Below are 72,089 nucleotides of genomic sequence, written 5' to 3'. Positions count from 1 at the left end.
GAAAGGTGCTGAAGGTATACTTGAAGAAATCATAGCTGAGAACTTCCCTGATCTGGGGAAGGAAAAAGGCATTGTAATCCAAGAGGCACAGAGAACTCCCTTCAGACGTAACTTGAATCGATCTTCTGCATGACATATCATAGTGAAACTGGAAAAACACAAGGATAAAGAGAAAATTCTGAAAGCAGCTAGGAATAAACATGCTCTAACATATAAAGGGAGACCAATAAGACTAGTGACGGATCTACCTACTGAAACTTGGCAAGCCAGAAAGAAATGGCAGGAAATCTTTGATGTGATGAACAGAAAAAAATATGCAGCTGAAAATCCTTTATCCAGCAAGTCTGTCATTTAGAATAGAAGGAGAGATAAAGGTCTTCCCAAACAAACAAAAACTGAAGGAATTCATCACCACTAAACCAGCCCTACAAGAGATCCTAAGGGGGATCCTGTGAGACAAAGTACCAGAGACATCACTACAAGCATGAAACCTATAGACATCACAATGACTCTAAACCCATATTTTTCTATAATAACACTGAATGTAAATGGATTAAATGTGCCAACCAAAAGACATAGGCTATCAGAATGGAAAAAAAACAAGACTCACCTATTTGCTGTCTACAAGAGACTCATTTTAGACCTGAGGACACCTTCAAATTGAAAGTGAGGGGATGGAGAACTATCTATCATGCTACTGGAAGTCAAAAGAAAGCTAGAGTAGCCATACTTCTATCAAACTAGACTTTAAATTAAAGGCTGTAACAAGAGATGAAGAAGGGCATTATATAATAATCACAGGGTCTATCCATCAGGAAGAGCTAACAATTATAAATGTCTATGCGCAGAATACAGGAGCCCCCAAATATATAAAACAATTACTCACAAACATAAGCAACCTTATTGATGAGAATGTGGTAATTGCAGGGAACTTTAATACTCTACTTACAACAATGGATAGATCATCTAGACACAGGATCAATAAAGAAACAAGGGCCCTGAATGATACATTGGACCAGATGGACTTGACAGATATATTTAGAACTCTGCATCCCAAAGCAACAGAATATACTTTCTTCTTGAGTGCACATGGAACCTTCTCCAAGATAGATCACATACTGGGTCACAAAACAGCCCTTCATAAGTATACAAGAATTGAGATCATACCATGCATACTTTCAGACCACAATGCTATGAAGCTTGAAATCAACCACAGGAAAAAGTCTGGAAAACCTCCAAAAAGCATGGAGATTAAAGAACACCCTACTAAAGAATGAGTGGGTCAACCAGGCAATTAGAGAAGAAATTAAAAAATATGTGGAAACAAACGAAAATGAAAATACAACAATCCAAACGCTTTGGGATGCAGCGAAGGCAGTCCTGAGAGGAAAAAACATTGCAATCCAGGCCTATCTCAAGAAACAAGAAAAATCCCAAATACAAAACCTAACAGCACACCTAAAGGAAATAGAAGCAGAACAGCAAAGACATCCCAAACCCAGCAGAAGAAGAGAAATAATAAAGATCAGAGCAGAAATAAACAATATAGAATCTAAAAAAACTGTAGAGCAGATCAATGAAACCAAGAGTTGGTTTTTTGAAAAAATAAACAAAATTGACAAACCTCTAGCCAGGGTCTCAAAAAGAAAAGGGAGATGACCCAAATAGATAAAATCATGAATGAAAATGGAATTATTACAATCAATCCCTCAGAAATACAAGGAATTATCAGAGAATACTATGAAAAATTATGTGCCAACAAACTGGACAACCTGGAAGAAATGGACAAATTCCTAAGCACACACACACTTCCAAAACTCAAACAGGAAGAAATAGAAAACTTGAACAGACCCATAACCAGTGAAGAAATTGAATCAGTCATCAAAAATCTCCCAACAAATAAGAGTCCAGGACCAGATGGCTTCCCAGGGGAGTTCTACCAGACGTTTAAAGCAGAGATAATACCTATCCTTCTCAAGTTGTTCCAAAAAATAGAAAGGGAAGGAAAACTTCCAGACTCATTCTATGAAGCCAGCATTACTTTGATTCCTAAACCATACAGAGACCCAGCAAAAAAAGAGAACTCTAGGCCAATATTCTTGATGAATATGGATGCAAAAATTCTCAATAAGATACTAGCAAATCAAATTCAACAGCATCTAAAAAGAATTATTCACCATGATCATGTGGGATTCATTCTTGGGCTGCAGGGCTGGTTCAACATTTACAAATCAATCAATGTGATACATCACATTAATAAAAGAAAAGATAAGAACCATATGATCCTGTCAATTGATGCAGAAAAAGCATTTGAGAAAATTCAGCATCCTTTCTTAATCAAAACCCTCGAGAAAGTCGGGATAGAAGGAACATACATAAACATCTTAAAAGTCATTTATGAAAAGCCCACAGCTAATATCATCCTCAACGGGGAAAAACTGAGGGCTTTCTCCCTGAGATCAGGAACACGACAGTGTTCTCTCACCATGGACATGTTGCTTAACATAGTGTTGGAAGTGCTAGCATCAGCAATCAGACAACAAAAGGAAATCAAAGGCATCAAAATTGGCAAAGATGAAGTCAAGCTTTCACTTTTTGCAGATTACATGATATTATACATGGAAAACCCGACAGACTCCACCAAAAGTCTGCTAGAACTGATACATGAATTCAGCAAAGTCGCAGGATACAAAATCAATGTACAGAAATCAGTTGCATTCTTATACACTAACAATGAAGCAACAGAAAGACAAATAAAGAAACTGATCCCATTCACAATTGCACCAAGAAGCATAAAATACATAGAGATAAACCTAACCAAAGAGGTAAAAGATCTGTATGCTGAAAACTATAGAAATTTATGAGGGAAATTGAAGAAGTATAAAGAAATGGAAAAACATTCCATGCTCATGAATTGGAAGAATAAATTTTGTTAAAATGTCAATACTACCCAAAGCTATCCACACATTCAATGCAATCCCAATCAAAATTGCACCAACAATCTTCCCGGAGCTAGAACAAGCAATCCTAAAATTTGTATGGAACCACAAAAGACCCCGAATAGCCAAAGTAATTTTGAAGAAGACCAAAGTGGGAGGCATCACAATCCCAGACATTAGCCTCTACTACAAAGCTGTAATCATCAAGACAGCATGGTATTGGCACAAAAACAGACACATAGACCAATTGAATAGAATAGAGACTCCAGAATTGGACCTACGAAAGTATGGCTAACTAATCTTTGACAAAGCAGGAACGAATATCCAATGGAAAAAAGAGAGTCTCTTTAAAAAATGGTGCTGGGAGAACTGGACAACAACATGCAGAAGAATGAAACTAGACCACTTTCTTACACCATTCACAAAAATAAACTAAAAATGAATAAAGTACCTGAATGTGAGACAGGAAACCATCAAAACCCTAGAGGAGAAAGCAGGAAAAATCCTCTCTGACCTCAGCCGTAGCAATTTCTTGACACATCCCCAAAGGCAAGGGAATTAAAAGCAAAAATGAACTATTGGGACCTCATGAAGGTAAAAACTGCAAAGGAAACAATCAACAAAACTAAAAGGAAACCAATGGAATGGGAAAAGATAGTTGCAAATGACATACCAGTTCAAAAGGCTAGTCCAAAATCTATAAAGAGCTCACCAAACTCCACACCTGAAAAACAAATAATCCAGTGAAGAAATGGGCAGAAAACATGAACAGACACTTCTCTAAAGAAGACATCCAGATGGCCAACAGGCACATGAAAAGATGCTCAACATCGCTCGTCATCAGGGAAATACAAATCAAAACCACACTCAGATACCACCTCATGCCAGTCAGAGTGGCCAAAATGAACAAATCAGGAGACTCTAGATGCTGGAGAGGATGTGGAGAAACGGGAACCCTCTTGCACTGTTGGTGGGAATGCAAACTGGTGCAGCCACTCTGGAGAACAGTGTAGAGGTTCGTCAAAAAAATTAAAAATAGATCTACCCTATGACCCAGCAATAGCACTGCTAGGAATTTACCCAAGGGATACAGGAGTGCTGATGCATAGGGGCACTTGTACCCCAATGTTTATAGCAGCACTTTCAACAATAGCCAAATTATGTAAAGAGCCTAAATGTCCGTCAACTGATGAATGGATAAAGAAGATGTGGTTTATATACACAATGGAATACTACTTGGCAGTGAGAAAGAATAGAATCTGGCCATTTGTGGCAATGTGGATGGAACTTGAGAGTGTTATGCTAAGTGAAATAAGTCATACAGAGAAAGACAGATACCATATGTTTTCACTCTTATGTGGATCCTGAGAAACTTAACAGAAGACCATGGGGATGGAGGAGGGGAAGGAAAAAAAAGAGGTTAGAGAGGGAGGAAGCCAAAACATAAAAGACTGTTAAAAACTGAGAACAAACTGAGGGTTGATGGGGGGTGAGAAGGAGGGGAGGATGGGTGATGGGTACTGAGGAGGGCACCTGTTGAGATGAGCACTGGGTGTTGTATGGAAACCAATTTGACAATAAAGTTCATGTTTAAAAAAAATAAATAAATAAAATAAAATTAGAACAACAACAAAAAAAGAATATAAAAGATTAGCAAGGTCCCATCAGCCATGTTAATGTCTTTGGACTTAATTGTTATATAAGGTTGATCAGATGAATGGCCTTATCAAATTTGAATACTTTAAAGATAATTATAGCTACACTTTAGACAATTTTTTGGGAAGTAGCAGGAATGGATTCAGAGTGACTAGTCAAGAAGGTTTTATCACTGATTAGGCAAGAAATGATGATGTCTGACAATGGGGGCTGTCAGTCTGTCACTTTACACACCAGTGTGCTGAATTTTTCAAAATCTTATTAGTATCTTTCCTTTATTCTTTATCTCTTAAACTAGAATAGCTAGTTCCCTTTTGTCATCAAATCTCTTTTAAAAAGTACTTTATATTCATTTTCTACCTCCTGTTCCATATTACTCACTTTTTAGTAAGATTCTGTAGCCTTGGTTTTGTGTGTTTGTGTGTGTGTGTGTGTGTGTGTGTGTTTACCAAAAATAACGTTGTTATAACATAGTCAAGTGCCACTAGGAGGAGTAAGTATAGGTTCCTCAAGAAGGCATGTGTGTGTTCCTCGTCACAGTGCATAATGTTTTTTGCTCCTCTATCATACTTTCTCTTATCTCAAATTCAAATATTCAATTCAAGCGAAATAGTCTTTCCCAAACCCCGCCCCCCCCCACAACTCCACTGAAGCAATTGTTGTCAAGGTCAATCAATAACTTCCATGTTGCCAAACTTACTGGGTTTTCTCTTCATCTCCCTATGACTATCTTATTCTTCTCCTTGATAATACTTTTAAATATTTGGTTTTTTGCAAGGTTTTGGTCACAGACTGCCTTCTCTTTTCTAGAAGAGACATTGACATTGCCAGTCTTAGCTAGTCCCCTGGCTCTGAAATGCATTTACAAATATCTATCAAATAAAAACATAAAAACTTACAAAAATGGGGGGGCAGCACCTGGGTGGCTCAATTGGTTAAGTGTCCAACTCTTGATTTTAGCTCAGGTCATGATCTCACGGTTCATGAGATCAAGGTCAGTGTCTGGCCTTGCACTGACAGTATGGAGCCCTTTTGGGATTCTTTCCCTCTCTCTGCCACTCTCCCTGGCTCATACTCTCTCTGTCTCTCTCAAAATAAACAAACTAAAAAAATAAAAATAAACTGATATCTATCAAACTTACATCTCTCTAGTTCCCATTGCTCCCTGGAACCCCAGTCATATCTCTCACTACTAACTTGATATCACCTTTTACATTTCTGAGATAAGTCTCAAGATTATGCAAGCCCCAGAATAATTCCCAAGGATTCTTCAAGTGTGTCCCATCACCAATCTGTCTCTTCTTGGTAACCATTCTCCACCCAGTTTGTTTAAGCAAAACCTTTGATTCTCCCCTCTCCATATTCTTCAAATTCAACCTCAGAAATGTTCCTCCAAATTTTCCACTTCTCTCTATCCCCACTGCTTACACCCAAGCCCAAGTCACATTATCATGTCTTGCTTGGACTACTGCAATTGCTTTCTAAATAATCTCCATGTTTTTACTCTTTCTCTCGAAAGTTGGCCCTCCATACAGCATCCAGAGCAATCATTTAAGAACATAATCATATCACTTGGTTACTTACGCTTCCCAATGATTTTCATTTACACTTAGGAAAACAATCCAAACTTTCTGCTAAAGCCTATGAGGTCTTACAAGAGCCAGCCCATTTCTCTGATCTCATACCAAAACTCACTAACCTTCACTCACTAAAGTAATGAGATCCTTTTCCTTCAAACACACCCAGCACAGTCCCCCTCCAGGACTTTGCTCAGGATATGGTATTCTCCTGTACACCTTTTCCATTGTCTCTAGTTATGGCTTGTTCCATTTTGTTATTTAGTTCTTCATTTCTTTGACTCTATAGAGTCAAAGAAGGCTTCCAAAAGAGAAACATGCTAGCTGTTTCTAAGAGGGTGTAGGATTTCATCAGAAGAGGAAATGAAAAAAAGACATTCCAGGAAGAGGAAATAGAAAAAAACAAACAAACAAACCCTGAAGATATGAAAGAATAAAACATTTGGGGATAATTAAAGCATTTGAGAATTGTAGCAAATACCTGATAGTTCTTTTACCCACCTCTTTGTTAGTTTCATGGGTCAAGTATATGAAATCATTATTGTGTACCCTAACTCCAAAATTCCCCTTTAAAATCTTTCCTGGCCTCTAGTATCTTCCTGTTTTAATCTATATAACTTGATACCACAAGACTAACAATCCTACAGTGAAATTCTGATCATGTACTTTCCCTCCCTCAGCTGAAAAACCTTCGATGATTCCCCAGCACTAACTGAAAACATTTCCAACTCCTTAATCCATTGAAGGCTCTCCAGAAGCTCTTGCCAAGCTGTTTTCCCAGGCTTACCTCCCACTCTTCCTTTTCTTGTACTGTATGCTACAGCCAAAACTGAGTATTTGCATATCCCTGTGCATTCCTAGCTTCTTTCAAACTTAGTGTCTCTGCTATGCTTTTTTTTTCCTGTGTACAATGCTCTTTCTACCATATCTGAAATCTACACAACTTCCAAGTTTCACATGCCAACATCAAAATGTTAGTTATGAACTACCTAGACAGAAATAGCTCTCTTTTCACTTAACTCTACTAAATGGGCAAGGGATTGTTTCTAACTCATACTGTAATTTCGGGGAACCATTCTTAAGTTTTCTATTTTATCTAGGTTCATTATTGTATTGAATGTAACTTATACTTTCTTATAATAAACCTCTTACTTTCCTTATAAGTATTCAGTTGGTATTTCATTATACAGAATAAATTGTAGAGGGATATGAGAGTATATGAATGCCCTTATATTATTAAATCTAAACAAAGTAATAACCCTGTATGAGAATGAAAAATCACAAATTCTGGTCAAAGAAGCAGTGGGAAAAAGGAATAATAAGAAGGTAGAGAAGAATTAGAACCTTTTTTCTCAAGCTTTTACTCTGTGCTACCCACCATGATCAATGCTTTCTCCTGCAGTTCTCAGAAAAACTCACTCAAGTAGGTACTTTTATGATCCTCACTTCCCAACAGAGCAAAGTAAATAAGACTTCAAGTGGCTATGTGACACACAGCAGGTAGTTACCATAGTCAAGAATTGGGATACTTTCTATCTACCTTCAAAATATATTCACTAGCCCAAAACACTGAAAACTTTATCCAGATTTCTTAGTTACCCCCAAAACAAAAGTTCAGATATATTAATATCATAACATTATCAGTGGTAGAATACGGACTTGAAGCTGAGTCTCCAACATTTCAATATTAAGCGCATTCCACTGCAGGATACAGATTGCATTTTATTTTTTTAATGTTTATCTATTTATTTATTTTGAGCGAGAGAGCATGAGCAAGGGAGGGGCAGAGAGAGGGGAGAGAAAGAACCCAAGCACGTTCCATGCTGCTAGCCAGAGCCCTACGCGGGGCTCCATCTCACCAACAGTGAGATCATGACCTGAGCCGAAATCAAGGGTCGGATGCTGAACTAACCGAGCCACTCAGGTACCCCACAGACTGCATTTTATATTTCTCATTTTTCAACTACAATCAAATGTAAGCGTTGTTCTGCATGATTCAATGCAACATCCATTTGTAAATAGCTTACAATTTTTTTTCACCTGACAATTGTGTCTAAGAACAATCACAATGGTCTAGAAAGCATATTTTTCCAAGACTAGATTTTATGTTTATAGTAGATATTAATTGTGCTGCATCAATCCACAACATATCTAGTATCATTGAATAAACATCTGTTATGCTTTTGGCTTCAGTAGTGACAGTTGATGTTAAAAATATGTTAGTTTTCTTAACATCACCATGTGCAGAATTCTTAATTAACCTGCTGATGCTGTCAATAACATTGAATGATTCTTCTTCAGGAATGAAATTTGCTGAGGTCCAGCCCCAGCAGGTCCAGGGGTTCCCGAAAGATGAACGGCGTTGGCGAGAGAGCAAATGGACACAAACAGCAGTGTGTTAGACTGGCCGCTTTATTGTGGCAAACATGGCATTATATTTGTTAACAATTTCCTTGTAGTGTGCGTCATCTGTGTTTCTTAGCATTACCTAATTCTAAAAATGTTCCTTTGTGTAATCACCCATTAAGGAATATCATGGTTATTTCTTCCTAATGTTCCCTCCTGCCTTTTTACTTATTGATTAATTTCTTCATACTACTTTCATTATGTATCTACGTTTATTTATAGTTTATAAAGCGTTTGCTTTGCTATTTTCATGAAAGGTCATCTAGCTCTCAACACCTCAAGTGGAAAGTTTACAGGGATATAACTGCTTAATTGTTTCTTTGAACCATTTGCGGTATAAGGAACAAAAATATTCGCTTTGGTCTGGGGTGCCAGGAGGGAGGCAAGAGGGCCCTGGGAACCCACACCTTATGCATTCCCAGAGACAATGTATACCTAGGAACTAATGAACCATTCTGTGCCTTAACCCACGAGGTCCAGTTATGCTCTGGAATGCTTCCTGGGGGCCATGTGGGCCTAAGGGTTGAAATAACTTGTATCCATAGATACATTCCTTTGTTGCTGGAGTGGGGATTTTGAATCCATTTGCCCCCCTCCCTGGCTGGGAAATATATGGGGCTATCCTTCCTTTAGGTAGAGGATGGGCAGGCAAGGGTGGCACCGGCTGGATATAAAGGTTTCTTTTTTATCCTGGGGGTCATCCCCAGAAAATATCCCCAAGTTTGCACCCATGGGTTTGTTTTGAATCATCAATGCCAACTGGACCATGGGGATGGCCATGATGAGTAACAGGAGGGATACCAGTAGCTTCCCATTCAGAGGGTTGCTGTGCGTTGCCCTTCTGCCAACCACCTAGGCTGTGCCATCAGGAAGGCTGGATGGATCGGCTCCCGGCAGAAATTTATATGATAAACTCTGGATATTTTACTGCTAATAAAACTCTGGGGCACTGATATGTCACTGAGGAGGGAGCAGTACCCTTAGGAAGGAGTTACCAAAATTTTACCAACTCCCTTGTGGCAAATACAGTGATGGGACAGACAGCTCAACTTATAGCTCTTCCGGCTTCCCTGTTTCTATTTCAGGCACTGAAGTGTCTGAGAAGTTGCAACCTGGGCTTCCTCCTGAAGCTCTCACATGCTCTGTTCTGACCCTCAGAGGTCTCTAAAATAAAACTAATTTCAGTACTGATTATAAGGAAGCCTGGTGTTGAAGTTCAACAGAGACCACTAGATGTTTTCTTGTTCAGCATTTTCAATAAGCAATCCATAGCAGAGTAAAAGAGAAAAATGAAACAAAAATTTTTCCCACTGTACCACTGTATTAAGGTATAAAATGACAGATAAAAGTCACCATCTCTCAACTCTCAGTCTTTTAAGCAGTTTTTGTATTAACTATATCAAGTATTTGAGGTTGAGGGTGTATCCTACCTGCAATTTTCTTTCTTTCTTTCTTTCTTTCTTTCTTTCTTTCTTTCTTTCTTTCAAGTTTATTTACTTTTGAGAGGGTGTTTGTGTGTGCACAAATGGGGAAGGAGTAGAGAGAGAGAGAGGGAAAGAGAAAATCCCAAGCAGGCCCCTTTTCGTCAGCATGGAGCCCGAGCTCAACCCGGGGTGCTACCTGAAGTTTCAACAACGTGCTTTACTGGCATGTGTTTTATTGATATTTATTCTCAAATGTGCTTTAAAAAAAAGGGGGGGGAGCCTTTGAGTAACAGTGTTAGGGGATCTCTATAGATGTTTTACCTGGTGGTATTTTAAACTTTGTTTTGTGTGTGTTATTCCATTTAAGCCTGATAAGGACACCAAGAGATTATTATTTCCATCTCCACTTTTAGATAGGAAGAGATTGCAGCTCAGAGAAGTAATTTTGCCCAAGATCACACAAGTAAGATGTGAGCTGGAGGAGCTAGGACTCAAATCTAGGTCTGTCTGACACCAAGGCCCAAAGATGTTCAGAAAGACTACACTATATAGTGTCGCCTTTATGCAGCCTTACAAATTCAAATTATAGTGACTCTTGGATTTCCACCAAAATCCCAGATTCACATCCATCAACTGAACTGTTTACCTACATATTTCCATACAAATGTGCTTTTGGCCTATTATCCACTCCAGGTTTAACAAACAAAAGGCAGGATGCACAGTAAACTTAAGTTGCAAATAAACAATGAATACTTTTTAAATGTAAGTATGGCCCTTACAAAATGATAATATGGACATTCACAGGATGGTTACCATGTGATATTTGGGACACATCTATACTAAAAAGTATTCGTTGTTTATCTGATACTAAAATTTAACTGAATGTCCTGTATTTTGTCTGGCAACGGTCCTATTCCAGTTGTTTTTTGCCTCTGTGCTTTGCTGTTTAACACATAAGCCAGAGATTCCCTTTCCCATGGAAGTTACTTTAACCCTCATGCCTTGCATGATCTCAACTTCACCTTCTTTTTTCCAAGGCTACATTACTTCCATTCTGGGAAAACCTGCCATTAGAAGGCCCGGTTCTGTCACAATTGGAACAGACGTGTACGTTGGAGGGGATGTCATTTAGTGATGAGCTGTTGCTGACTGTAACTGATGTCATTGTGGCATTCTAGGTCTTACTCCCCAATTTGCACAAGCCCAGGTCTTGACTCAAAGTGTCTGGACAACTGTTCAACAAAACACCAAAACAAACAAACAAACAAACAAACACACACACACACACACACACAAAAACTAAGTTCTAAAAATAAAATGAACATTTATTAATTTTTATTAAGAAGTGCCTGGCTCTCCAATCTCACCAGGAGACCCATTTTCTCTAGTAAAATGCATATGGATTAAAGGAATGTGATGAAGTGAAAAAAGTGCCGCTTTTGAGCATCTGTTTCTAATCTGCAAAATGGGTGTAATAAGTACCAGCCTGATGGCATAGCTATGAGGATTATATATTAACATTAGTTGAACAATAACTATAATTTAGAAAAAATTTAGAAGTTTGGTAAACATAGAATCTTAGTGCCAAGAATTGGATAATCTCATTTTGCTAAAAGTGGTAATCGTATTCCAAATAAAAGATCATATTAGCTTGATATACAGAGCATTCTTGTTTCTGAGTTACAGTTCCTTCTTATATATTGGATACTTGAAGAAGCCTTGCCAGTGTTTGCTTTCTTTTAACTCCTCTTTTCTGTGCTTCTTTGCTTGCCAAAATCTCTTTGGGTAAAAGCTAAACATTTCTTTAAAGGCTTAAACACATTAAATCACCTCTGGATCTATTGATTATACCTATAAATGGATAAGACTGGAAGCCATTCTTTCTAAGTTGACTTTCCATGTAGTTTCATTGATTCATTGACTATCAGTTTCATGATGATTCTGTTTTATGATTTCTAGAATCTTTATTAAAATGTATTTATTTAAATTCAAATTAGTTAACGTATAGTGCAGTCTTGGCTTCAGAAGTAGAACCTAGTGATTCATCTTTTACATATGACACTCAGCGCTCATCCTGAAAAGTGCCCTCCTTAATGTCCATCACCCATTTAACCCATAATCCCACCCACCTCCCCTCCAGCAACCCTCAGTTTGCTCTTTGTATTTAAGAGTCTCTTATGGTTTGCCTCTTTATCTATTTTTATCTTATTTTTACTTCCTTTCCCCTACGTTCATCTGTTAAGTTTCTCAGATTCCACATAAGAGTGAAATCATATGTTATCTGTCTTTCTCTGACTGACTTATTGCACTTAGCATAATACAGTCTAGTTCCATCCACGTTGTGCAAATGGCAAGATTTCATTTTTTCATCATTTAGTAGTATTCCATGGTACATGTGCCCTTTCAAAACAGCATTTTTGTGCCCTTTGGATAAATTCCTAGGAGTGCAATTGCTGTGTCATTGGGTAGTTCTATTTTTAATTTTTGAGGAACCTCCATACTGTTTTCCAGAATGGCTGCACCAGTTTGCATTTCTCCCAACAGTGAAAAAACATTCCTCTTTCTCTGCATCCTTGCCAACATTGTCATTCCTATATACCACCCAGGGTTTCCTGTGTTGAATCTCCTGCTTATTTGTTGTGCAGTTTCTGACAAAGCACTTAGACGTCTTACTACCTTAGCTCCTCCATCTGTAAAATGGATATATTGAAAATTCATTGGGCTATTATGATGATCTATTCATAGGAAAGAATAGATTTAAATATAAAATAATTATACAGAACTACCACAGATTAGAACTACTTAAAGCAAATATTTATATTTGAGACAGAAATAATATTCCTTATCTCTTTGGGTTATTTTCTCTTTGCACTCTCCAGTCTCAGATGTTATGTCAATGTCCTACTTACTTGTATCAGATTACTAGAGCTACTATAACAAATCATCACAAATTTAGCAGCTTAAACAACACAAATTTCTTACTGTATGGTTCTGGAAGCCAGAAGTCCAAAATTGATCTCACTGTGCTAAAACTAAGTTTTTGTGTTTTTTTCTTTTTTGGGGGGAGGGAGCAGGGGGGCGTCTTTTCTAATGTTTCAAGACCAGCCCATTCCTTGGGCTTTAAAACCAGCTTTAAATCTTCAAAGCCAGCAACATTGTATATTTTGACATTTCTTCCATAGTCACGTCTTCTTCTGACTCTCTTCTCTCCATTTTTCCCACAGTTGAGGACACTTGTGATTCCATTTGGCCAACCCAGATTATTCAGGATACTTTCTCTATTTAAGGTTAGTTGATTTGCAACCGTAAATCCATTTGCATCCAAATTCCTCCTTGCCACATAATCTAATGTATTCACAGGATTAGGGTATGGACATTTTGTGGGGCATTATTCTACTTATCACAGCACCCATTGAAGTTAATTTTATAGAGTGTCCCCTTACTATCTTCCCAATATATACAATATAATTTGCCCCAATTATACTGTATGTCATTTCCTTATAGCCCAAGTTATCAATGAATGCATCTGAAAATGAAGAGTTATGTTTATTTCAAATCAGCCATCATTTACTGAAGGGCAATGATTCATCCATGAGGCAAATTTTTATTGACTGTCTACTCATGATCAAGTTTCCTGCATTGTTTTAGATGTTGCAGAAATAGAAATTAATACATCAACATAAACTTCTGCTTTTACAGAACTTAAATTCCATTTAAAGAACACAGAAAATGAATAGATAGAGAAATAGTAAAAGAGATAATGCCTGATAGTAGTAAATGTTCTGAAGAAAATAAAGTAATGGGCTAAACAGCGATAGCTGGAAATCTCAGCACACTCCCTGAAGAGAGAGGATTTAAGGTGAAACTTGAAAGGATGTAACTTGCCAAGATAGAAGAAAAGCATTCAGCCAAGAGGGGCGGTAAGAGGGATACAGAGTTTAGTAATAGAGGCAGCAAGATGGCTGGAATACCTGAAGTGGAAGGAATAAGAGGAAGAGTAGTGAGAAACCATACTGATGAATTAAGCAAAGGAGAAAGATCATGGAAGGTCTGCTTTCTAGATCATGGGAAAGATTAGGGATTTTAAATTCATTTCAATACAAATCGCCCAAAGCATCAAAGAGGATTTATGTTTGAAAATGGCACACTGGCTGCTTTGTGAAGAAAGGATCATCAGGACAAACAATGGAAGTTTCTTCTTCAGGCCAGGCAAGGGGCATGGTGGCTTGGGTTTACTTGGTGACAGTGAAGATGTTCAGAACGGTCCGATTTGACATGTATTTTCGGTGGTGGAATTAGGGTGACTTTTAACATGGAGCCGAGAAGAAATCAGAAACTTAAGAGGTGGGTGAATATTGATGCCACTTGTCCATAGGAAGCAGCAGATGTGAGGACAGCATGTGGAGTGTGGGGAGAGTATCAGGTAGTAGATGTTAAGCCAGGCCTTGGAGCTTCAAGAAACAATCTTGGTCCTAAAAAATGTAATAACCTAATACTATGCAAAATTCCTAGTTTTTAAAATATTGGAAAGGGTGAGTCCTTAGAAATTATACGCTTTAACCATTTTTTATTTTTTTCAAGGAAACTGGGACTTGTTCACAATTGCATTTATAATGAGTGAAGGAGCTGAGCATAAAAATCAAGCCACCCTGGACCTGTCTTGGTGGCAGTGTTCCCAAGCATTCCCTTTATAGCAGACCTTGGTAGTGTCTGATCAGCAATCTTCTGACCTTGACTTCTGCCAATATGTTTTCTACTAGGACTGTGGGCGTTCTATGAATTAACATAGGCTTCCTCCACCCTGGTCATTGAAACCAATGACTGTAGAGTGTAACCAACCCACGTCCATCACGCCTCTCACAGGATAATGCGAAGGCATGATTTTATACCTTGCCCAGGGTTTCCCTTTGGTAAAATGATCCAGTATCCACTGAGACAGTTGGTTTTGCACCCCTTAGTAGCTGCTTTTTGTTTTCTGGTAACTGTTTCTCTATTCATGCCCCCAGTCCCTCCCAAATAAAATACTTGTTCTAGAACCTTACCTTAGGCATTGACTCTAGGAGAGCCAAACGAAGACATTCTCTTTATTTTTGACTGCTTCTACATAGATTAATACCTCAGCTGACTGTTTTAAACATGGAACCTGACCCTCTGTGGGAACCTGAAGAATAAAAAATGCTGCCAGAATGCACTTTAATGGCTACCCTTATAAAATACTATACTGTGGCTTTTTTCTTATTCTGCCTGTACTTCTCTTCTCCTCTTCCTCTCAAAAGATATCAAGAAATGAAAAGGAAATCTCTTTCCACACTGTTAATAAGTATAGCACTTTCATAAGCTAAGGCCATGAATAAGCTAATATAAAGCTTTGTAAGGTGCTACTTCCAGAAGGGAGAAACAGTAATTTTCCCGGCAAATTTAGAAACATCTCAGTTATATAAAATGCCAGAGCAGCCTAGAGATGTTCTTACATCATCTCTATATTTTATGTTCTATTGAGCACAGATTTGATATTTTCTTAAATTGCACTTGGTACTTATCTTTTATAAATATAAGCTTCTATAGAGATGAACCTGTTCTTAAATGTTTAAAAATATTTTTCCAAGTTTCAAATTTAAATGGAATGAAACTATTATCTTTGGGTTGTGGGCACCAATTCTTTGTCTCTCATCACTGACACGTGCCATAATTCAATCTTTGGGTCCTGCTGCTGTTCATAAACCAACAAGCTCTGGTGGTTTATGTCATCAGCAGAAAACCTGAAAGTGAATTATAGCCTTGCATTCAATCTCTATGTTGTGCGCAGAAATAGCCAGTTTTTCAGAATGTGCAATTTAGAGGCTTGGGAGCAAGAGACTTATAACGTGTATTTCTTGTAGCCTGTGCCAAAGTCAAAGCTATGAGCATTCAAAATAAAAGATTGATATAAAATCAGTTGGAAATACACCTCTAGCTTTATGGGCAACAGAATGTTTTCATTAATATTTGGGAAATGAGAGAAGGTTACACTCTACTTATTTCTAAGCTTCTAGAGAGTTTCTAAAAAAATTGACTCAAATTTAGATTCTGTCAGTACTAAATTAGGAGAATAATAACCTGGACATACCAACTCATGGGTTGAGTTCCTTTTAATTTATATGTTAATATTTATCCATGTGAGATGGTCAAGTAAACATCTATAAAAATGGCTCTACAGGAGCTACCCAGAAAACATGTACACGATGTTCTCTTTTAAAAGTTGCTAGACGGATAGTTTATGAAGAAAATTCATTTGGGTAATTATTTTAAATAAACAATTATGATTTGGATCGATCACACCTGTAATACCTAATACTTTTCAGTGAACAAACAGCATTTCCCAACATACTTTGGATTTGTCCTTGAGGTTGAGAAGCAAAGTGCAGTTGTGTTGTGGGGTGGTCAAGAACATATTTCAGAGAAACCTCTTAAGAACGCATTTCAGAGAACTTTTTAACGTTAAAGGTTATTTATGCATCCAACTTTGGACTTCCATTCAGAAACAGTGCTTTATAAGGAAAGCTGTAGCACTTTTAGATAAAAGCTCTCATTTAAAGAAAAAAAAAACCTCTATTTGGAAAAACGATACAGTGCCTCTTCTGACCTTCATTTAGCACTAAATATACCATTAATATATACCATGCACTATTCTAGGGCCTATTAGTGCTTTACGAAAAGCAGTAAACAAAATAGATATATCTATCCTAAATAAGCTTCTCTTATAATGGGAGAAGATAGACAATAAATAAATGATAATTATGTAATATTCCAGGTAGGGTTAAGCATTATGAAGAAAAAAATAAAGTGGCGTGAGGGAATTAAAGGGAGGATAAGAGGGAACATTTTATATAGGACAGTCAGGGAGGGCTCTCAGATAAGGTGATTCTCATGTGAACACATGTAAATAAATTGCTGTAATGAGCCATCTGAATACTTGAGAGCAGAGTCTTCTAGTAGAGGAAAGGACAAGTGTACAGATTTTGAGGTGGGGATATGTTACTTGCATTAGATAAACGGTAGAGAGGTTACAGTGGCTTGAAGAAAGTCAGAAAGGAAAGAGTGATGGTAGATGCCATGCCGTCAGCAAAGATAGCAGGATAAAATATCAGAATAATCTACAGCTTGTAAGCCATAGAAAAGAATTTGGATTTGACTCTAGGTGAAACAAGAAATCAAGGAAAGTAAATCAGAAGCAGTCTGAGGATTGTTGGCAATCAATTTTGTTGAGAAGAGACTGTACAGAAGATGAAGGAAGTTGATTAGAAAGTTACTGGAAACTTCTCAGGAAAGACACCATGATGACTTACACCAGAGTGGGTTAAGGGGATACTGATTAGTTTCTATGTAGATTTTGAAAGTAGTATCAAAATAACTTCTGATCATGTGGATGTCAAGTGTCAAGCAAAGGAGTCAAAGATGATTTCAAGGCATAAAATTCAGTTGTTCATCCCTCAATATGTTGTGGAATAAATGAGAGAAAACATACACTTGTCTGGGTGGCAAAGATAATGGTTTCGAAAATACGGCATACAGACTGCATAAGTTGGAAGGGGCAGTCACATCAAACAACTTATATCTTTTGTCAGGAAGGAAGATTTAGGAGAATTACTGACAATGCTAATGTATTACTAAAATTGTGTGATCCTGTGCATTTATCTCTTCAGCAAATAGCACTAAAGGTTACGAAGTTTTGATGAGGAGAATCATATTTGAATAGCCCTTGTTATACTTATGGATACAAGGCTTGTGTCTGAAAATAACAGCATCTTGGACCATATTAACAGAGTTCAAGGGTGCCTGTGAGTTTGTTTTTCAGCTTCACATACCTGAGGTGCTATTTCCTCTTTGCAGGACCTTGGGTCTTGAAAAAAGTGCTCCATGACCTACATAGTTTCACTTTCCATTCAGTGGGACTTATCTATCACAATGTTAGAGACACATCATCAGTACTCATTAAATTTTGGTTATATTGAAACAAATGTTCTGCTCTTCTAAGAATTCTGACGTCAGAAAAATATAATTCGGTGGAAAAATATCCTTGAATCATAAGTTTTATTGAAATTTCTCTTCATCTAGTCTTTTTTTATTTATTTGGTGTTTTTGGTCTAATGTTCTTCACTATACAGTGTCCTCATTGATTTTTAACACAAAATCCTTTTGTAGTCTATCGTTATAATAGTTTAGTTACCTGACTTCCCGGTTGAGAAAGTTGTGATTTTGGGAGACAGCACATACTGTGGGAATCCTTGTTCTGCCACAGTAAGACCATGGGCAAGTAGCTGAACCTGACTTAGCACTGATTCTTCCACAAATATAGAAGGGGCAGGAAGACTTATTTATAGGGTTCTGGTATTAGAATAATGCCATAAAAGTGTCTACCCCAGAGGAGGGAAACATAAATGAGAGTTGTCTTCTTAAGCTATAACTTGTGTATTAATGTTGTAGCTCTGTGGTCACACTGAATAGTGTTTATTTTAGAAAATCCCATAGTGGGAAGCAGAAGGTCAAGAAAAAGAGAGGAGGTCAGCATCTTGCTCCTCTCGTCATTTTCGAAAGAGTCTCCAAGTATGGGCTGTTGCATATTAGGACGTATTCCAAAAGAAGCTGTAATTTCAAATTACAGAAATTCCCTTCTATACAGAATATCTAAAAATCAATAGTTGGACTTTTTTTTTTGAGAGGGGAAGATAAAGGGCTCTGAGTTCAACTTTTGTTCAGGTGCTGATTTTGTTAAAAGGAGGCAGAACAATCTGCTGCCGGAAAACAATCTTGTGCATTTTTATATATAAACGGCTTCATCATTAATAGGTCTATTTTCAGGCCTATCCTTCAAAAGAATACATAAAAAGATAGAGAAGTTGGAGAGAGAAAATTGTTTCATCACAAACTAGTGACAGAATCTGCAAGCAAGCACCACGTGCGTCTATCACAAGTGTTTAAGGCATGTGTCCTTGGGACCTTGCACATCCTGACAGGGTGTGCTCAGGTTAGCAGCCAGAGTACCACTAAAATACAACCTTGACAGGTATCACTAGTGGTCACACTGAGCCACACAAGGGCAGAGTTCAAAGGTGGCACAGGCATGGAAAAACTAAGAAACAACTCACAACCAATATGCTAATATTGGTTTACCAATATCATTCAAATTTTATTTTATTCACCCAGACAAGATTTCCTGACACTTTTGAAAAACTGGAAGTGAAGCTCGAATTTTTAGAATCTCTAGGTAAAAAGCCCTGAAGTTAGAGTTCGAGACCCAGAGCAGTGACTAGTAGAAAACCTGTGGCAATTTCTTCTAAGTTCAAAGTAGACACTTAATATTTGAATACTTACAAGCTTGCCTAAAACTAGGTTTTGCATATTTGGAAATTTAACATTAAAACTTGGTGTGTCAGTCTGCTCAGGCTACTGTAAGAAACTATCATGAACCAGGTGGCTTAAACAACAGACACTTACTTCTCACAATTCCGGAGGCTGAGAAGTCCAAGATCATGGAGTCTGTTGATTTGGATCCTGGTGAGAACTCTCGTCCTGCAAACAGCTGCCTTCTGCTGTATCCTCACATGATGGAAAGAGAAAAATCTCTCTGGTTTCCTCTTATAAGGGCACTAATGCCAACATGAGAACCCCACCCTTGTGACCTCATCTAAATCTCATTACTTGCCAAAGGGCCTACCTCCTAACGTCATCATATTGAGGGTTAAGACTTCAACATATGAATTTGGGTGGATGCAAACATCCAGTCCATATCACTCCGTATTTCCTACACATATTAAATATTAGGAAATAGCAGTTCATCATTTAGTTCAATTCACTAAATTGAATTTTGCTTCCCCACAAACACACAAAAAAGAATAGTATATAACACTGCTCTTTAAAATTCTATGGCACAACAAAATAAAAAAGCAAATTAACTGGAAAGGTATATAGGGTGAATCTATAACAAAACACTATAAACAGTAAATACACTTTACACTTTAAAAATATCAATGATCATTCTTATTCTTCTGAATTTCTCAACTACCTTAAGCAGCTTAAATAATCTTTCAAGCTATGCATCTCTGAATCTGGAACACTCTGAATATAAGCCAGGACTGGATTTTGCCCTGGGCACAATCTCCTGTGAGACACAGGATCTACAAATGTGCTTTCCAACAAGTTACACAGCAAAACAGGGAGAAAAGCTCTAACTCATTTATACTAGAGAAAGACCAGAGCCAGTAATATTCAAAGGACAACAACATATTCCTTCTTGTAATAACCTCTCCACCTATTATTTATTTTCTTATTTACATTTTTAAACATTTTTCATCTTCGTCTTGTGTAGTCTTCATAATTCAGCTCAAATATCACTCTTATGAAATCTCTCTCTAATTTCTAAGGCAGAGAAGGTCATATACTGGTCACTTCTTACATCATATTCCTTAAAGCACTAATCTTGGTATATTACTCACAAGACCATGGGTCTTCTAAAGGCAGGAGGTATACCTTAGTTTTCTTCTTCTTTTTTAAACATTTTTTAATATTTATTTTTCAGAGAAAGAGAGAGAGACAGAGTGTGAGCAGGGGAGGGACAGAGAGAGAGAGGGAGAATCCAAAGCAGGCTCCAGGCTCTGCGCTGTCAATACAGCCTGAGGTAGGGCTCAAACTCATGAACTAGGGGATCATGACCTGAGTTGAAGTCGGATGCTTAACTGACTGAGCCCCCCAGGCGCCCCTTAGTTATATTCTTCTTGTGCGCTGTACACAATTGTTTCTAGTGCAGCATAAACCCCAAATTAATCATTGTTGAACAATTAAGGAGACGAATAAATATGTAAATACAAAGGCATTTGAGTTAAAGAACTTTACCATTTTTGCTACCAATAACTTAACCTTTGAAGTATAAAAAGTAATAAGTCACAAGATGATGATGTTTGTTTATGTACATGAAGGTGGAGATTATTAAGGATAAATGCTTAAAAGTCATCTGTGAAACGACTCCTACTAAATTCTTTTTGAGGTAAATTTAACTACAGGCAAATTGGCACTTAACTGGACTATGAATTGTGAGCTTCATCCTATGTGATAAACTTTCCTAGTTAGATGTGGATGCTGCTGAGTAGAAAACTATTGTTAATATTATACACTGACAAAATCCATATAAAATATAAAAGTACAAAATAGTAGTCTTTCCAAAAGTCAAAACACACCTAAAAAACTGTTTGCCAAAGAGAAACAAGGAAATAGAAACTTTACAATGAAGAGTTCAATAGTGAAGTCAGCATGAGCTTAAAGGATAGAATGTAATGAACAGTTGATAAAGGTTTGATAAAGATTCAAAGCTCATGTTGATTATGAGAACGAAGGCTTAGAATTTCCATTATTGAACACTTTTCTGCAGCTTTCTTCAGCAGATATTAAGCTTGTAAAGAGCAAATGCTTTCAGGAATCAGGTCTTTAAGAGAAGCAATAATGGCATTTGGAAATTTTATTAAAATACAAAAGGAGCAAAAGTCTTTAAAGAACTAATCTCTGTGGTGATCTTGCATTCTCTTTGTACAACTAAATTGAGTCCAAAGTATTAAACTGAAACTGTGGAACTGTAATTACACAACTAACTAGCCACCTGCAGTTCAGATAGTGTCAAGTGAATTGGGTCAGATTGGAATGAAGTCAAATATTTAAATGAGGAATAAAACACTTCCTTGGCCCTGTGATTGGGCTGTTATTGTGCCTATGAACTAGCTGACACTTTGAATAGCAAAATCTTCAGGGTTTCACACATTTGCTCTTATGTTATCATTTAAATGTCTTGAAAAACATACATAATGAGAGTGCTTAATTTGACAGAAAAACACTCAAGATATGAAAGCCAGATGGACAAATCCTTCTTTTTTTTTCTTACAGATCCAAAGAAGAATTAGAAATCAAGTTTTCTAAGTATTTGCCCATATGATATAGTGATAACAACAATTACAAACTCTTGTATCATAGTATAATTTCTCAAATACCTTCCTCAATAGTGTTTCATTTGCTCTATACGACAGTTCAGGAAACTTAGACTCTGACAACCTGATTCTTCCAAGATCTGTTAGCTCATAAATGGTGGAACCAGAATTAAATTTTCTCATTTCAAATTCCTAGGCCCCTAAAGGACAATGCTACTAATTGTTTGCCTATTATATTATACATACGTAGGTTCCAGCAATATCCAGCAGTATTTTCTGGGAATTAGAATTATCAGACATTGAATACTGTATGAGGAGTAAGAAATAAGAAATGACAAGAAATATGCATTTCACGTATCTTCTCCTTAGTATGTATACCAGAAACTATAGGTTTAAAAAAATTTTAATGCTTAATATGGAAAATACTTTTTTATAATATTTTTTAAAGTTTACTTATTTTGAGTGAGAGAGTAAGAGAGAAGAAAGGAAGAAAGAGAAAGAAAGAAAGAAAGAAAGAAAGAAAGAAAGAAAGAAAGATAGGAAAGAAACTCAAACAGGCTATGCATCATCAGTGCCCGATCCCACTGCGGGGCTCAAACTCACAAACTGTGAGATCATGACCTGAACCGTGAGATCATGACCTGAACCATGAGATCATGACCTGAGTCAAAATCCAGAGTCCATTGCTTAACTGACTGAGCTACCCAGGCACACCTAATATGGGAAATTCTTAAAGCAAGAGAGTAAAGAGTTAACAAATCAGTTTAGCAGTCTACCCTTCTGGAAATACAGATCACTGCTTGAAACTTTACATATTTTGATCTATTGTCTTGCATAGACATTACTTTCAATATTCAGACTTACACTGACAGCCATAGAAAAAATGTATAGTTTGCTAGTTCTATATATGTAAATCGTGCCCTTTCAACAGGTGTCAGTTTCTGCATAAAATATAGTCCCCATATCGAATCCAGCAATGTAATTCAAATGAAGTTGTTTTTCTGTTTTGTTTGTTTCTTTTTTGTTTGTTTGTTTTGCTTTGCTTTGTTTTGTTTTGTGCTGACAGCACGAACCACTAGAGCATAGTAGGTTGTGGCCATAGCCGAACCCAGGTGTTATAAGATATCTCATTGACTCCACTAGACTTCCAAGCCTGTTATGCGGAAGACCAAGCAAGAAATCAACTACAGTTTAGCTCTGATATGAAAGAGAAGTTTTATTTGGTATCAAATAGTGTGTATGATGCCAGAAATGAGCTTATCACAGGCAACTTGGGAAATTTCTGTATTCATGATTCAGGATTGTAGCTCAATGCTCCTTGAAATGCGAAGGATTTTTTTCTAGTCAACAAATAGAGTTCACCCAGGCTCACAGAAGCTTTTTTGTACCTTGTGGAAGTTCATGTTTTTAGAAAACATTCACCCAATCTTGCTGCAGCTGAATTAGTCTATGTCCTGGGAAAAACAAATCTTAGTTCTGCTGTAGCTCTAGGTTTCTTTTTTTTAACTTAAAAAATTAATTTTTAATATGCTGCAACATATTTAAGGTCAGCACAATATGTGTTTCAGACATATGAACCAATTTTACATAAAATGAGATTAAATAAAGTTTGAGAGAAGCTCCGCGAATGCACGCTTATAAAGGTTGAGCGAGAGGGCATTTGGTTCCACTTGTGTAAGTGGTTGAACATAAATGAGAGAAAAAGCCCACTAGGAATACTGGAGCCCACCAGAGACCACACTTATGTTTCTTGGTTATAAATATTTTAACTTGTTGAAAAATAGCAACTTAATAAACATGAACAGCGAATACTGTCTCAGGTTGCCCGAAACTCAGAAAATCATTTTGAATGATTAGCTAATGCAAAAGATGTTTATGCAAGAAAATGCAAGTTTGGAGAAGGACTCCATCTTCTGTAGGTGTCAAATTCATTAGAAAGAATATTATGCAATAGAACAACGACAACAACAAAAAATTAGTGTGAGGCTTTATGGGCTAAAGGTCAGGTGGATGAACCTGATAAAGAGATCTACATAATCAAGTGACTTGTTTGTTTTTGCTGTTCTTGTTTTTTGTTCTCTACTATGGTGCAAAACAAAACAAAATAAAAAAAAACACATAAACTTTTGCTCTTCCAAACTGAGCATAAATAAAATTTGAACATTGTCTGAGTCCTCTGGCTTTTATCTAAATTACCTATAGTTAATGATATCCTCTTGGAGTGAAGTTTATTTAAAGAAAAAATTAACCATTTCTTCCGATTGCTACTCTGACTAATGTCTGTTGCTGCCACATGCCATTTGCCTTGAAAAGGACAGATTACATAATAACATATTCCAGTGGTACCTTACAACATTTATCTTACCCCTTCCTCCACCTATGGCTACCCTGCTGACCATCAAACAGGTCTTCGGCATCCTGTTATCATATTTTGTATACATTTCCAGCCTAATGAAGACTTGCGACACACATTTCAATTTCTGCCACTAGTCTGACTTTAGATACCTGTATATATCTGATGGCTCGAAGAATCTAGTTGTCAGGATGACAATAGTGGTTAAAATTACATTAAAATCAAATTTTCAGGTTATTGTCATATTCACATCCTGTATACGTCAGATTTTCCAAACACATTTTGGCCTACAGTGTGCTGCTTCTATGGTAAACCTGAATAGTAGGTTACCTTCTGTACGTCAGAGAAATTGGGGTGGGGAGAATATTATTGTCTCCTTATTCTTATCTAAACCATGAGCATTATTTTTGTTATTTTCACTGTTTTATTAGTCATCCTTAATGGGTTTCTAAGTTTGTAATGCAACTAAATGGTTTATTAGCCATCTCCATGTGTTCTCAAGTCTGTAATCCAACAAAATGTTTTCTATATTTCTTCTTGGGCATGTACTTCAGAGCTTAATGACTTGCTCCTTAATATTCCATTACCCTCTTATTCTGTTGTACTGGAACAGCATTCCAGATACTCAGACAGGTTGGAGTACCAACTTCATTTCCTTCCTCAGTCTCCTTAATATTTCTTTATGCCCTACCTCTCTGTTTCTCTCTCTTTTTTTTTGATCTTCGCTTAGCCAGCTTACTATGTGTTAGGTATTGTGCTGGACACAAGGAAAATGGTAGATATAGATAGATATAGATATAGATACAGATATAGATATAGATATAGATGATATAGGTATAGATAGATATTATATATATATGTGTGTGTATATGTGTGTGGGTATGTATATATACATATATATATATATATATATATATCCTCTGTCATCAACAGATGCTTGTCAGTTGTCAGGTGGGAGAGGAGATCAATACAAAACTAAGTAATTAAAAACATAACATGGTAAAATTTTGCCTAGACAATTTAGATGAATAGGCAAACAAATTGGTCTATATATGCAATGGAATATCGTCTTAATAAAGGAAGGAAATTCTGATACATGCTACAACATGGATGAACCTTGAAAACATGATAAATGTAATAGGCTAGACACAGGAATAAATAGTGAATGGTTTAATTCATATGAAGCAACTAGAATAGGCAAATTCATTAAGATGGAAAGTAGAATAGAGGTTATTGGGGCCGTGGGGAGCAGGGAATGGGAAGTTATTACACAGAGTTTCCATTTGGGATGGTGAGCAAGTTCTGGAAATGGGTGGTAGTGATGGTTGGACAACATTGTGAATGTACTTAATACCACTGAATTGTACACACAGAAAGGGTCAGTTTAAGTTGTAAATATTTCACCACATTAAAACTAAAAAAGTAAACTGACAACATTCAACCTAATGACTTTCTGGGCGTGGTCTATGTCCTCAGAACCAAAAATTAATTAAGCCTTTTATCAGGGATTATTGTTTTTCCCAAAAAGGATTTGTAAATTACAATGTGAACAAAGTTTCTTTCCTATTTCAAATTTGGATCAATTTTTCTCTTTTATGTAATTTTGTGACAAGTAGAATAGAAGGTCTGAATAAGAGATTACTAATTGCCTATTGTAAGGGAAGAGAAGAGGGTCAATAAATTGAAGTCAAACATTACTACTGAGATTAAAAATATATATATATCAGCAGTGGAAAAGGAATATCTGCCATAATTGGAATCCTTGATAAACTAAAACAAATGAATGGGTTCAGTAGTTTACTGATAAAATCAATCTAAAAGTTCTGGCATGACTGAGCTCTAATGGAATAAGATGCTGCAAATTGACAGAGAATCCTATAGAAATCCAACTCTGATGAGGGGCACTGTAAGGATTGAGCCCATTTAGACACAGATGCACTATTCTTGTTTTAACACAGTTAAGGACTTGTACAAAATATAGGATCTTTATGAGTGTATACAAAGAAGAAATGTTAAAAATATGCATTATTTTTTTTAACTCTAAAGTGAGATGTGTGCATGAAGAAATAATTTCCTTCCTTCCTTCCTTCCTTCCTTGTCTTCTTTCCTTTGAGCCATGGACCTCTGTGCTGGAGATTACTTCTTTAAAAATTAAAATTACACTGATAAGTCACATGATCATATGAATCATTCAGGGCTAGGATGAGGGATTTCTGAAAATATGGAATTAAGTGTGACTTAATGGAAGGATGAATATTAGGGAATTAGGAGAGAATTGGGGTGGAGACCTGTAATGGAAACGGTCAGCGAATCCCATTTCCTGTTTAAAACTAAGTTGAAAGCAGACACTCATATATGTTTCTAGTTACAACTGTATAGACTTTAAGGACTTTATATAATGTCAACCTTTGTAACATCTTCATGTTTATTATTTTTGTTATTATCTGTTTGGTTCTTGGTATTGATTAGCAGTAAAAATTTTGGCAGACAGCATTAGAGATAATAATATTTGAAAGTTAAAATATTACTGAATACTTGCCCTTCGGGCAAATCTAACAAACACATTATTAATCCACATTGCTAATCCTAACAACCACATTATTAGATACATACTATTACTATTTCTAGAAGAAGCCCATGTGGGTAAGTAATTTGCTGAAAGTTACAGAGTGTAGTTGACATTGCAAGGAGAAGTCTTCTTTCTCGCTCCAAAGTCTAAGTTGTTAGCATCATGCCTCTGTCTGTACAAATCTGGAATCCTGAGCTTGGATCCCACCTCTGGCACTCTTTAGTTTGGTAATGATGAATAAAGTATTTACCCTCTCTGAGCTATGTTTTCTTTCATGTAATGTGCCCTGTTTGAGGCCTCATTTATTCAAAGCACCTGAATCTGTCCTGGGCATCAAGCAGTATTAGTTTCCTTTTCTCTCTAAAAAGCCAGTCACTGGGACAAGCAAAGGAGAGGTGAGTTAGACAGAGTTTCCCTTTTCTTTGAAGCCAGGTTTAAGGGTGAAATTTTCAAGGGATAGAAAATGTATTGGCTCATTAGGAGGGAAAGTCAGCTGATAAAGAGCATGGGCTTGAAAAGTGTCTCTGAGACTAAGCAGCAAACAGTGGAAGGCGGCCTCTAAAATGTGTGTAATTTCAAGACTGTCCCTGTCATTGCTTTGTACCACTTCTTGGAGCAGTCTACAACATCACATAAGCTTGTTGAAAGGGCTATTGGGAGGATGGTGGCATAAACCAGTGGGAGGTAGTTATGATTTTTATATTGTTTTTTTGGCTCTCAGACTAGAAACACCCTATAAAAAGCAGAATTATAACTCCAGAAGTGTTTCCATGGTAATAATGTTAAAGAGAGGATAGGAGAGAAGAGCCCAGTGTACCTTCAAGGAGGAAAAGTGAAGAGATATAAATCAAGCTTGTCTTGTTAGCTTTTTCCCCTCTTTTTAGGGATTATGTGGTAGATGCTCATTAAATATTTATTAAATTGAATTTGAAATTAGGTAACTGTCATTGTTTTTTTTTTTTTTTCAGGGCTCTGTGTGAGATAATTGAATGGATGATACGAAGCACAAGAAAGCTCTTTTGCATATAAGAAAGTGCTACATAAGTGGGAGTGGCTATTAACAAATTAATGAAATCATTTTTAGACTATGAAGCATATATCAAGTACTGGAGATATGAAGATTAATAAAGTCTTAGTCCTAAAAAAATAAATTGTATAGAAAAGTAAGTGTCAAAAAATGGCCTTGGAAATTGGCAATTGTCAAAAAGAAATTGACTTGGAAATAGCATATGAGATTCCTGTGGGTATTCTTTCAGTGGAGTATTGAAGGTTGTTTACAGGACCTTCCGTGGATTACCTAATTCTATAGGGCTGAGCACCTTTGATTGTCTTTCATATTGACTAGGTTATTTTTACAAATTTTTAAGGATGGAAGTTATGTTTTAGGAAACTAATAACAATGTAAATGTTACTTGTGCATAGAAACACGAATGGATATTGATCATCAGAGAATAAAAATACTTTTAAGACATTTTCATTTGAGTGAATTTTGACATTTTTTTGTTTCCTCACTAATTAATGAACTAAATAAAATCTTTGATAAGTGTTCATTTTATGTTTGATGAGAGCCATGATTTCATCATCATCTTGAAAATTATACTTTCACAGAAGGTAAATACTGACCGTGTTTTAGGTGTTTGGCATTAAGCTCAGTATTGCCATTTTTGCTAACTCACTGAATACTCAAAACAACTCTACAGGATGAAAGACTTCCTTGTTGAGTCCTTGTATACTGACGTTAAAGAAAATATATTCAGTGACACTTGTTACAGAACAGTAAGGCAGACCATCCAGGACCATCACAATACATGTAGGGACCCTTGTGATGGTGTTTTGCAGTGGGAAGAGAGATTGGGCTCAACTCCAAACACAACATGGAAAAGTGGGAATTTATAACCAAGGAACAGAGCAGGGATGAGTGAATGGAAAATTGCTAAAAAGAAACATCAGGGATAAGGTGTGATTCTAACTCTACTGACCTAACAGGATTCTTGCTGAAGGCAGGCCAGAGTGACTAGATAGCACCTAGGGAATGGTGGAGAACGAGGAATCTGATAGTCAGATATTATAACTAATCAGAAGTTATATAAGTTGAAGATGCCTAACTGACTTAGCAGGATTTTTGCTAACATTGGATAATACAGAAATGAACATAGATACCCAAAAGTCAGGGCCTACATGAAACATGCAGAAAAGCCTGGCTAGAATTTGGCCAAGAAGAAAGTATCTGTCACTAATAAGAGCTCGGAGGTTTGAAGAGGAAAAAGTAAGTTAGCAAGTATTTGTGAAACAATGTGACGAGTGTTCTACAAAGGTTTAAGGACAGTGCAATTAGCAAGTAGCTGTTAGGGGTAAACTGGAATTTTTGGCTTCTCAAGCATATAGAATGCCTGAATACTATATTTTAATATTAGTTCACAATGTGTTATTGTAATCTATATTAAAAACATGTATCATGTTATATTTCTATATGAGAGATAAATTCATCTTTTTATAAACCGGCACTGTATCTTCTTGGAAAGTTAATAATGAAGAAATTTTGGAATATGTTATTGTGTTGAATTTGTTCGGAACCTCTTTATTGTGAGGAATACTTGAAATTTTTAAACTGCTAAATCTCTATGAGATAAGAAAATACATTTTATCAAATATGCTTATGTTTTTATCTTCAATAACCAATTCATAATAAAGCCAAACAACAACAAAAAAGCGTTCACTAATTTGTTTTCAAAAGCAGCAATACTAATAAAACAAAATTAAGGATTAAGGATATCTTAGAATTTTGACATATTTGTGCAAAAACAAAACAAAATAAAATAAAAACCAACAATACAATACAATACAATACAATACAATACAATACAATAAAAGAGGATCTCATTCTTTCCTCTATAGGATGTAATCACAAACCATTATCTTACCCGGTTTTATACCTTATCCTGACTCTCTTACCCCATTGTCAGATTCTCTTCACATCATGGTCACAGCTGGAGGCAAGCAAGTTTTTTGCCCCCTTTTAAAAAATGGACACTAAGCTACTACAGGAAGAGTGAATTCAATAGAGATAATAAGCAGTAGAAGCTTGTATCCACATCCCATCCTTGAAAATTAAGATTTAGTGGGAAGTAGGAGCAAAATGTCTAATCCGATCTAGTCCCAGATTTGATGTTTCTTCACTACTTAGCAAAGATTATAATAATCTATTTTTTATACTATGGGTGGCCCTTAGATTCTCTATTCTTATGGACATTTACAATGGGACAGTAAATGAATTTTAAAGTCGATTGGACCTGGGGTGACTGAGTGGCTCACTTGGCTGAATATCTGACTCTTGATTTCGGCTTAAGTCATGATCCTAGGGACCCCTGCTTGGGATTCTTTTTCTCTTGCCCTCTGTCCCTCTCCCCCACTTGTGCTCTCTCTCTGTCTCAAATATAAACAAACAAACAAACAAACAAACAAGTAAATAAAATAAAATAAAAAATAATTAAAGTCAAATGGACCAAGGATTGACTTCAGCCTGAGTCAGTTTTTGACTAGCCATTGGGCAAGCTTATTAACCTAGTAGAACCTCTGTCCTTAGCTGCAAAATTAGTAGAATATGTCCTTCATGAGGATATTGTAAAAGTTACATTAGAAGAGGTATATGCTACATTTCACAGATAGCTGAGTTTTAATAATTATAGACACAATATAAAAATCAGGTACAATCTCTGCCAGAAAGAGTTTCACTGAATTTTAGTCATCAAATACTTTTTTTTAGTATGGTGTTTGGACCTCAGTAATTACAGCATCTAGCAAGGGAAAAACTGTATAATTGAAGCATATGGTTTGAAGTTGATAAGGAAAGGGAATATCAAAGGTAAGGTGGAAGCCAAACGTGAAATCAAACTGGAACTAACAAGAACGTACATTCTAAAAAGTTGGAATTTTATCTGGAGGGATATAGGGAGCCAGTGAAGGGTTTTATGCTAGAGAATGCTTGTATTTGTCCTTAAATATATCAACATGTGCATAGAGTAGGAAATAGAATCAGCAACTAACTTCATGGTAAAATGACCCCCTGTTCCAGAGGCCCCTTCTAAAAGATGGTATGTTAAGTTGGGGAAATAAATATTTGGGGGAACGTCTTAAACCACACCCATTCATGATTGCTTCTTTCAGCATGAGTTTGTAACATAGCTACCAATTGCCGAGTACTACACTGATTCAGTCAAGTTATGCCAGTCCTCACCACACTTCCAAGGGTAGAATTTCGAATCATGATGTTAATCATTATATTTGCCCGTCAGTTCTTAAGTAGCAGGTTCGTATTGTCACATTTGCTACCACCAGAGGGCTCCCTCCATTGCAGGACACACTCCATTGGGCCCTTAAATAGGTGCCTTCTTCTTTGAGAGCAATGGCATACCAGGCATGGCATACCAGCAATGGTATACCACGTAGGAAAAGAAAATTGGGAATGTTCATTTTCTCTCTCAAGAATTCAAAATAGAAATATAAGTGAGTTTGTCATTTACCAGTAGGCAGATATTTCAAGAGATCAAAAAAACAAAAAACAAAAAACAAAAAACAAAACAAAAGCAGATAAGCTCAATGCAAATAAGTCTTATTTTGTATATTTATTTGTTTTAAATAAATCTTCTTTATAAACAGAGCACTCACATTCAGGCCTCAGGCCCTGGGTCTACTCTGTTTCAGGTTCTCATCTCAGAGCTCAGCTGTGTGTCAGTTCTTGAGACCAAAGAGGGGTTGTTCAAATCTCCACGAGTACAGGTGCATAAATAAATAAATAAAACGTCTATACAATAGGGCAATTGAATAAGTTTTAGTGTGGAATAATTGAAACCAAGGCTTATCTTACTTCAAAGCTTCTATGTTTTCTCCTATCTATAGATGATATCCTTGGTTCTATTTAATTTCATCAACTTTATTATTTGTTGGTTTGATTTTTAGGATAAACTATTGACAATCACATCGCAAAGAGCCTGTCTGCTTTGTCTTTATACCGACTAAAGAAACTGTTTGAACAATATGGTAACTAGGTATATTAGATTAGCCTCCCAGAAACTCACATGGTCAGTTAGATTTATTTATACTTTTTATATACATATGAAGTTGCGTTCTTGAGCTCAACTTCTATCAAAGCGTCCTCACAAAAGTCCGAAGTATTTCAAGTTGCCCAGTACCCATGAAAATAAAACTTCTACACATGAAAAGTTAAAGCAATTATGAAATTAAGGAGGTCGGCATGACCATGTGCTCAGCTAGAACTGGCATTATAGCTCTTTATTCCCTCAGCTTAGACTTTCAGCACTTCTGTTTTGTGAGAGTACTTCAAGAACAGCGTTTTTGTCCTTAACGTAGCTATCCCTTAGAAATCAGCTCCACAGGGCATGGAATCAAAAAGAAATTTCTCTGCATTGCAATCAGACAAATTGTTTCATGCGAAATTGGATGCTAAAAAGAACATCACTCCTTATATGAAGTAGTGTGGAGATAGTGGGATGTATTCAAAATACTGAAGGAACTGTTTTAGGTTGATAATTTTCACTGGTAATTAATACCTGAATAGGTGCTATTTTTACAGTTGTATCTCACTGCTGTGCAGTAGGATTCCAGGGTAGGAAGACACAGGCTGGAAAGAAAGAACTTAACACTGACTGTTAAAGTTGTTTGTGTCCCCTTTGCACTAGGTAGATGAGTACCGGCTCTCAATTTTTTTTTTTTCTGTTCTGCTGAACAATGACCCCTATAACCTGAAAGAAAATTAGTAGTGTGAAGGAAAAACATTTTTTAATGATCTTGAAAAAGGTTAATTACCTTAACAACTAGAAACTGTTCATTTCTTTCCAAAACCCCTTTTAAATTCCCTTTGCTGCTGTATGTTATTTGTCAGATATTTACATCTCAAATTATTCTTTTTTTCTCTCTAAAAGAACTGACCTTATCTTGGTTCAGACTTTGACAGACCTTTCATTTATTTTATTATACAAGAAAAGATCCATTATATTTGAAACGTGCGTTGATATTCTTTTCATATTTACCTTAAATATGAAGATACATTTAAAGCTGTCCACAAAAAGGTATTCCCTCTTACGTTCCACTTGATACATAATATATTTAATTGATACAAGCAATTTATTATTTCTGAAGAAGAAGCTTTTTCTTTTCTCTATCCAGTTGTTTTGTTTATCCCTCATGCTTCAAAAAATTTTTTTGATTGTAAAGAGCTTTTTATTTCATATTATAGGAGTCTCTAGTAGAAGTATTTTAAAGGCAATGAAACTTTTAAGCTGCATATGTGTACCAGAAAAGTGTACTCTAAGTAGTTCTACCAGTAAAGTACTTTGAGCATCAGAGCCCTATTTCCACAGTGCAAATCAAACTGTCTAGATATTAGCTGTCAAAAGGTAAGCATGAATTTGGCTTAGATTTCATTTTAATTCTGTCTCCCCCTTCATTCTAAATTTCTGTTTCTTCTTGTCTTAAGGGCATTTTCTGCACAAGTTCTTCTAACTAAACGTGCATATGGTTCACAACCTCAGGTTCTTAGACAAAGACTATTTCCACATCATAACAACAGGCATGAATTGAAGAGTGGGGCTCCGTGGTTGGTATAGTTCTGCGTTCTACACCAAAAATTTTTGGATTTGTAAAACTCTGGTTGGTTGACATCATGAGGGCAAAACCTCTGGAAAATGGACTGCAACTTTCAGTTTTAGCATCATGTCCACCACCAATCAATTAATCAGTCATCATCATCAATAATCTTACCAAAATGCTCACTGAGCACCAACAATCAGGTTATGACACTGTATTAGGCATCAAGTATATATATGGATATATATATATATATTAGTATGATAACTAGTTTTGTTCTCTGCAAGCTTCCAGTTGACTTGGGGATGCCAGATGTGCTGATGAAAGCATAAATACAGGTAAGATAGCATATGAGAACAGAAAATGCATTCTATGTGAGTTCAGGGGGAGAGTTTGAAGAGACGATTCTCTGTGAATCTGTTTTATATCTGTACAAGCAGAGACACTGATTCTTTCATTCCGGATAATCATTTTAAGGATGTTTGTATACCAAGCAGCTGAGAAAGCAGAAATAGTGTGTCCCTCAGAGCAAAGAACAGGTTAGTATGCTGCCCACTATGATAGCTATGTTCCCCTTTGGGTTAAATTAGGCAGATTTGCTTGTATTATTACAGAACGTTGGGGGTTCCTTAGTTCAGGGTCCCTCCGCTATGAGGCAAACCTACTGCATGCAACGCAGCCAGCTGGGCCACTTATTGTCCTCTTGTACAATTCGAGCAACAAGGTAATTGAAAAGACCATTCCTGGTCATGGATAACTTTTAATTACCTGGCCATTAGGATTCTACCAAACCCCATATAACAAATGAGGAGGGAGGTGGCGTGGGGATAGGTGTAATTAGTTAATTTATCCTATGAGGTTGAACTTAACAGGGCACATATATGTAAAAGAAAGGGGAGTTGGAAAATTTGGGTAGTTTCAAAAATATGCTTAAATTTTTATTTCACTTGGGGTTATATGAGTATAACCCATGATGCATAATCCTTATTTCTTTACTTGAAACATTGTATAGATGGCAATTTTTCATTGGAAATCTTATTGTAAATTAGATTTTTTCCCCCATATATTTATTCTCCCACTAGGTTTTTGGCTAGCCATGTCAGATATCATCTTGTTTTGGTACAGAAATGTGGATAGCACAGCTTTGAAATTATGGCAAACCAGTACTGAAGAGAGATGCCTATTAAGAGATTTAATCATGGGGATGCTTACATTCAATAAAAGTTATCAGAAAGCATTATCATAATGAGGAAGTTCAGTGTTCCTCAAGTACAGTACCTTATGAATTATGCGGAGCTATTTTTGAACTACAATGCAACACTAAATTAGGTTCTTCTTTCGTAAAAAAAAAAAATTAAAGCATAATCAGTTACTATTCTCTGCTTGTTTCTAATTTCTACAATGCTGCCTTGATTTTGTAAACCTACAGAAATCATGTCTTTTTTATACTCCCTTTCCCTGTTTTAATGTCACCTTACATCAGTTTCACTTTTTCCCCCAGCTCTGGCTTATAAAACCAACTGGCACCAGTGAGGATCCTTCACGGTGGAACCCAGCAAATGCTATTGCCATTTCTTTTAATCCAGACTAGTCTTGCAAAGATGCTGCCTCCATTTACTGAAAATAAAAGGGGTAGAACAGAAAAAGGAGATCACGCGTATCTTAAAATAACAACAGCCATATGACAATTTCAGGCTTGTGTTTGGAGAATTTGCATATATCCCATTAAGTCTGCCTGAGCTCCACTTTCAAATTTTGATGTTGCCAGTCAATTTGCAGAGGTCAATAATATCTTTTTCTAAATGCAAGTTTTCTTATAATTGCACCTCAATAACTGACAACTGGCCCTGCCAAAAAGACAAGAAAGACAAGTGTTTGTTGCAGGAAAACATCAATATATGGCATTTCATAGACAGGACTACTCTGAAAAGACTCAGCTATTTTGGACCATTAGCATCAAGTCAAGGTTTCAAATGATAAATTCAATTAGAGTGCAGTTGACTAAGTGATCTAAAATAGTGTGCATTAGGAGCAATGTACAAGCATGGAGTTCATTAAATGGCAGTATCAATGCGATCACCTTTTAGTAACACAATCAATTTGCTGGTCTTTGAATAGTAGTGGTGGTCAGACTAAATTAAATTTAATGTAGGTTGACCGAGTGATTTACAGTATCTAGATTTACAGTATCTTGGAATAAAGAAAGATGCCTTTCAAGTATTCCTGGAGCAAATAGATCCAAAATGGGCTAAGTAAGGTGAGAAAACTCGTCTTTTGTTTGCTTCCAACTTTTACAATAGTTCTTTTCCTGAGGTCTGCAAAAAATGTCAGACTGATTGGAATCCTGTGAACTCCATGGATGGTACAGGCTTGAGTGCTGCATTGGCAAACTGGTATTCCATTGAAATGCCCATAAAAGCCTTTTAGGTTTATATTGCTGAATTCCTACTGACAGGTGCTATGCAAGCAACACTATTAAGATATGCTGGAAATAGTCCTTGTAGCTTAATAAGGAATGAAGATTCAAAGATAGGACAAGCCAAAACAGTTTAAATTTATTACAAGAGCGTCAGAATTCTTCGTTTCTCAACTTTCTGTAATGTACAGTATACAAATAAAATAATAATGGCAAAGACCTTTTCTGAGTAGTGGCCACATGTGTCATATTCAGATATATTTTTCAATAATGTATATGTATATATACATTTTTTTTTCTCTCCAGGGAGCTGTTGCCCTAGCACCAAAGATTTGTCAATAACTATCACAGCCATGTCCTGCATTTCATGCTTGCACTCCAGGTGTCTGGCTCTTTGATTATCCAGGGTTTCGGGGCGGGGGGGGGGGATAATTTAGAGAACCAGTGAAAATCAGCTTGATATGTTTATGTTCCATGTTATCTTTAGAATAAATCAGCTTCTTGTACTTCACCAGCAATTGGTGCAATTCAGAGTCACAACAGATTATATACCAGAAATTATAAACAATAATAAATAAAATAGTTACTACCAAAGAAAATAAAATACCTCCTTGAATTGAGAATATTTTTTAAAAAGCTCCCAGGTTTTGCATACATTCTTTAAAGCTCCCTTTAAACTTCGATTTGTGCCAGAATTGACTGCTATTCTGCTAGGCTGGGCTAGGGGGTGCCATAACCTTACAGCTGAATAAAATCTGGCTACCAGAATTGAAAAGATGTTTTATCAGCCTCTTGTCAGGAGAGAGAAAAGGTGTGCATGTATAGTTTTCTGTCCAGTTTCGTAAGGTTCCCCCAAGAAGAAATTTTACTAAGAATACCTGCAATTCTTAATTTTTACATGTAATATGTTGATGCTTCAAATCATTCTAAATTTTACAATTCGTGAATTTCACATCTTAGGAAAACTATTGAGGTTATCTTCAATTAATCTTTATATTTTTTAAATAAATTTAAAAACAGTGAGTTCTAAAGGATTATTAAAATTCTGGACAAGTAAGTATGTCAATTAAAAATTTTCTGATATGAGTGTTTTTCACCATGATTATTTAAGATAATTTTGTGAAGTCAACCTAAGAATGTTGCATTTTAAAGACGGCAGAAGCCAATTCCATTTTTTAACTTTCTAATTTTCTCACATGCTGGGAAATTAAACTATTTTTCATAAAGATCGAGGTGTTGTTAAGTTAGAAAACACTGTAACTAAAACCAAATCACCATTTTTGTTTTTACCTCTCCAGAAGTATTGCTATCAGTATAGATATTTTGATATTTTGATTACAATACTTACTTAAATGGCACTCTCCTTAGTCTCGTAACTAAAAAAAGATGTTCAATACAAGTCTATATAGCAAAATCTCTTTATACATATGACATAAGGCTTAGATTTAGAGCTCATTGAGAAACTCGGGTCATGAAGCTTTCTTTTTTGGGTATATTTGAAATTTCTTGTGAGGTTATTTTTAAGGGAATTTTAAGAAATGCAATCATCCACTTGTTTGAATCTTCCTCATTCTTTAATTAAAGATTTTTTTAATGTTTATTTATTCTTGAGAGAGAGAGAGAGAGACAGAGACAGAGCATGAGCGGGGGAGGGGTAGAGCGAGAGAAGGACATAGAATCCGGAGCAGGCTCCAGGCTCTGAACTGTCTGCACAGAGCCCCATCCGGGGCTCTAACCCATGAGTTGTGAGATCATGACCTGATGGATGCTTAACCAACTGAGCCACCCATGCACCCCTCATTCTCTAACTTTTAAAGACAATATCCTGGCTCAAAAAATTGGTGAAGAATAAAGGATTTTTGAAATTGGTTGATTTAATTTTACAAAAACATGTTAAACTACAATGCCCAGCACTGTGACAGACCTGATGGATATATGAATATGGAGTGAGCGAGAGTCAGTTCTTAACCATAGGGTGCTGACTGTAATCTTTCCCTCTACTGAAGATGGAATGGGAACCAAAAATAGGCTTAATTTCATAAGCCTAAAGAAAAACATCTTTTTAGTTACTTTACTTGCTTTATAAATCAGTTAAATATCCTACACCTATTTCATATGTCAGAAAGATGTGGATTGACTCCTGTTTGAAAAGTATATTTAGTACTTCTGAGAGGAATGTTGTTTTGTACCTAATCAATTGTTTTCAGTTATGAGAAGGCTTCCTTCAGGCCCAGGATTTGGTGGGGGTGGGGGGGAGGGAGTGTACCTAATTAATTAATTAATTTAACAAATAGTGACAAATTATGCCTGTCACTGGGTATCAGCTGTGGAGATGGGCTGGTCTCCATTATCACAGAGCCCACATTTTAGTTGAGGAAATTAAGAATTACAGAAAAACTTTGCGATGTATTTTAGTAAGTAAAACTGTAGTCTAAGTAGATAGCGTTCAGGTACTTCAAAGGAGAATTACCTAACCCATTACTAACATGAAGGCCATACCACAAGAAAAAAGAGATTGAAAAAATGTAGTTAAGGCAGAACCGCTTGAAGTTAACACGAAATTCCTGACTTAGTTCAGAAGGACCACTAGGTTATTGGTTCCTCAGGAACTCTTAGTGCTAAATAGATATGTTTTGACAGACCAACTAAAGATAAGGGCCTTTACCTAAACATTTTTGGCACTGCTCACAACTCTCAAAACTGTTGGCATGTAAAAAGGCATCAATAAATATTTTCAACTAATTATTTGTGTGTGAAATAATAGTATGGAATGTGATTTTTGTGTCATAGTTAAAATAAGCATTTGAAAGAAAATCTCAAATATATATACACATACACATGTATATGTGTATGTGTATATATATATATATATATATATATATAAAATCTCAAATATATAAAATCCTTTGATGCTTCAGTTGCATTAAAACTTGCTTTTTATAGTCACAAAGGCCCTTTTAAAAATGTGTAGCTATTTGTGTATGGTGTTTGTGAATGGGACGTGTATATACTGAACTGTGTGCGTGAAAGTGATTTAGGAGGTCAGCAAGGGCGCCCTGTCTCCTGTTCTTTTTTGCAGCTCTTCAGCCCTTGCCAGTCGGAACGTGATGGATGACTTTAGGAATTGAACTCTGACCCTCACTGGAAGAACATGCTCCTTGTCGGAAGTATCTCAAAGGATTCCCATTATCCTTTAATTTAAAAGACTCTTGAAATTGCTTATAATTTTTGCCTTAGGTAATGAAAACTTCCTTTTCAGTTCATAAAAAAGTTAACAGTAAAATGATGTGTATTTCAAATAGCCACTTATGACATAAAATTCGTAAATGATTTAGATAATCTTAATGTTACAGCAAGAAAACACTAATTGCCACACAACTATTACCACAATAATTGACCAAATTCACTTAATGGATATAATGTATTTGTAGCACTGAACAATTCTTGCAGAAGATAAAGCAAATTGTGGTAGAAAAAAATGTTGCTGTTATTTTTCATACTGAAGTATTTTTAAGAACATATGCAACAACTATGTGTAATGCATAAATCCCTTGAAAAAAATTAAACACATACACAAATATAAGCTCAGTCATCATTAGCATGTAATTAACTGATTCCTCAGAAATAACTGGATGTTTGATTATTTCAATCTCACGTCAGTCCTGTCATTTGCTGAATTTTATTATTTCAGAATGAAATAAGCCTGATAATGAAATCCTAAGCCCCAGTTACACCTTAGAGCCCCCAAAGATTCTTCTAAGATAGTTGCCACAACATCAGATATGCTTAAATCAAGTAGACATGTTTAATCAATAGGAAAATTACTAAAGTTCAGAGAAAACAATGTTAAAAACATATTGTGAAACAATGTGTATGCTCAATCTACCTCAGGCCAGGTTATTCTTTCCCTAAAATGTGTGGATTTGCTAATACTGAAGTTAACATCTTTATGTAAAACCATTATATGACATGATGAATCTTAAGAGCAAAATCAGCATTGTTTCTTATTTCACAGACTATCAGATATGAGAATGCTTTAGCATTATATTGGGTGACCTTATTAAGTCAGATTTATTTGCCTTATAAATTGCTTTTAAATATAAATATAAGCCATTTGGGAAGAGATTTATTCTCCTCAGAATAAAAAACTCTACCTACAAGAAAAAGTTTGCAGTTGAAATGAAAGCTGTATTTAAATATTCAACATTCAACAAAAGACAAGACTAAGTTAAGTCTCTATATAATCAGAAAACATGGGATTCTACCAAAAAATTATTCATGAAGAATGGGAAGGTTAGGAAAGGAGAAATGCGTCAATCTTACAAATTAAACTCAGGAACACAATTCAAGAAGACATTGGAGCAACTGGGCACCTGTGTCCATGTATATTGCATTAAGTGCATGTCATAATTTAAACATGCTTTCAGTGTTTCACTCAACATCTCATTTCCAAATAATGGCCAAAATGAAAGGTACCGTTTTATTGCCCTAATGTTTTTTGGTACATCTTTGTAAATTTATCAGTCACCCCTTTCACCCAACATTCTCTCTTTCACCCGTTCCTCTTAGCATGTCTTCACAACTTCCTGTAGTGTTTTTTATGCTAATGAAGTGTTATTCAATATTCAACAGTATTGTGTCGCTGATAGTTTCCAAGGCATTGCTGGGAGCACGACTCTAGGTGGAGCCAGGTTCATCCGAAGGCCTGACAGCGGTGTTCCTCCAAGGCATGCCTTCAAGAGTGTTCACAGTCCCATGGGGCAGCTCTGATGACTGCAGTAGATGACTGCTTGGTTCCTAACTGTTGCTAGAAAAAGCCTGATTTAATGAGTGTGACTGCTTGAGAGGAATCCAGTTTTTCCTCTCTTGAATTCCTCCTCTAGCTTGTAACTTAAAATAACATCTTCCTTTCACTTCATGTTGAATCAGTTTCACATTGTTAAGAAACTCATGACCTCCATGCGTATTTCTTGACCAGCTTCTAGGTGAGAGGTCTTCTAGGTGCTAACATGGTCAGCAAATAACTCTTGCATTCTCTCATATTCGATAGTTTACCCCTCAGGATTACCTCGTTTCAATCCTGCCAATTCTACTTGGAAAATGGTGAGATGGCAAAATTGGAGGCAGGGAATACTGTGAGTGAGGTATAGGAAAAAAAGATTTTCTGTTATTTCCTTTCATCTTGGTTCTTCCACTACCATCCCCCCTCAATATAGGAAATATATTCCAGATGTGTGATACCCTCTGAAATAACCATGTAATAGTTTTGTTCTTTTTATTAAAAAATGACAACCCGTGATTATTTTTTATTTGCTCTTAGGTAGATACGTAAAGATATGTATATTCTTTTCCCAGGGATAGATTACATTTAAAATGGATAAAATATTACATCAACATGTTTTCTTATTCAAAGCTTCTCTCTTGAAGGTCATCCAGACATCACAGGTTTGTTTGTTTGTTTTTCTCTCAGAAGATACTAAGTAATTTTCCTTCAGTGTCCTGAAAGGAGTAAGAAAGTTATAACTCAATGTTAAAATTAACTCTGTATCAAATGAGGGAAGAGAACTAAGTTTGTATATTCCCAACATCTACAATTTTTAGCCAAAGGCAGATAATACAAATGGTCAAAAATCTTCTCTCTTGCAGAAGTTCACAGAATAAGCCCTCAGTATTGGCTATGGGTGGAGAAGAGACTTCATAGGTGTACTGGCTACGCAGCCACATGGCTCTGAGTTTAATGCTCTCCTGTAAACATTTTGAAATTCTTAATAATTTATGAACAAGTAAACTTGCATTTTTTTTTTAATTTTCTTTTTTTCAACGTTTTTTATTTATTTTTGGGACAGAGAGAGACAGAGCATGAACGGGGGAGGGGCAGAGAGAGAGGGAGACACAGAATCGGAAACAGGCTCCAGGCTCCGAGCCATCAGCCCAGAGCCCGACGCGGGGCTCGAACTCACGGACCGCAAGATCGTGACCTGGCTGAAGTCGGACGCTTAACCGACTGCGCCACCCAGGCGCCCCTAAACTTGCATTTTTATTTTGTACTGGGCCCAGCAAATTCTGTAGCCAGCTGGCTGTGGGTTGTGATGGAAACTCATTTGCATCAGCTTGGGTTCTTAAATGCTTAGAAACCAAGATAATTCTACCACCAGTAAAGGACAAAAGTAGAAATGGTGGCTTTAATAAGTGAATACTAATGATACTGTTTCAGAAAGGGAATAAAGACAAAAGAAGGAGTCCTGCCCATGCTCTGTCTCTTGTTTCCTGAATTACATTCTCATTGCTATTAAAATAATCAAAATGAAGTCTGGTTTTTCATTTTAGTGGATTTTAAAATGACCTTTCTCTTGCTGGTCAGCTTTTCTCCTTAGTGCTTTCTTCTACTTTCTCTGAAAATCAGTGCATTTCAGGAGTGCCTGGGTGGTTCAGTCAGTTAAGCATCTGACTTTGGCTCACGTCATGATCTCAGAGTTTGTGTGAGCCCAGTATCCTGCTCCACACTGACGGTGCAGTGCCTGCTTGGGATTCTCTCTCTTTCCATCTCTCTATGCCTCTTCCCTGCTCACTCTCTCTTTCAAAAATGTATAAATAAAATTAAAAAAAATAAGTGAATTTTCAGAAGAGGGGCACCTGATCCTTTTCAGCCTTGACACTATGAATGTATACTCTTTAGGAGCTTGGGCTCCAAAAACAGAATACTTTGGTTTAAATCTCCTTTGGGAATATATTTAAAAAAAATTTTTAATGTTTACTTATTTTTGAGAGAGAGAGAGAGAAAAAGAAAGAGAGACAGAGCATGACTGGAGGAGGGGTAGACGGAGAGGGAGACACAGAATCCAAAGCAGGCTCTGGGTTCTGAGCTGTCAGCACAGAGCCTGACGTGGGGCTGGAAGTCATGAGTCATAACATGCATGACGTGACCTGAGCCCAAGTCAGAAGCTCAACTGACTCAGTGACCCAGGTGCTCCTGGAAATATTATTTTAAACAGTGAGGACTTGGGTAAGTTTTTTTTTTTTTTTTTTTTTTTTTTTTTGTAATCTCTTCCTGAGCTTTCTTATTAATGAAATAAGGATAATAGGAGGCTGTAGTATAGATCACACTTCTTGGGTTTGAGGATTTGATGAGATAATGCATGTCGACATTTCACAAGTTTTTGGCACATATTTAGTTATCAATACATTTAACAATTTTTGTCCCACCATTAAGTCCAGTCTCAATGTGAATATTTTCTGTATGAAGTGTCACACCAATAATTATTTTACTAATGAACGTTTTAATTTCTGATTTATAGCTAGCTTTATATATGTTGTACTCTATTTCCTTTTTCTTTCCTATCTGAAGTGTTTTAAATAAATGACATTTCATAATAATTATTTTATATAGACAAATCTTTTCCTGGTAGTTTCTCTTTTTTAAAGTTCTACATTTTTCTTTTTCTTTTTCAAATAAAAATGAAGCTAAAATATGAAAAAGTGTGCTTAATATTTTTAATATTCATAGCTTGAAACTAAATATAGTACTAGCTTCCATATATTAAATCAATCTACTAGTTACTTCTATGAATCATAAAAATACCATTTCACGAATTTTACTTTAGATCACAAAGAACTGATAATATTTTCCTTGCAAAATGAGATTTACATCCACTTTTCTGAGCAAATGGATATGGAAAATAGTACAGGAGAGTGTGGTTGGCAGAGATTCATGGAAAGAAGCTATCCATTTTTTCTCAGGTCCCCAAAAGGGGAAATGTTAACAAGGAGCTATAAGGTAGCAGAGATATCCTAATGAAGTTCATTTCCCACCAGTCAAAGAGATGAACATTTTAGGAGGCACAGCAATCGATCAGTAGGCTTATTAAACATTAACACATCTTTCTCACTTTCTTCATCAGAGTTTTTGCAAAGTAACTAAGAATGTGACTGCACCAAAGACTTGACTTTGACTCTTGCAAGGGGCAGGACGGGCTCAGCAGTCATAGCTGATATTATAATATCCGATGCTTCATTTCAGAAATACCAGCAATGGCGCTAGCATCGTGCTCTCCAGACTTTTAGCAACTCCTCCACCCCAGACCTCCTGCACTGTTGCACACACACAGACACACCCACAACTCCCACAAACATGTTCCTTCATCAAAGCATCAGTCGCTGTTAAGAATACACACTTGTTACAGGAGATGTATGCTGTTGACTAATGTCCAAAGGTAGTCTTTGTGATAGTTGCTTTCAAACTTCTTCTTGGACACTTGGAAGCACCACCCTTCTGAGTGAAATTGCAAAGTTACCCTGACTTTCCTCGTAGACATCTTAGGCAAGTAAAACACACAGTCTGGGCAGGAACTTTCTGATGTTTTGAAAACAGCGTCTTGCTTGATTTTCAAACGTTTTGGGGGAGGATCGACTATTGTGATAATGTTGTCATCAGAGTATACGTTTTAACCAAATAAATTTCTTAAATACTCAGATAAAGTTTCACCCTAAGGTTCTTAATTCTCTTAGCTAAACCATAATTTGATATTAATTTAAATAATTCTGTACATTGCATCATTAAATCGCTGTGAGAAGTATAATTGGAGACTGTGTTTAAATAAAGATGTCATAAAATATTTTGGGCTATAAATTATTTAGAAAACATTGTTTGCTTCTGCTGAATGAGCTTTCAAAACGCTGTTTTAGGAATTTTAGGAATGTATATTCATGTTTAAATACCTTTTGTCACTCACCATTTCTCAAAAGTCAAATCCAGACTTCTCCTGGGGAAGGTGTCACAATTGGACCCCTTACTTCTCCTTTGTATTGACCCCCACCCAACATCAATAAAAGTGGCATACTTAATAGACTGAATTTATTTTGTCATCTTTTCCCTCTGTTAATTTGCTTATTTTACTTCCCTTGCTTGTACTTTCCTTTCTCTTTTATGAAGGTAAGCTCCACCCATCCTCATGTAGCATTATTGGGGGTCTAATACCTATAAGGCACCATGGTTGGTGATTTTACGTGGATTCGCCAAATGAATCTCTGAAACAATGGTTTATTTTAAAGAGTAAGAGAACTAAAGATTGAGCATATTAAATTTATTTCCGAAGGCACAGGGCCATGAAATGACAGAAGACTAGATTTAAAACTTAAGTTCAGATTTTTAACTTTTATTTCACAGTTGCCTTCAAGCCACCTTAAATTCCATCTCCTCTATAAACCCTTTTCTCCTAAACCTTGTGTCATTTCCAAACTCTGAAACAAAATGGTCTGTATAATTAACTGGCAATTGTGATCATGTACCATTTCCTCATTCTATGACTGCCTCCTTCTCTATATGTATGCTTCTTAAATGCAAGAGCTCTTGGGTTTTTTTTTTTTTAACCCCTACAGTATTATTTGAGGCTGATTTTTTAAAATATCTAAATAGGGATGAAACAGTAAATTAAGTCCTCATTAAGTCCTCTTCTGTTAAAATGCACAATATAGTAAGAATTTTGCTTTTATGTGAGGATATATAGGTACTCATAAATATATGCCTCTACCTAAGGGGCAAAAAGAGGGGCGGACTTGATACTGAACCTCAGAGTATATACAACCACTAAATACAGCTGACAGCATCAGTTTGGCTGTGTAGAGTGGCCGGTGTGTACACAGGAAATACTGAAGGACCAGTTAAGAGTGTGAGGGTGGGCTGGGGGGAGTAGATTGGATGTGAGAGAATGACAGTGGACCCTCAAGATTCCCTTGGTCCAGGCAATAATATATATACCAGGCAGATTGCCAGAAAGAGCCAAAAGTAAATTGCTACTCATCTGTTAAAATTTATTCTTTGTCAGTGAAAACTAGGCCTCGGCTCAGCACTCAGGGCAACAGAGAAAGTTGGAGACCTCCTGGTGAGTCTTTAGAGCAAGGAGTATATTCGGACTCCAGCACTGGATTTAACTCAGCATCTTTTATCCTGTCCATGGTAACTTCAGACAAAGTGAAATATAAAGACTAAGCGAATAATGTGCAAAATTAAACCAATCTCAGAAGTGTAATTTCACCAGGGGATCATACCTTCATATTTGTTCCTCTTTATCCCTCTAAAAGCAAGCATTGGTTAAAGTTTCACACTGTAATATTTCTTGTTTGTTTTTGTAATGGATCCTTAAGAGAAACAAATGAAACATCCAAGAATGTATTTTCCAAGGGTGACTTTGAAAACTGGAAGAACTTAATACAATGAATGTTTTCAGAATGCATGAATGATTGAATGTAACTAGCTTACAAATTAGCAGTAGAAGTTCTGTATTTAATCCCTTGGAGGTCATGATAACTTTTACAGGTTTTTTAAAATGGATTTAATTCAGTTCAGAAATCTGTACCTTCCTGTTTGAAGCTATAGTAATGAGAGATTCTATAAATGGATGTTGGTGCCAGAGGAACCCCATCAACTCTAGGAATATTCAGATGATCTAAGTGAAAATCCTGTAGCTAATGAAAGGGATGGCTTAAAAAATGAGCTACAGAAGGCAGGCAAATGTGGCAAGACAGCTAGTATTAACAGTCACATAGCAGTGCTTGGGGAATAATAAGTTAAGGACATTAATGTTGGCATTTGTGTGGTTATGGCCTACTTCTCAGGCCCAGACCTATATCTTGGTTGGGATAAATATCAACTAAAGTAGTTCAACTTAGTTTAGAGAGTCATTTAAAATATTTAAGTCTGAATTCCATCTGCAATTGGTATTAAACACATTTAATGCTGTCTGAGATCCATATGGTGAAAGCAAAGCATCGGTTAAGAAGTAACTGGGAAAATGGTAGGTTTTGAGAAATGATGAAATCATAACTATGGCAGCTGTGATGTCGGGGAAAGTAAACAAGACGTGAGAAGACAGACCTGGGATAGAGTTCCAGATCCAACTGCCTCTAATTGAGGGCCTTTGGAAACTTTAACTTTTCTGAATTTGAGTTCATTTATTAAATTAGGAAAAAATGATAACAGCTAAGTCATACTTTTTTGATGTGAGGAACTAATAGATAATATCTAGGAAAGTCCTTTGTAGTGGCTAAAGTACATGAAAGTATTCGTTATGTGTTCCACATATTTATCATGAGAGACTGACACCAAAGTGGATTAATGAATATCTCCTTCCCTTGTACATGACCTGCTTCTTTTTATTAGATGACAAAATGAAAATGATTTTATAGGCTGACAGGATTTAGAGAAACATTTTCTGCCCAAAATGCCAATACTAACTTTTTATTTGTTGTGTCTTATGTCAAACAGACCCCTCCTTTTTATCTACTTGTGAAACAGAGAACTCAATGGCAAATATCCTAAGCGGAGGTAACACATTACACGAATGCAGTGACAGACGGCAGATTAATTTCTGAGATCGGGTTTGACAGGAATGGGTTAAAAAGCGAAACAAAACAAAACTTCAATATCTGAGGTGTAGGGTGGGTTGGAAGAGAAGCAGTATGAAAAGACAGTGAATGAAAGCTCGGGAAAATATGAAGACACTTTAAGCAGAGTTCACCCTGTGGTCAAACATTGTTAAAAACTCTTTGACAGATCAAAGAGAAAGTCTAGTTTCCTCAGTTTAGAGGAGTTTAAAGAGTTGAGGAAACAAAAATGGAACCTCGAAATACTTTAGTCAAGGCAGGAAACAAGTGAACTAAATGGCTAGGAAACTCTTCCAGGATGGGAGAGTTTAAAGAAGCCGCTTGTGAGTCTAGACGAGCAAAGGACAACACAGAAACGGAAGAGTAAACATAGCACAGTGAAGAGGGAAACTTTTACCACTGAGTGATGCTGGTGTCAAGAGTATGTTTAAGATTACCCTAGAGATCAAGGGTAGAGATTCTGTCTGGGCTAGTGGAGTCAGGAGAAAACCTCAGTGTTGAGGGGAGAGATCAAAGTTAAAACCTCAAAGCTTCCCAGAAAACCACAAACTGGCAGAGGTAGGTTTCCAATGCATCCTGGTGGTGTATTTCCAGAGGCAACACAGTAAGTTGGGGGTATTACGTAGATATTCATTAGAGAAAAAAGAAGAAAAAAAACCCCACTATCCTGAATTGTTACATTGTTTTCCAAAATAAGAGGGAAACAAAGCCATGGGTAGCTTCAGCATTTACTATAGATAGGTGTATTTTCTACAGCTGACTCAATTTGTACGTACAATAGAATAACTTCCACGTGTGATAAAATCTAAGCAAACTGGATTTTAGACTTCAGAAGAAAAGAATTATTTTGAATATGCTTCCGCTAAATATGTAGCAATGAATATACATATGGATAGAGAGATCATATGTTCAACCATTTAACACTGAATGCACAGAAATGCAGAGTTGTTCTTACACCATGGAATTTATAATCTGACTTCCTTTTCTCATGCATGAGGACATTTCTAATTTATTTTATGGAGATATTTTTTGAGGGGTTAGTTATTTTATTATTATTTTTTTAATTTTTAAATTTCACTTCTTCCACAATGGAAAACACTGTTGCAGGGAAAAATCAAAATGCTAATGTTTGAGTCCTTCACGGACATTGGAAGACAGCTTAATATTCTGACACTAATATTGAAAATAACAGAGTTCCTGGCTGGCTCAGTCAGTAGAGGATGCAACTTTTGATCTTGATCTTGGAGTTGTGGGTTCAAGCCCCACATTGGGAGTAGAGATCACTTTAAAAAAATAAAATCTTATTGTCTCATGAACATGAAAATTCTGCCACAAAAGAAGGCACCAAGGATAGTAGTAAAACACTGACACAGTGCTTAGTATTTTAGTCCTCAAACACTTCTGTCATTACTGAGAGTATGTTTAATGTGATTTGCAAAACATACATAGAAGATATAATTATTTATTCAGATAAAATCACACATTTCCAGTATAATGCACTTCTTGCCTGGCTCCAGCATTGTTTTCTGGGTATTTTTCTCCCACACGATTTCTTTGGAGCTTTCAAATGACTTGATCTCTAAATCAGAATTTTCAACTGACTTGATCTCTGCTATACTTGCTCTGCTGACAGCCCTATACTACTGGAAACATGACCGGAAGTATCTCTCCTTTTTGGCCTTTTGCCTACAACAAGCTCCTGAAATCTAATACCTCTCTGATTATTCCTATTAATTAATCCTGACTGATTATCCTCTTCCTCTAACTATCCTTTAATTGTTGGTTAAACAGTTGTGCTGTCAGTGCAGAACCCGATGTGGGGCTCAAACTCACAAACTGCGAGATCATGACCTGAGCTGAAACCAAGAGTCAGACGCTTAACCGACTGAGTCATCCAGGGAACCCCTAAAACTTTATAGCCTAACCCTGGCCATTCTTGGAAATTCAAAAATTATACTTGCAGCTATCTATGTGAGACCTCTCTCTGGTGACTAGATTCAATATATCAAAACATAAATCAATAAATTGAACACAAATTTAATAACTTTTGCAGTTTATGACATTTTTCTTAAAAGCCATCACCATTCACACAGTATTCCAAGCTAAGAAGAAAAAAAAAACAACAGACAAAAAAAAAACCAAAAACAACAACAGCAAAAATCCAACCAACTGACCAACCAAAACCAACAAAAAACATTTAAGCCTAGACTTCTGTTCCCCTCAACTCTCATTTCAAACTTCTAAACAGTTATCAGAGCTTGTTGATTCTAGTCCACAAATATTTCTGGAATTTGTCTCCTACCGTCTAATTACACAGTACCTGCCTTAGGCAAATCTTTCACCTGCCTTCAATGTTTTACCTACACCATTGCAAATGGCCTCCCACGTAATTTCACACAAGTATCTTTCTACACTATGGCTAAGGTTAACTTACACATTTGAACTATGTAATCTCTCTACTAAAGACCTATCACTGACTTGGTACGCCCATAAGATAGAATCAAAAGGCTAATGCATATCTAGCAAAACCCTCTAAAATCCAGCTTTTCCAAGGTCTCTGACTCTATATCCTTCACTTCCCCATAACTAGTAGCCTGCACACCCACTGACCTTCTTACACTCCATTTCTTATCACTCATTCACTGCTACATGCTTTTACATATAGGTCTATTAGTCCCGAATGCCCTTTCTGTCTCCCATCTGGTAAACTAACATTTACCCTTTCAGTTGTCCACTTAGTGAAGTCTTAGCTGAATCCCAAAGAGAGTTTGTGGTATTCTTTTCCATATTCTTACATTACTATTACTTTCTCCCTGGAAGCATTTTATTCACAGCAGTACCATGATTCATTCACCATTGTCTCTAACCTATTTGAAAGGCACGTTATAGTCAGCTTTGCACGCTCCATGGCTAAACATTGAATGGTTCCTCTGAAGTTGCATGCATAAGTTTCTAAGCTGGGATTTGAACCCTGGTCTTCTGATCCTATATCCAGACCCATTCCCTTTAAAATGGGTTGCCACCCCTGTTCAAGATTACTTTTTCCTTTTTGGCTGTACTGGCAATTACCCAGCATTTTGTTCTCTGGCTGTGCTTGCTCCTTCATCAAAACAAATTTGGCTTCCGATTCATCCGAACTGTGCTCAGTGACTTCATTGCAATGGCAATATTTTGGAAAAGGGAAGGATGTCACAGTAACTTAAATCATTCTTCTGAGGTAGGTACCCGAATATAACTCATCCCATGTATTTGTGGTTACGATGTATGTGTATAGGTATTTTATGCATTTTATTTATTAATATAATGGGTCATTTTGACCAGTTTGCTGAGGCACAAACACTGGTAGCAGACACTTTCTTCTCCTACATATGCATTTTCACCTGTGATACGTGGCCGTAACTGGGTAATGTTAGGATTGTTAGCTGTTGGGGAAGTGGCGGGGGCATAAGGATGAATGATAGAAATGAAGATGAAGGGGAGACTGTCATAATGTTTATTCTTTATCTGGCCTCTTTACCTCAGTTTGAGTTATATTGGATAGATAATCGAATGAGGTGTCTTTGTTGTTAGTGTTGTTTGTTTTTTTAAGTGTAGATTCAATTCTATTTGTTTCTTTTTCAGGTATGAATTCAGTAATACTCATAGAATGTTATACAATTATGAAGTTCTGAAAATATTTCGGTAAAATTGACTACATTATACATTATCATTACTAAAAAAGATTTGAGTCAGAATAGGTTTTAGCCATATATGCCTATATATATAGGAAGAATACATATATTGCATAAATACATAATGTATAATGTACAACATATAACATAATATTGTATATTATATATATTCCTTTGGGATTCAAAAATACATATGTATATTTACAATTTTAATCAAATTAACATTTAAGAGTACGTGTGTTATGTGTAGAAAGGGATGTGTCGATATATTGAATGGATTTTCATCTTCTACTAACACCATGTTTTCTTTATTTCTAAAAGGCAGTCTTTGAATCAAATGTATGTGTAATGCAAGTGATTTCTTTAAACCTTCCCTTTTAACTTCCTCATCTTTAAAATGAGAGAGTGGGAACATAAGATCTAAGTATCAAGTTTTGAAATGTTATTACACTATAAGAAAGCTCTCAACAACTGCTAAGACAATGGGAGAAAACAAGAAAACATACCTTTGTCCTTTAGAAACCTCTGTGACATTTAAGGAATCCAGTGAGGATTGCATGTCTTGTTAAATTTTCGATTACAAGAAGTGCAAATGCTTTTAAATTTGTTTTGGCATGCCATACAGTACATTTCTTTTACCAACTTTGACTAACCACTGAAGTCTAGACTCCCAAATTCTTCAACATTCATATTCACTGCCCGAGGACAAACGCATGGGTAGAACAGGGAATGAGAATATGACATTTAATTATTCAGTCAATACATGTGCCTGACTTGCAGAAGCTAGGTACAATTTAAATCTGGTTAAAGGAAGCCAATCATCCATTTTCTGAATCTTTGGAAGCGTGCAGTCTTGCCTTTTGCATTTGAAGGCTTTTGAAGGGTACAACAGTTTAGTGTATAACTAATTAACTAGAAATGAAAACATTTCATTTGCGTCGGGCACACTCTTTGACCTTTATCTTTTGAACTTTTCAAAAGTATTGTAGTATGACAGACATTTTCTTTTTATGTGGTTACATAATGATCTTACAGATTTTACAAACTCCTGCAAGATGGGAGAGAAAAGTTAGTGGTTTTTCCTAGTCTTCAGTGTGCAAAACACCTGTATTTGATTCTTTGTTTTACCTTAAAAATCTGAAAACTCTGTGATGAGTTCTGTTTTTGGTTTTGGTTTTGTTTTTGTTTTTGTTTTGTTTTTTGTTTTTTGCCACGAATAACAGTTACAGTGAAAGACATTATTTTACTGTAAAGGTAAAATTATGCTAGGTATGATGCTGTGTATTATGTATCCACTATCTCATTTAATATTCAAAGCAATCCTAGGAAGTATATATTATTATGGTAGCTATTTTGCAGATATGCAGAAATTATCAAAAGAATTTCCCAAGTTCTCATATACTGTAAGTATTGTTGCTGTACAATACAAAGTTGGACATGAATGTTCACACATCACTCTTCATTGTAGCTAAAACTTTTACTGACCTCAAAGCTCACTCTCAGAATCACCAAGCTCAGGGCTTGCTGTGTATCCATAAATCCATATTTGGGTCTTTTCTAATGCATGGTTAAATGGATAGGGAACCTAATTTTCAATTGGAGCTGCAGAGGAAGAAGAGGGACTCTTAACACCACATTAAAAGTCAATTCAGGAGAACTATTCTTAGCCAATTTTCCAGCAGATTTTCTTTTCTTTAAATGTGAGAATCACTCTTTCCATGTATCCCACAGAATGTTTCTACTGCGTTTCCTTCCCTGTCCGTGGTTTCAGTAGTGACGGGTGTGCAAGCACCCTGCCGCTGTGCTCGAAACTCTCGCTCTCTGTGTGCTTTATGTGTGTGCTTCTCCCAAACCTTCACAAAAGGCTACAGAAAAAGGAATACAGAACAAGAGGGTATTTCTTTTTGATTTTGACAAGAGTCCACTCCTTATCTTCTCAATAGGCAAAACTGAGTTGACTTCCCAGGTAGGATAGTAGCATTACTGGTAGTGTTCATACAGTTTTTACCTCCCTTGAGGTAGACCAGAAACTTCTGTGATATGGGCGAATTTTATCTCAAAACACAAGTTTGCTAAGGAATGAAGAATTAATATATCATTAAGAGGATATCTTTCTCTTTAAGGTAAATGAGTGTAGAGAGTTTGACTTAATGCAACACAGACAAGAGAATGCACTTATATTCTGAGTGGCTTTCTTGACGAATTCCCAGGAGCTTTGCAAAAATTAAAAATTCTTAACAACATCAAACATCAGTTACTTTGCTTTAGATTTTAAAACAGAAAATTGATTTAACATTTTAGATCTCCAGTGAGGATTGCCTCTATTCATGAAAGCTGTCGTTAGAGGTAGATATGCCATATGACCAGCAGCTGGTGATCTAGGCAAAGACTTTTATAGTTTCCAGGAAATCACAGAGATGCTTCCATAACAACTCTAGGCATTGACCAAGCCAATCTGAGAGAGCTGAAGATGGGAATTTAAATACAAGGTTATTAGTACAAGGGGCAGTTTACACAAGTGTTCTGGGACTGTCCTTATCCATCCTTATTTTTATAATTGCTACTATTTCTGTAGAAGCAGAATATCTTGAAGATGATGTGAAAAACAATGAGACAATATGCCTATAGCAAACTCAACCTTGTACTTATAATTTTAAGTATCACACCTGTCCTAATCAGCTCATTGATATGGAGCCAGATAGAATAAAATATTGCAAAGGTCAGTTCCAGTATTCCTAATCTGACAAAAATAACTATACTTGACAGTTTGAGTAGCTTTTGTGAATGCTAAAGTTTTTTTTTTTTTCTTAGCAGGGCATAGAAAATAGAAGATGTTCTCTACCTATTTCTTTGTAAAAATAACTTAACAATAAATGAGAAAGGAGGAACTTAAGAAACCAGAATAGAAAGAGAAAAGATAGAATTAAAAAACCAATGAATACCAAATAGCTTGTTATTCACATTTGGGTGAAACAAATCTCTCAAGTTATTAGGAAGAGAAAAGCAAAATTATAGGAATGTGGAGGATTCAAGGTGTTGGGACTGAGGATATTGCTATATAATTAAATGCTATCTATATACATCAATGTCTTTAATTCCAATGTCTCTCTCTCTCCCCCTCTCTCTCTCTCACTCTCTCTCTCTCTCTCTCACACACACACGCACACACATGGGACAGGAAGAAAAAGGCAGCTGAAACTTATAATGTGTTGTGTAGGAAATGTTATTTTATTTAGGCCTAATAATTAATATAGTAACTAATTGGGTTGTAATTGCCTGAGAAGAGTGACCTCAGTGTTTTGTAGTGTAAAGTTCAAGACCAAATAGATAAAGTAGGTGATTAGCCAATGCTTGTTGAACAAAATGGGGATAATAATTGCTGCTTGAATCCCTGATAGTTGGTAATCTTTACCTTAAGATAAAAATTTCTTGGGATAAAATCGTATTTTCAACAAATGGTATTGGGACAACTGGTATACTTACTTCACACTATATACAAAATGAACTCGAAAAGATCACAGGCCTGTATGTAAGAGCTAAAATTATAAAACTCTTAAAATAAAACACAGGTATAATTATTTATTGGCCTTGGATTTGGCAATGAATTCCCAGGTATGACACCAAAAGGACAAGTAAGACAAGAAAGATATAGATAAATTGGACTTCGTCAAAATTAAAATTGTATGTCCTTCAAAAGTCACCATCAAGAGACTGAAAAGGCAATCTACAGAATGAGAGACAATTTTTATAAATATCATACCTGATAAAGTGTCTAGAATATATAAAGAAGAATTGCAACTCAATAATAAAAAGACATCACAATTTTTTAAAGTGAGAAAGCATCTGAATAGACATTTTTTCCAAAGAATGTATGTAAACGTCCAATAAAAATATATAACGATGCTCATCATTAGCCATAAGGAAAATGCAAATCCAAATAACAATTAGACGCCACTTTATAATCATTCGGATGGCTAAAATATAAAAGACAAATAATAACTAGTGTTATGAAATACGTGGAGAAATTTTAGTACTCTTATGCTGCTGGTGGGAATGTAAAATGGAGCAGCTGCCTTGTGAAACTCATAAAGTTAAAGATAGAGTTGCCGTATAACCCAGCAGTTCCACTCCTAGGTATATACACATGAGAATGAAAACATATATTCACATAAAAAGGAACACGAATGTTCATTGCACCTGTATCATAATAGCCAAAAAAGTGGTAGAAACTGAAATGTCCATCAACTGATGAATAGAGGTATACAATGTGCTCTCTTCACACAATGGAGTATTATTTGGAAATAAAATGGAGTGAGGCATTGTTACATGTTGCAACATGAACGAATCTTAAAAACTTTATGGCAGGTGGAGAAAGCCACTACAAAGGCTGTATCTTGTATGGCTCTATTTAGAAGGAATGTCCAGAATGTGCAAATCTAGAGAAACAGAAAGCAAATTGGTTTTTGCCTGAAACTGAGGAGAAGTAGAGCGTGGCTGCTAAAAGCTATGGGAGTTTCTTTTGGGGTGATTAAAATATTCTACATTGAGTATGGCGATGGTTGCCCAGCTCTGAATATACTGAAAGCCATTGAATTGCACACTTTTAATGTATGGTATGTGAAATATGTCTCAATTATACTGTTACAAAATAAAACAATATAAATAAGTGTTGAAGATATTTTACTGACAGTTTAAATAGTCTCTTTGGTATGAGGAAAGCAAAACCAGATGCAAAGTATGAAAAGATTATCAAAAAGTATTATTCTGGAAATAGAAATGTCATTACTACTGAATTGTCTTAGAAAAGGTTTGCACATTTATCAAAAAAACACATACTCTAACATGTTAATCACTCCCTCCTCACTAGACAGGTTTATAATTTTAAAAAAAGCAAAAACAACAACAGGACAAAAAAGAAAACAATTTGTACTGACATTAATTAACCTTAGCCAGTGCTTCACAAATTTCTCATTAACCATCAATAGGGCTGTCCAAATTATTCAGAAGCCTCAAAAACATTTATTACCACCTGTAAAAAACAATTCAAATGGCATGGTCTTCTGGCTATAACATAGGAATTAAACTAATATGCCATATACAGAATTCTGGAAAATATGATGGAATTCAGGAGTCATTGAGCAAAACCAGTTATAAGAGTACATCCAAAAACATAAGCTGATATAAACCGAATGAAGCTTTAGGAAATACAAAAGCAATAATTATAAAAGTTAGTTGTATAGTACCACTCCCAGACTCTCCCAGAAGAAGAAGAAGAAGAAGAAGAAGAAGAAGAAGAAGAAGAAGAAGAAGGAGGAGGAGGAGAAGGGGAAGGGGAAGGGGAAGGGGACGGGGACGGGGACGGGGACGGGGGAGGGGGAGGGGAAGGAGAAGAAGAAAAGAGTCTAGCTGCTATTGGCAAGCTATAAAATACAATGAAGAACCATATTTTCCACGATACTTATATGCATGCAAGACAATAACACTATTCCATCTGCAGTATGCTATGTCATATTGCAATGTCTAGTTATTCTGGATTTGGAGAGGGCTCCCTCAGCAGATGCATCTGCAACCTACCCCCCAACACATTCTCCTGAGGTAGAAGAAGTGGAAGAGAACTCAACATTCTCTTTCATATAAAGCTATATACTGAAAAAGAAATAACACATTGAAAATTCCCATTTCTAAGGAGATGTGTGTAGATAATAAATGACCACAAGAATCATAAGGTATGTTTACATAACCATAAAACACAATATGTAATACGTTATAATATATTGATAGCATGTGACAACTGTGGACAGTTTAACAGTTTTCAACATATTCCCACCTCTCTTATTCAATTCACTCTCAACCTAGAGAGCAGAGCTGAGCATTTTACAAAGCAAGGAAGGCTTCGATAGGTTAAAGTATGCTTCTGATGCTGAAGTAGGAGTGCATATGTATGCGGAACGATGCCAGTGAGAATATAAAGCCATAGGAGGGAAATGGAAAGAAGAAGCATGTTCCTACAGCTTAAATTCTGCATCAAAACAAATAGAAATACAAATAGAATCTTGTTTTAGTTTGAAGTGTGTGTATGTGTTTCCTATATCATGAGATATAATCCATTAGGCAATAAAAGAACATATATATATATATATATATAGAGAGAGAGAGAGAGAGAGAGCCTCCTGGAGCCCTTTCCCTTACACTGCCTCCGCTGTCAGTGTCTCCCATATAGCAGTCATTCCTTCAGCTTGTGAGTCAAATTGCATCTCTGTTCAAATTATCAGATGCCTTCCTATCTCAGAATCAAATCCAAAGTTCTTCTCATGGTCTAAAGACGTATATGATCAGAGTCCCTGATAATGTTGTGACCTCAGTTCCTATCACTGGATGTCATCCGTCCTGTCCAGCCACACTAATGCTGGTTTCCTCCCTGTTCCTCCAATGTATCCAGAACTCAGCCTTAGGACCTTTATAATGACCATTCTTTCTACCCAGAATTTTCTCCCTTCTCATATCCACTTGGGTTTCTCTCTAACTTTGTCCCAAATGCTTTCCTGAGTACCCTACCTAAATACTAGATCAACATAAACAACTCTCTAGCTCTTTCCCTACTATGTCTGTATTTATATTACCCATAAGGATCTGAAATGATGTATAATGTATCTGGTTAGTATCAATCACCACCTAGAATACAAGCTCTATGCAGGGAAGGCTTGATCTGTTTTTATCCCCAACACCTATTATGCTTGGAATAAAGAAGGCATGCAATGAGTATTTTTTATTACTTGAGATGTAATTGACATATAACACTATATTAGTTTCAGGTATACAACAACATAATTCAATGTTTGTGCATATTGTGAAATGATCACTATAATAAAGCTAGTCAACATGTTACCATACACAGTTTCAAGTCGTTTTCTTGTGATGAGAGCTTTTTTTTTTCCTTTTTGAGAGAGAGAGAGAGTGCAGGTGGGAGAAAGGGGAAGAGGGAGAGAGAGAATCAAGCAGTCAGAGCCTGATGATCTCAATCTCACTACCCTGGGATCATGACCTGAGCCAAAATCAAGAGTTGAAGACTCAACCAAATGAGCCACCCATGTGTCCCTTATGATGAGAACTTTTAAGATCTACTCTTAGCAACATTAAAATAAACAAAACAATATTCACTGAAGTTACCATACTGTGACAATTCCTTGATTTCTTTATTTTATAACTGGAAGTTTGTACTCTTTACCACCACCTTCATCCATTTCCTTCACCACTCAACCCCCACCTCTGGCTATGACTGAACTATCTGTTCTTTGTGTCTCTGAGCTCTGTTGTTTTTTTTTTTCCTTTTGTTCTTTTTTTTTGCTCAGTTTTTACTCACATTTGAATCCAAAATCCCTGCCATCTGTTTTCAGGTTGGTTCTTTAAGCCCTGGTGTTCCTGAGTCCCAACAGTTGTCTCTATTTAAAACCTATGGTGAGGAGGGGTACCTGGGTGGCTCAGTCAGTTGAGCATCTAACTCTTGATTTTAGCTCAGGTTATGATCCCAAGGTTGTGGTATTGAGCCCCATGTTGAGGTTCCAGTGTCAGGCTCCATGCTGAGTGTGGAGTCTGCTTAAGATTTTTTCTTTCGCTCCTCTCCCCCCATGCTCACCGTCTCTCTCTCTCTCTCTCTCAAAAACAAAAACAAAAACTTAAAAAACTTATGATGAGGTAAATCATTTTTTTTAATTTTTATCTATTTTTTAGTGAGTGTTTGGTTTGCAAAGCTCTATACTCAGTGCTGTAAGATGTGCAAAGTTGAACAAAACACACTTTCTTGAGTGCTTATATGTCATAGACTCTGGGTCTGAAGTTCTTTCTTGTCCAGCAAGAGAGTGAGGACCCAGGATTCAAAATGGGAGGAGACAAAAGCCCAGAGTAAGGGTCCTTGCTCCATTTTTATTAAGATCAGAAGGCTTACAAGCGTGATGGGTGTGCACAAAGAGACAATGAAACCAAGGGGCGCCTGGGTGGCTCAGTCAGTTAAGCATCAGACTTTGGCTCAGGTCATGATCTCACAGTTCGTGAGTTCAAACCCGACATCAGGCTCCATGCCAACAGCTCAGAGCCTGGAGCCTGCTCAGATTCTGTGTCTTCCTCTCTTTCTGTTCCTCCCCTGCTTGTACTCTGTTTGTCTCTGTCGCTGTCTCAAAAATAAATAAACATTAAAAAAATTTATAAAGAGACAATGAAACCACTAACCGTGGAGGAAAGGGTGTTTTGAAGATATGCGGTGTTAGGTGTTTGAGTCAATACAAAACAAAATCCTGCCACTGGGCAGAAGGTTGTTTACATGAGGGCCATCTCTTTTTACCTGAACTGGCCTAGGGGACAAGAAAGACAGACCATGCTACCTCAGGGTCAACAAGGCACCTTTCTTTTGCTAATTAGCTCCTCTCTCGTCAACTTTGCCCTGATGAGGTCTAAAGTCCTGTTTACCTGTTTACTTATTTTGGTCCTTCCTTCCTGTGAAAGCAGCTTTCTGCTACTGTGCTAAATTGGGGGACATTTCTGCCCTGAATAGCTAATCTTGTTTACCTCACCTTGGATGTTTCCATCCTGAGATTTCCTATACATCTGTCCTATACTGGGGGGGGGGGGGGGGAAGGGGGGGCTTTGCCCCATTTACCTAATCTTATTTACCTAATCTGGTTTACCCAAATTTGGGTGTGTACATCCTATGGCTTTCTAATTCTTTGCCTTGTTAACCCATAGGTGCAACCTCAGGGATTTCCTCAGCTTATTCCCCACACTGATATATGAGATACAAATGAAAAATAAAATGTTAGATATAGTATTTACATTTTGTGATACATTTCAGAACAATTTAACTTGAATCAAGAAATCTTAACATCCTAGAACACAACCTAAATGTCAAAAGGATATTTGGAGACTTTTCAAAGCTGAAATATTTTATGTATAATCAGTGTATGACAGCTTTTATATTTGGAGACCTATGTTCTTCCACTTAGAAGGCACAAATTTATACTTCACATGTACTTGGAAGAAGCCTTCTTCCCTTCTTTCCTTCCTTCCTTCTTTCCTCCTTTTCTTTCTCCCTTTCTCCCTTTCTCTTTTTCTCTTTCACTCTCTCTTCCTTTCTTCCTCCCTCTCTTTTTCTTTCTCTCTTCTTTCTTTCTTTCTTTCTTTCTTTCTTTCTTTCTTTCTCCTTCCTTCCTACCTTCCTTCTTTTTTCTAGTTTTCAGTCTATTAGAAAGAACATTAAAAGTGAAAAACAGGCAGCTAAATTAAGTGCTTATATACAAGTGACATAAGAGAGCTGATAACCTGAGAGTGAGATAATTGGGAAAAAGAAAAAAAAAAACCTTGACAAACTAGCATAAATACCATAAAACTCAGGTACCATGAATCATTTATGTGGCAATATGCATACCTATCTCCCCTTGCAGACAGGGAGTCAACAGTTAAAATGACATGTGTTACTGAAGCGTTGGAACTTAAATGAGAAATCTCAGTATTTGATAAATTTCTCTACAAGACCACCTTTTTTCTTACAAATATGGTAAGTGAAGTGTCATAGTTCTGTGGGCACATGTGACTGTATACATTCTACTAAGAAATGAAACCTTTTGATGAAAATGTTTCAAAGGAATCAAATATTTTGTTATACAGAAATGAAATGTATAGAATCCCACTATAATTCTTTAATGCATTACTTTATTGCTTTATTTTCATGTTTACTGGGTAGCGCTTTAAAATAATGGCCCAGTTGAGGTAATTAATGTTGAATTGCAGTGGCAATCCAATTGAATTACTTGTGACATTCACATTAATACTAAATGAGTTCACTGTGATTAATGCTGTTAAATAGATACCAGAGGAATTAATATTGATTAGGCAATTATTTTAAAGTGTTACTGTTTATTGCAATTTATACCAACTTCTTTTTTTTAGTAAACGTTTCTTTATTGGCAGCTGTGTAATCACAGGAGAAGGCCGAATTGGGAGCACGAGGTTGTGTTTTGTTTCGTTTTCTTGCATTTAAAATGGCAAAATGTGGAACCTCTTTTGACACTACCCTCCGTGGTAGTGGCTCCAAATAGCCAAAGGTTTTCGGCTATTTTGAACCTCTGCTTAAAACTCTCCCCAGATTCAGTGTTCCTCTGCCTCCTTCGTGGTCGTCAAGTCCTCCTTGTTCTTAAAACGTGTCTCAAGTCCTATCACCTACATGATACCTTCTCTAACTACTCAACTAAATGTTGCATCTGTATAGTACTTTACAAGAGCCAGAACACTTATATATCATTTGAGATTTAAGATATGATAAGCTAATAGCCACTCACATTTTCATATGCACTTATAAAATATATAACACAGAAAGATTTTCACTAATGGGAATATTTACACAGCATGGTATACTTATACCCCAATTGTTATTAAACAGTCTGCAGTTACACTAAATAGGTATGTTTTTATCAGTCCTCTGAGATAGTGGAAAATAATGGCAATTATTTCTATGCTTATCATACACCTCAGTGGGATTTTTCACAGGAATGCAGAGTGATACACAGTGTAAGCCTCCACTCTTGATATCTGGAAAACTGGGAGGCCCAGGTACCTATCTTTGAACTTCAATATGTTTTGTGTGAATGTATGTTGAATGATGTTCTCAGGTAGTTAGTTACAAAAGCATTTTTCCGATATTTTGGCAAATGAAAAAAAGCAAATAAACTGCTGAGAATGCAACTGTAAAAAATGGGACATTTTCATTTGGAAACTGTTGGTTATTATATGATAGCAGAAATTCCTCATTTTAGCAATACTTGTGAGTGAATTCTCTTTATCAGATGATACCAGGCAAAAGTTGCCTCAACAGCAGAAGGAGAACATTTAGGAAGATAGCTAACTTCTGTACTATATATATATATATATAATGAGAATGAGAGAGAGAGAAAGAGAGAAGACAGAGACAGAAAAAGAGAGACAGACATTAAGATATTTATTATTTACTTTAAGGAATTGATTCTTGTGATCATGGGGACTGAAAGTCACAAATTTGTGGGGCAGGCTGGTAGGCAGGAGTTAATGCTTGTCTTGACCCAGAATTCCTTCTCCTCCAGGGAACCTCCTTATTTGTTCTTAAGACATCCAACTGATTGAATGAAGCCCACCCACATTATCAAGAATAATCTCCTTTACTTGAAGTCAACTGACTGTAGATCCTAACCGAATCTTCATTAAGCCTTACAGCAAAATATAGATTGGTGTTTTATGAATAACTAGGTACTATAGCCTAGTCAAGTTCATACATGTAACTAACCAGTAGAAGAAGTCTTTCTTTTTTCCTCCTTTCTTTCTTTCTTTCTCTTTTTTTTTCCTTTATTTTCCTTAATATACTTAATGATTAGTTTTGGATTTTTTCCTAATTTTTTTTTTTAATTTTTCTATGTCTTGATCCTCTCTTCTTTGCTTTTCTCATCTTGGTAATTTTTATTAGCACTGACATACTTATTTGTCTTTCTTTACACCCTCTTTTCTTCCTATGTTCAGGAATGATATTTCTTTATATTTCTACTGTAAGTAGTCATATCAATCATTATAATCATTATAAAGAAAAAACAAAATACTCTTTTAACTTTTTTATATCTTTAAACATTGTGAGAAGTACTGATGATAATGAAGGATAGACATAATGATAAAATCATTCACTGAATAATTTGTATAAGAAACAAAATATATTCTGGTATTATGAACATGAAAATAGTTTTTTTTCTTTATGTTGTTAATGTTTATTTACTTTTGATAGAGAGACACAGCACAAGCAGGGAAGGAGCAGAGAGAGAGGAAAACATAGAATTCAAAGCAGTCTCCAAACCCTGAGCTGTCAGCACAGGTCCCCACGTGGGGCTTGAACTCATGAACCATGAGCTCATAACCTGAGCTGAAGTTGGACGCTTAACTGAATGAGCCACCCAGTGCCCCAATAGTTTTTGATGCCTAAGATAATTAATACCAACAATTAATTTCTTCCCTTTAAATCATATTTTGGGCTTCAGACATTTTCTAATAAAAGCTTGTGAGCAAATCACTTTGCTTATTAAAATATATTCTCAGGTCATGCTTCATATACAGATTGATTTGCATTTTTTATTGATTCTCTTTTTCTCCAGGCTTTAATAGATTTGCTGAAATTAAGTATGTTTCCCAACTTCAGGGAGTTGCTCTGAAAAATTTTGATATACTCTTATCGTTCTCAAAGGAAGAAATCCAATCACTCACACAAATGCTCTCTGTTTATGTCCATGTAAAATTCCTCAATTTAACTTCAAGAAATGCTTAATGTATTTCCATAGGTACCGTGGTTTATTGCATTTTTCTAGCCAGGAGTATATTTAAACAGAGAGTAGTTTGTCTTGTTGTCACAACAGAAAGCTGTTATTTCCCTTGTCTTTGCATGATCGTGATGCAGTGAAGAAAAAGATTAGAAAAAAAAGAGAACTATAAGTGGCAAAACCCAAAAGGGAATGCCTCTTGGCCTTACACAATAATAGAAATACCTACAGAAAAAGACCATTCAAAGATTACTCTCAATTTCCAGCTAATCAAAATAAGCAGCAATGGAAAGTGGAGACGTTTGTAATACATCTCTAGGATTTGGATTATGTCATAAGTCATGCTTATAAAACATACAGAATCAATATCAGTCTCGTCCACAAGAGAGAAATATTTACAACTTTTTAAAAAAGAATAAACCGAAGAACACTGAAGCAAGGCTGCTCCCTTTGAAAGTAGGATTCTTATCTCCAAAGCATAACTGCTTTGCTACAAATCTTATAATATCTTTCACGGCATATGTGCAATAACTGATTTTAAAAGATACATAGCATTATGTGGCTGAGTATCTCTGGGAAAAATCCGGCTCTTAAAGTTAAAACGTAGTTTGAGGCTTATCAGGTGATATTTATGGCATATCTTGTTAGAGGAGAATTATCATTGCTTCCATTAGTGATTAGTGCACCAGAAGCTAAACCTTTTATGCCTTAAAGAATTCATTCTGTTACCATTAGCTTATTATTATTTCATTCTTTTCTTTTAGTATTATCAGTACACTGACTGCCTTCATTTCATCAAGTTAATGCACTAGCTGCTATTGCTAAATTTTCCCCCATTATTGCTTAGATTAGAATTTTTTCCTAAAACAGCTTGGTAAGTGAGTGGAAAAGAAAGTTTCTCTTCATTCACTTACTATTCTTTTCTTAAAAATAAGTGGAGGGGAATTTGCACCTTGTGTTTATTTCCTGTCTAAGTAGGCAAAGCCATGCTTCATCAATAACACATAAATTATACAATGCATATAATACTGCTAATGCCTCCATTATCACCTCTGCCAAATCCATTTTTTTGGGTGGAGGTGGGGAGCTACAGGTCCCCCTGTATGAAGGTGGTTGTACCACTTTCATATAAAAGGTTGTCCCTGCCATTATGTTCAGATCTGCAAGATTGCCCTCACATATATGGTAAGATTGGATTCTTTACACGAAACCGACCTTCTGTCTCACTTGGAAATACTTTGTTCTGAAGTATCTGATTTTATTATTAATGATTTTTAGCCTTTAAAAATTGTATCGTTAGAGTTAAATTGCCAGACTGTGCCCAGGGTGATAAGTACCATCATCCTCAAAGCAACCATTGCATGAAATTTGTGGTGCTGTGAATTCAGCTTGCAAGGGGATAGTATTGTTAATATTTCCAGTCCATTATTTTTGGGGGTAGATGTAAAAAATGGATTTTGTACACTTAGTTGTGTTTCTCATATAGTGTATGTAATGATATTTTTAAAATATAACCCGTTTTCTAAAAATTTACAGTGGTTCACAAGGATTACATCCATTACTATTTTTCAGGTGGAATCCATCCTCATGAACATAGTTTATGAGGCCTATCGTTACCTGGCCCCTGCTTGTACATTATCTCTGCTCTTACCTTCATCCACATCCCTTACTCTGCTGCTGTCCAGCCACGTGCAACCACTTGCAGTTCTGGAAATCCCGTGTCTCACTGCTTTCTGGTTTCTATACACATCATTCTTTCTGCTGTTAAAGTAGTTAAACAACGAAGCCCATAAATGCCTCAAGGTGAAGATACCAAAACTTAGGGACAACCAGTCACAAATAGCCAACTAAGCTTGCTCAAAGGGCGAGCGCTTAAGTTACAGCCAATCAAATAATTTCCTTGCTTGGCTTCCATGTCTTTTCTCTAAAAGTCTTGCCCCTAGTTCCTGTCAATGGAACTCTGCTAACCACTTCTGGGTCTGGTACTGCCTGATTTGAATCGATTTTTGCTCAAATAAACTCTCAAAACTGTTACTATGTGGGGCACCTGGGAGGCTCAGTTGGTTAAGCATCCAACTCTTGGTTTCAGCTCAGGTCATGATCTCATGGTTTGTGAGTTCAGGCCCGCATCGGGCTCTGCGCTGGCAGCACGGAGCCTGCTTGGCATTCTCTCTCCACCTCTGTCTGCCCCTCCCCCGCTCACACTGTCTTTCTCTAAATAAATAAATAAAGTTAATTTTTTTTTTTAATTTAATATGCTTCAGCGTACCATTTAAGACTACCTATGACATTCTTTTCCCTTTTTCTTTGGCTGGTTAATTCCTTTTCATTCTTAGGTATAAGCTTAGAAATAACTACCTCAAGAAGAATGTTCTGTTTCCTTCCAAGACGGAATTGATTATATATCCTTGGTTTTCTCAGGGTACTTGGTATTCGGTTGCTTTATGGCACTTATCGCATGAAATTGGAGTTCCCTGAGTGTTCTTACTGTCCACTTCTCCATACTTGGCACCTAGCATATGCCTTAGCACTGTAGATAGGAAATCATTATTGTTTGAGTGAATGAATGAATGAATGAATAAATGAATGTTTTTTGCTTTGTCATGAAATGTATGCTATACATATGAGCAGATAATGGTCCTTCTGCTCTATCTTTATAACAAAAAAAAATAATGTCTTATTTTGATTTCTATCCATCCCCTTTATTTTGATGTGTTATCTCAAAATATTTTGGAGTCATGACTATGGGAGGCCTCCCTTCCGACTATGCTGACAACTGATCTAAAAATGCACTTAATGAAATGTGTTCCAAAATACATAGCAATATTTTTGGAAAGGTTTCTCTTCTCATCTTTTATCCAATTAATGAAGCATTTGTATCCATGAGTACCCCTGCTGTTAAGTGGTTAGCTTTCTCCTTTAGCTTGAATTTGTCTTGGGTTAAAGAGACTTTTTTTTTATTTGTTTTTAATCACAAACAAGTGAAAAATATCCAGGTTCCCTTGAGGTATCTTCCCAAGTTTTCCAACTATATTTAAATAGGACAGGTAAGTAGAAGCACTCTCTCAAATTCACAGATTTTACTTCTTGGAATATTTGCTGGGGTATTTGGTCCCGATTGATCCACAGCTACCTCACTGTAAAAAATAGAGCTTTTTACCTCAAAACATTTATGGCATAACATGAAACTGTTACCTACCTTGCATTTAGCTAAAATACCATGAGCAGAAGTGAAACTGTGGAAGAGGCACTTCTAATTCCACGGAAAGCCATCCGCAGAGAGTTTGATAAACTATTTCTGAAAGCAACTTGCTTGTATTGTTGTTTCATGTTTTCCCTTCTTTATAAACATGGAGATTCTATAGTCCTTTCTTTCAACACAAAAATCAAAAATCAGAATGCTGTGTCATTGCCCTGTTGTTTGCAAGCTCTGAACTTTGTGATCCTTTCATGGAAGGGAAACAATTCTTGGTTAATGAATAGTGTTAAGCATCAAAACAAAACAAAACAAAAAAACATATTCTATCTAGTCTGTGTCCTAATGCTACTCAGGTAGAATGAAAAGCTTGAACATTGTATTTTAAGACCACTAACAATTGTGCGTGGTATGGAAATAATGAATTCATTTCTAGTTTTTTTTTTTAAGAAATATAGTTTTAAGTGAAATCATAATCAAGTTTTAATTATACATTTCCCTTGGATGTACCCAATACATATTCAAACCATATAAAATTATACAACAAGATGTTTAAGATAAATTTGGTTATAACTGTAGATGAAAATAAATGAAAACTACCCAGATGTGGCTTCTAAATAGTCCATGTGTTCTCTGTTTTACCAGTGCCAATATCATTTAGGAATTTATAATAGCATATTCCTTAAATGTAATACTTCATGTTGTAAATCACTAATCTAAAATTCATTTTTCTACACTCAGATGCATTTTTGGATCATTTATAACTGATCTCTTATGAGAAGCTGTTGTGTATGTTGATAATCTGTGCACCTTAGATACCATTTTTATAATTCTCTCTTCCTTTCTCTGCTAATTATCTTGAAATACTGGTTTCTGCTTGCTTTCTAGTTTTCCTTAGTTGTCTCTTCTCACTTTGGGATCCAATTTTGTGGGTTTTGTTCTTCTTCATCTGTAAACTGTCAGAATATTTGGCCTTATGCACCACCCATGTCCATGAACGTCTCCCTTGATTCAATGACACTACTGTTTTGAGTTTCTCATTCTGCCTTACTGACATCTCTTTATTCACATTTTCCTGAATCACTGGGATTCCCAGACGTTTTATTCTAGCCTCTTCTTCACCTTTCCTCTCTTCTCATGGCTTCAACTTCTTTCAACAACAGACATATCTTCTATTGATGTCACTTTCTCAATTTTTTTTCTTATGAGCTTTGCAAATAAATTGCAAATGCTTGCTTATAATCTCCATGTAAAACCAGCATGTCCTTATTATGTGTCTCTTCCATTTTTGTACCAAAAGTCTCCTATCTTCTTCACCAGGATAATTACAAAATTATCTCCCCAGCCACCCAGGTCAGAAGCTTCCAGGGTGTTTCCTCCCATCCTCACTTTCACAATCAACCCTAAGTTTGGTCAAATAGTCTTTGATGGTCATGCCCTTTTGCATTCCACTTACTTTTACATATTTTCATCTTTTGTCTATTGAACTATAGCTGGAGCCTCTTAAATATTCTACCAGGCTACACAGGTGTTCAGTCCTCAGGCCATCTTCCATTCTGTCACCAGCTATCTTTCCAAAATACCAGTTTGGTCATATCATCCAACTGCCCCTTTCCCCCCAGGTATCCCCTGATGCCATATTACCCCCGTGCCAAATGTCCACACTGCATGGAAGGGGCTGATAAAACCTGGCTCCAATCATCTTCCCATTTCATATTTATCTCCCTATTTCTTTAGTCATATCAAACTTCCCAAATACACTATATATTTTTTAAGTTTATTTATTTATTTTAAGAGAGTGAGAGGAGGGGTGGAGCAGAGAGAGAAGGAGAGAGAAAATCCCAAACAGGCTCTGCACTGTCAGCAGAGAGCCCCATGCGGGGCTCAATCTCAAGAACTGTGAGATCGTGACCTGAGCCGAAACCAAGAGTCGGTCACTTAACCAACTGAGCCACCCAGATGCCCCCCAATTTCCCTATATCTGCTATTCTTTTCATTGCATTTCCTGAATTTGGAATTTAGTTAACTTTTTCATTGCTTATCAACACCTCCTTACCTAATCTTTCAAACAAACTCGTATGCCTCCATTTTTAAGAAGCTTTCCTCAAACCCTATTATACCCTCCCCGGTCAATTTCTGAAGCCAGAATTAATTTTTCTTTTCTCTGGATGGGCAAGGGATATTGATTAAGCCCCTTTGTTAGCATTTATTTCATCTTGAGTTATACTAGAGTTAACTGCTCACATGTCTGTCACCACAACTAGATATTAACACTGTTCATGTGTAAGCTTCACAGAACCTAGTTGATGAATACATGAGCCAATAATCATAAGATATTTGGATTAGAATTACTAGTACTTTTCCTTTTTGTTTCTTATTCCTTTCTTAACAACATCAATTTACACTATTCACTATTACATTATCAGGAAATTCCCATGAGGCCCTCACATTTATAAAACACACTTTGGAATACTTCAGCCTTTTCTGACTATTTATAATAAGACCATTTGGGGAGCACATGGGTGACTCAGTTGGTTGAGTGTCTGCTTCTTGATTTTGGCTCAGCTCATGATCCCGAGGTCGCGGGATCAAGCCTTGCATCAGGCTCAGTGCTAAGCATGGAGCTTGCTTAAGATTTTCTCTCTCTCCTTCTCCCCTTTCATGCTCTCTCTAAAACAAAACAAAACAAAACGAAAAAAAACCATTTGGTTATTCTACAAGAGGCCTCTACAGAGGTGATATTTTCAAGAGTTCTTTATGGGATGGAGAACCATGTAACTTCAAAGTCAATTGAATGAAAGGGTTGTGGATTCTGCTGATTTATTCCATTTGGACTACACCACCATTTAGTTGAACAAGTGCATGAATCCTTGTCAGCCCACACAAACAAGGCCTGAAAAGTATTAGGTTGTTCAGGTCCCAACCACATTCCTGGATTTAGAAAAGAACTGAAGTCTCACAAGAGATTTAGAGTGCTGAACATAAACTGACTCAGAGACTGTGCCACAAAGATCTGGTGAAACAACAAAGCTCAAAGGGAAGCTCAGGATACCTGCCATGTTTGATGCCAATCCGAGAGCAGTAAAACTAATCTCAGAGCCCATGCTAATATTTATGAGTCACGTGGGTATCACACACTTAGACCTTTTCCTTATACAGACTCCATTTTTCCTATAACCCTTAAAGATCACTTCGGTTATCTATTGCCATGTAACAAACTGGTATTGGATAAATTGAAAATCAATTAGTTATCACTAAAACTTTAGTGACAAAACAAAACAACTTTTTTTTTTTAAATACCCCTCATGATTCTATGGTTTGACAAGAACCGGCTCTAGGGTTATCCTGGTTCCTGTGGAGTCAGCTGGGGGCTAGACTGGTTTGGTGTATCCAACAGGGCTCCATCTTGTGACTGATAGCTGATGCCAGGACTCTGGAGCTCAGTTGAGTATATAAACAAGAGTGTTCCACTTCCCCTCCACATGGCCTTTGCACAGGGTGAGGCCTTCTCACAACATGGCAGCTGGTTTCTAGATTGTTTTATGAGCACCAAAGTAGAATCTGCAGGTCTAAGACTCAGCTTGAAAGATAGGCAATGTCGTTTCTGCTTCATTCTTTTGATCAAAGCAAGTTAGAGCGTGGATCTAGTTTCAGAAGGAAGAGGAATAGACTTTACCTCTTAATGGAAGAAATGACAAAAATTTTACAGCTATCATTAATCTGCCATTCGTATCTAGCAGAGAACTCTATATTGTAGGTACAATTTGACCAAAAAAAAAAAAAAAAAGAAAGAAAGAAAAGAAATGAAAAGAAAACAGTAAAAACAGGAAAAATAAAAGAAGGCTTGGGACTGACAGCTAAACATTATAGACTCATATTTTCAGTGCAGACCAAAATTATATAATATAAACATTTTGGGGGGGAACGGCCTGACACTGCTGAATCATTGAACAGATTGTCAACTCAAATCATCTTGCTTTATTTTTTTATATATATACATCTGTTGTCATAAGCACACTATACTTATTTTTATTTTGGAACGTATGTTGAATCAATAACTTGTGCTTCTTTCCAAAAATCATTTGATATGACTTTCTGGCATAACCAATTGTCACTGAGTCGATGCTGAGATCTAGTAAGTGATACACATAGATGCTTACTAGCTATAATGTTTAATATACATCAAATTTATTAACTATAATTGTAGAATGCACTTTCTTCTTCAAAAGCTATAAATATCAGGCCCCTGAGAAATGAGTAAGTTGGTCAAAGACACCTAGATAAATAATGCAGAAGAAAAGTGAAATTTACAGTTTTAATTTTCTAGATTATATCATTTGTTATTATTATTATCTTATTATTGCTTTTTTAATTCTCATGTCTAAACCAATGATTTGTTTAAATAACTCTTTTAGAGGTTAAAGGATATACCAATTTGAAATCACTTGTAAAATACAGAAAGTAAAAAAATCCTTAAAAGAGAATGAAGAGCTTGGCATTTCTGCACAATATTTCACCATTTGAAATCCTTTTCAAGCATAAATTTTGTTTTTTCCTCCAAATTTTTATTTTGATTTAAATTCTATTTCTCATTTCTGAGGCCTTAATGAAGTAACTGAAATCACAAGGACAGTTGCCAAGCTGTGAAAAGACTTGTTTATTTCCCTGCAGGATAGGTCTAAGGAGACTTCCTTTCATGGAGTCAGCTGACAAAAAGAAGCACCTTTCTCCCTATTCCTTTCCATATGCTTTCATCACAAGCCGTCCCTAAAGAGTTCTTGAAACTTTAGATTTAAATGAGCATTAGAGCTGTACTAATTCTCGTAAAATATTGGTTATTCAACTGGGAGAATTGTCAATTTTTAAGTGGCTCAAATTCTTTAATGCTATTTTGGATTTACATATTATTGTTAATGTAATAGAGCATGTTAACTCATAATAGAGGTTGATTTTCCGAGATAGATGAAAATAAAATTTGGGTTTTGAAGAAAATTCTCTTGGAAAATTTTAGTTCATGTACATTAATTCTTAGGTAAAAAATAGCCTTAGTAAATTCAAGTGAATGAAAAAACCTTATAAAATAATGTAGCATTAATTGTACTTTTGGAGTATTTCCTTATTTAAAGCCAATTAAGTTATGAGAAGCAATGACAGACCCAAAATATACTATGCTCTTATATGTCTTTGTGATTTAAAAAAATTTAATTCACTTTCCTTTGTATATGTGTGTATATGTGTGCATTTGTGTCTATAAGGGTTACTAGATGGATAAATAGATAGAGAGTTAGATAGATAACTTACCCTTTAAATTGTCTTCTCCTGTTTGAATTCTCAATTGTCTTCATAACCCCGCTTAACATTTAAAACACTTCAGTCTATATGAGCTATTGTAAATCATTCCTGTGGAATCTCTGATGTTAAACTATCAGGGCTATTTGGCACAAAAGTTTGGCATTATCCAAAATAGGGAAAAGTTAGATTTTATGACTATTATGACTGGCTTTAAGCAGTGAAAAAATAAATTTAATTAGTATTACAAAAATCACAACCCCTCTGGTTTACCTTGGCTTATCTATATGGCAAAACATCTCAGGCAATTAAGTTGAGTTGGGCAGATACAGACATGCCACAAAACAGT

This window comes from Panthera uncia (assembly GCF_023721935.1).
Source record: "Panthera uncia isolate 11264 chromosome C1 unlocalized genomic scaffold, Puncia_PCG_1.0 HiC_scaffold_4, whole genome shotgun sequence".
In the NCBI taxonomy this organism is placed as follows: domain Eukaryota; kingdom Metazoa; phylum Chordata; class Mammalia; order Carnivora; family Felidae; genus Panthera; species Panthera uncia.
Note: the sequence above shows the minus strand (reverse complement) of the source record.